The 64684-nt window shown below is 36.7% G+C and overlaps 2 protein-coding genes across 3 annotated transcripts; one reads left to right on the top strand and one right to left on the bottom strand.

Annotated features, from left to right (window-relative positions):
• The first annotated feature begins 24693 nt into the window (after positions 1 to 24693).
• LOC148192606 (uncharacterized) lies at positions 24694 to 30265 on the top strand. The gene is made up of 2 exons (XM_088098197.1): positions 24694 to 24813; positions 25881 to 30265. The coding sequence occupies exon 2, from the start codon at positions 25885 to 25887 to the stop codon at positions 30175 to 30177; it is 4293 nt and encodes a 1430-aa protein (XP_087954323.1). The 5' UTR covers positions 24694 to 24813; positions 25881 to 25884; the 3' UTR covers positions 30178 to 30265.
• Positions 30266 to 46921: 16656 nt separating this feature from the next.
• On the bottom strand, positions 46922 to 56021 carry LOC124845580 (putative sugar phosphate/phosphate translocator At1g06470). 2 transcript variants are annotated; one of them, XM_088099022.1, is made up of 13 exons: positions 55875 to 56021; positions 54540 to 55356; positions 54261 to 54430; positions 53429 to 53514; positions 53219 to 53268; positions 52673 to 52740; positions 51431 to 51531; positions 51218 to 51230; positions 49583 to 49767; positions 49286 to 49372; positions 48426 to 48520; positions 47727 to 47876; positions 46922 to 47378 (listed from the first exon to the last, which is right to left on the bottom strand). In XM_088099022.1, the coding sequence occupies exons 2-12, from the start codon at positions 55070 to 55072 to the stop codon at positions 47759 to 47761; spliced, it is 1506 nt and encodes a 501-aa protein (XP_087955148.1). In that variant the 5' UTR covers positions 55073 to 55356; positions 55875 to 56021; the 3' UTR covers positions 46922 to 47378; positions 47727 to 47758. The 2 variants fall into 2 exon arrangements, with proteins under 2 accessions (XP_087955148.1, XP_087955149.1); XM_088099023.1 differs by having other exon boundaries at positions 54540 to 55240; positions 55875 to 56011.
• Between the last annotated feature and the right edge of the window lie 8663 nt (positions 56022 to 64684).

Genomic DNA, 64684 nt, shown 5'->3' with positions numbered 1-64684 from the left:
TGTCATCTCTTCAATGTTGATAAATTAAATTACACATAATATATTTTATCTAGAAACACAAATTTTGTTATATAGTAAAGATTATATAATTATATTCCTTTATGTCATGTTACATTATCAACTAATTTATCCATTAGTTCTATTGAATAATTTTAAAAATATATTTGGTAAGATTACTAAGTTAATTATTAAATGTGTTGGATAAATTTATCTAGAAAACTTATATTGGGAACTTCTAATTTAAGTTTCTACCATATAATTTATAATTTATTTAATTTCTAGGTTCTATTTTTTATGATAATAAAAATAAATTCTTCGTTTTTTAGTTAACCTTTTTATTATAAATAGCTAGATTTTAGAGAAACAAATAGTAAATAAAAATTATTAATTTAAAAAAAACGCTAAAATGAGTAAAATAAATTGTATTAGAAGTTGTTTGCAGGGATTAAATTCTCATGTAGACAATATTGAACACTTAAGGATTTTTAAGAGCGTTTACAAGCACAGTGAAAAGAAAGAAGAGATAAAAATTCGTTTTATATTGATTCATTTAACCTGAATTAGGTCCAGTTCTCCTTTAAGCATTCTTAAAAGGTTCCACTAACTTTAAGAAGTTACAAATGAGTTTTAGCACTTTTGGTTTACAATAATCCAATTGGCTAAATAATGTTTAACTCCCCTGAGTTAAATAAACTAAGTGTTCTGAATCGCTCTTAATTATTCAAAAACAAATAAACGTTTTTAAAATAAGTGTAAATGAATAACTCGCTTAGAGACAATATGATCAAAAGAATATAAATCTGAAAAATTTGTTATAAAGAAGTATTCTTAAAGCTAAACGACGCAAAATCAAAGGAAGTTATTCTTCTCTTCTTGTAGTCTTCAATTTATAAAGAACTTAAAAAAAATCCATTACACGGGAACATTGACTTTGATAGAGTTGTTATATCCTTTTGTACACTGCAAGATGCTATTGTGCTTTGTAGGCAAAAAAACTGTGTTGTTGTACGAATGGTGAGACAGAAAACAACGATGTTTGTATCTCTTAATGTCTTTATGAATCAGTACATAACTTTGAATAAAACACTTTGTCCTTAATAAGATCTGCATATATAAAACAAAAATGATTGTTCGTACATAGGATTTAAACACTTAGACAATTTATTTACACCGTTTAGGATAGTTTATTTACTATAGCATTTAGGATAGTTTGTTTACTATAGGTTTTACGATAGTCTGTTTTACTATAACTTTTATGATAATCAGTTTATTATAGAATATAGGATAGTCCATTTATTATAGAATTTAGCGAATTATCCTAGACAAGCTTTTTTATAAACATTTATTTCAATATACAATTTTATTAAACTTCAAAATAAATGATTCCTAGACGATTTTGTCCCAACAAGGAAATCCTCTTCATATAATAGAATAGATAATACATGTTTTTATTATTTTTATATTTTTAATATTTAGTTAGTTGTTTTTAATGTTTGAAGTAGTTTAAATTATAATAAAATCACATGATAATTTGAAGTAAGTAATATTTTCCTACATAGTAAAAAAATTATAAAAATTGAAAAGTGAAAAAAATTATGTAACATTAGTTTAAAATGAGAAATAAAAAAAAATATAAAGATGGCAACTACTTATTTTAATTAAGCTTGGTCATAATATAACTCTTCAAGAGTTCATTAAAAGACTCAAGTTAAATGAACTAATATAAAAACGAGTATTTTTGTTTAAAGTATATGAAAATTATTTTTATTAAAAGTCCTTTTAAAGTATAATATCCATCCATTAGATATTCTACCAAATATTTTTTATTGCCCTTTTTGAGAAAAATTGTCAAACTCTATTTATTCCGTATTCTAAAGTTAACATGTTATTAAATTGAATTTTTGTCTCAATGCCTATTTGCATAAACGTGAAATGCAATTTTCTAAATGCAATTCATCCTCTTTATATACTTATACACGTCTCACACCTTATGAAACATAAACATCCAACTATGTTGTACATTCTAATTACCAAGTTTAAGCATCCAATTACGTTATGCATTCAATCATAATATCGAGTTATACTTAAATATAAGTAAACATCATCTTATACAAAAACTTGTGAATTTTTATGACTGTTTCGGCCAGATCTGGACGATCCTGTTAAAATACGAGTTTGTCAAAGACCGGGCGGACATTGAATTCCACGAACTGAAGCAGACCGAGCGACTCCGTCTCTAGGGGGCACTAGAAGCTGGCGAAAACCGGACGGTTGTCTCTTTGCTGAGTGCTGGAAGAGCTGGGAAGGGCCGAAAGGGCTCTCAGTCTTCAAGTCCTGGTTGTAGTATTCGTTCTCTCTCCTCGTTCTCTAAGCCGGGCGGTCGGGTACCTGTCAAAGACACTCCGATACTCAAGTCAATAATATGACATAACGATCTGTAATGCATGTATATATTGTATCGTAAGCAATCTGTGCAGAAAGCATACCTGGAACCTTTATTTATACTGATTGTAATGGGCTTTTACCTTTCGTGGGCCTGATAACGGCCCAATCATACCTTAATCTTCATTAAGGGCTTTAATGAGTCATTAGTGTTTAACCGTGTAGTCGACCTAGTGAGGGTTGGTTTGGACGGCCGGTCAGAAGGGTGGTCGGCCAGGGATGTCAACCTGGGTGGGCGGCCACTCGGTTCTGCTGATCGGTCACATTGGACGCTCGATCTCGATGGTCGACTTGGATGGGCGACCTTGGAGGACCGCTCGGTCTATGTGTGGTCGGACAGCGTTAGCTTGGACGGTCGGTCTTGATGGCCGACCTGGATGGGCGACATTGGAGGAGTGCTTGGTCTATGTATGCTCGGACAACGTTTAGCTTGGACGCTCGGTCTTAATGGCCGACCTGGATGGGGACCTTGGAGGAGCGCTCGGTCTATGTATGCTCGGACAGTGTTTAGCTTGGACGCTCGGTCATGATGGTGACCTGGGTGGGCGGCAAGGGGGAAACCGTTCGGTTTATGAGTCGGGAGGACCGGACGGTACAATGACAAATAAAGTTCTTCGTTTTTAAAGTTTTACATAATTTTCATAATACTCAAACTTAGTTTTTCAACAAGTTTCCAAATTGACATTTCACATTCAAGTTTAGTAGTTATTCGTATACATAATATTCTAAACTTAACTTTTATACCAATAGAATTTAATATTTACAATAAGAAGACTACTGTACTGGATTATCGGCGACCAACAAAAGAGGGTCTCCTAACGACCGTCAGGGACGACCGACCGATGACAAATAACTTTCAAAGATTAGGGCAAACCATCTTTAAGGATAGTGGATCATGATTGGGCCGGGATTAAGGTATCGTTAATTCTAGGTCTGCGCCAAAAACTATAAATACAAGTCAAAGGTAAGAGGTAGGTTATCACATTTACTGTGCATTTATTATTGTTACATTGAACTGCCGAACGGACTGTTTGCTGACTTTGGCATCAGAAAACCTTTAATAGGTACACCTCCGGACGGCCAGGCGAGGACAAAGGCTTGGATTGAAGACCAATTAATCCCAGAGCATAAATTGCGTAGGTATTAGAAGTGACTTAAACCCATCCCGGAACATTTTGGCGCCCACCGTGGGGCTGAGTGACTTAGAAGAGCCAACAGTGACCACGAGGAATATGAGCGTTGAGGACCCGACCGAGATGATCAAGATGTTACAACAAAAAATGGAAGAAATGCAGTAGCGTCACGAGGCGGAATTGGCAACTGTCCGGGCTGAGTGCTCAACCTGGATTGCTAAGGGGAAGGACACCAAAGCAGGAGAGAAGGCTGATGAAGAGCGTGGCAAGGCCGTCTAGGGGGAAACAACCGAACACAATGATATCCCGAATGAGACATGGAAGCCGACCGAGCCTGAAGTTGGGGCGAATGGGGCCAAGTATGCTCCAATAGAGAGTGCCGCCGTGAGTAGGCAGTTGGTGGTAAAGGCCGAAGACACCTCCAACCACTTTTGTTCAAGCTATTATGGATGTTCACATATCCGAGCAGTTCGTCTCGCCTTAGTTCAAAATATATGACGGGACGACCGACCTGGACGACCACGTAAAAAAGTTTACCAATCGGATGACATTCCACACCGGGAACCAGGCTAGTTGGTGCCGAGCGTTCTCTTATCGCTGGAGGGAGAAGCTTTGGAATGGTTCAACTCTTTGCCTCAAAATTCTATTGAGAACTTCAATGGCTTGAAGGTTATGTTCGGACGCCATTTTGCGAGTAGGCTCTCAAGACTTAACCATTTTTGAATTAGTAAACCTTAAGAACCATTTTTTCGAGTAGGTGATGGACAAATTTGTAAGCACCAAAATATGATGTCACAAACTTGTTTCACAATCGGCAAGTATGACCGAATCGTTCAAGTAATAAAACTTGGTAAGACCAAGTATCGTTCTTCCCAAAGGACTCACGGCCTAGTTTAGTTATGTGGTTTCTTGATTAACTAAGACTTACAAACGAAAATTTGGTTTAAATGCAAGACGAAAATAAACATGTATGCATGAATTGATCAATGGCAAAGACAAAAGATAAACACTTTCAATGGAATATATGAATGAATATGTTGTTGGGGGTCAATTTCATCTCATCCACTCTCATATATTTTAGGAATTCAACATTCAAATCATCATTGTTAATGCCACTCTCTAATGTACCATTCTAGATGGCTTCTCCCTAATCAAATAGTTCATACAATTCCTAGCATTCCTAATGATTAGTTCATTGCAGGAGCTTAAAGGCAACCAATATAATATTGTCAGTATAATATTGGGAGAAATTCCCCGGATCTAGATTTCCCCGTACGTGTCCGTATCAACAAAACCAATAATCATGCATTAGAATGAGTTAAACAATGCAAGCATTGAGCAAAGAGGAAAAACCCTAACTAATGATGAAAGAAAGCATATGTCTTAATTCAAAGATGTACTCAACAAATCCATATATGAGAGCTTCAAGAGATTACTTTGATTCCCCAACAAACATACAAGGTTTAGTTCACCATATTCATGGTGAACCTAGATGAATACAATGAAAGTATGAAAGAATAAACCCAATAAAGGTGAAGAGGTAGCCTGAGCATCCAAGATCCTCCTTCAAAGGGGTGAAAGAGAGAGTGTTTGCCTCGTTTCTGCCAAAGATCCTAACTATAGGACGTGCAAGCCCTTATATACTAATCTAGAGTTACAAAAGATTACAAAAGTCCAAGCCCAAAAAGTGCCGCTCAGCGGTATTTACCGCTCAGCGGTGATTGCGCGTCTTCTTTCTTCCCCTCAGCGGCCATTTTGCCCCTCAGCGGTTCCAACGTCACCTCTTGAGTGCCGCTCAGCGGTAGTTTGCCGCTGAGCGGTGCCTTCGACTTCTCCTTTTTGCACTCTTTCTTGTCTTTTCTAATGTCCTCTCTCTTATTCTTCACTTCTTTCACCAAATTCACCTCAAAACCTGCACAAAAACACTTAAATCAAGCATAAACCTGTCCAGCTCTCTTATTTCTGAAAATATAAACAAAAGGCATGATTTCAAGCTAGTTTCTAAGTCTAAAGGTTGCTTTTAGTATCAACTTTAAGCATGAAAATAACAGTTTTTCAACTGTTATCACAACCCCAAACTTAGAACTTTGCTTGTCCTCAAGCAAATAAAATGTAACTCCATCTCCAACCAATTCATATGATGGTTCACTCATTCAAAATCCTCTTTTCAAGATAAGTAATAACTTCACTCAAACTTAAGACCAAGAGTTCAATCAAGATGTGCACATGCTTTAGTGTTCACAAAGTCATTTAAATTCCAACAAATGCTATTTTTCATGAATGATCAATCAATTAAGCATGGATGTTCATGTGCTTATGGAATATTTCCTCACTAGGTAAAGTGTTTCACTCAACACACAAGTGTATAAGAGGTAAAGTGTTTCACTCATTCACTCCACTATCACAATGTCACATGAATCAACTTTGCCTTTCATTTAACCACAATCAAATACATTCACAAGCATGCATCATCACAAGGACTTTTCAATGGCTTATAATGTGGCTGGGCTAACAAGAAAATTGGTTTTTCTGGATCACAAAATCCTTGAGTTAAGAGAATCATAACAACACAATCTTCTTATTCATTCCCAACTTTCTTTTGCCTTTGCTTTTGCATTTGCATTGAGCTTTGCTTCTTTTTCTTTTCTTTTCTTTGCATATTCTTACTTTTTAGCTCTTAGCTCAATGCTTTTTCCTTTTTCATGTTTCCCCAATAACCCCAAACTTGAACATTTAACAATACCACACAAGATCTTCTACTTAACTCAAGGTAAAGATTTTCAATCAAGGGTGTTCAGTGTATATTTAAGGCTAAGGGTTCAAAGGATAGAACACAACGTGTTCTCTTTTAGAAGGCTAACTTTATGAATTTGGCCAATAAAAAGGGTTTCAAAAACACGGCCTTTGATCATATGATGCAAAACAAGCAATTGATTCAATCATAGAAAACCTGGGCAAAGTCATTCATGCTTTCAAAGTAATAGCATTCAACAATAACAACTCTGGAGCTCAAAACCTCACATATAAGCTCATTCACATTTGACATGCACATCCTGCTTAATTTCACAATCACAATCATGATATTATGCATTTGTTCACAAAGCTTGTGAATCACCTGTATAAGCATTTTAATGTGCACATCATCTCAACATCAATCAATCAATAAGCATCATCAAGCATTACTTATCACACAATCACAGTTAATAGCAAACCATCATAAAACCAGGTGTTCAATAGAGTACATCAAACCCTAATCTAAAAACAAAAACAAATAAGTTCAGAAAACTTAAACCACAAAAGCATAATCATATGATAGCATTCATCAGTAAATGCTATCTCAGCTCCTCATCAGTCCGAGCTCTCTGTATCTTCCTCTTTCCTCTCATCATCATCATCAAATGCATCCTCCTCCTCAGCTTCATCTTCATCCATATCTCTCTGAAGCTTCAGCTGCTTCAGCTCCTCCATGATGGTTCTTCTGGCCAAGCTACCACATTATGGAATTCATCCATAGTCCACCTGTGTGCTGGAGGGGTATCATACATCCCCACTATCATCTCAGCCGTGGCCACCTGCCCTCTGTGGATGGACTGCAACTGAGCACCTATAAGAGACATATACATGTCCCTCATCTGGAATGGTTCTGCCTCATGAGTATCAGCAGAAGTCCTGCTCTGTGCTGGCCTTCTCTCTCTACGAGCCTGGCGTGGTGGCACTGGCTGGGCTGCCTCCTCACCTCCACAGTACTGTCTGTAATAGGCCTCATCTATAGCTTTTCTTGGCCTCTCAAATGGTGGAACAGAAGTGTCCACCCCAGCTAGCTTGCAAAGGTGAGTGATCAAAGAAGGATGTCCCAGTGGTGCTTTGTTGTTTGAGGTGTTAGCACACACACTAATCTCATCAGCTATCACCTGCCCAATATTAACATTCAAGTTTCTGATAGCACAGTAGATGAAGAGTGCCCTGCTGAGAGTAATATCTGACACATGTGAACATGGCTGAATGTTGGCATGAGAAAATGCCATCCAATACTTTGCAAGAGGAGTCAAATCTGTCCTCCTAATATTAACCACTGAGCCAGATCTATTCCTTTGGAAGTGTCCTCCAGGTATGCACAATACTCTCTCAACATCCTCAAAGTCAGCACCTTCCTCCATGCTAAGAGCAAACTGGCATTGCTCACCAGCCCACACAGTATCCAGAAAGTTATTGATGGAGTCAGGATCATACCTGATAGCATGGCCTCTAACATAGCCCAAATAATTCTCAGCTGGATAATCACCAATCTTCTTTGCATTGGTGTAGAATTCTTTCACCACAGCTATGTTGGCAGGTGATGGATAAGTGGCTAGCTTCCCCAATCATTCCCTAACACTTGCTCTCCAAATTGAGGAGCAAAGTTAGGTATCATTCCAACCTTTCTCTCCATTAGAAGTCTCCTGTCCTGAACCACCCTAAAGTGCTTCTCATGTTTCCTAGAGAGGAACCTGCCATTATGGGGCTGCTCTGGTTCCTTTTCCTTTCTCTTGGTTGCCATGGTTTTCAATCTCTTTCCTGAAGAGGATGCCATTCCTGCATTCAAACATAAATCCAAAACCACAGAACATGATGTTAATCATTAGTAAACACAAAACAAACTCCTTTTGAAGCTAAACCACCGCTGAGGGCCAGAATTTCCCCTCAGCGCCACCAGTGCCACATTCAAACACGCAAAAACCAGAAAAAGCAAATCTGGCAGAGTGCCGCTCAGCGGTAAATCACTCAGCGGTATCTGCAGATTTTTGCAAATCGTTTTTAAACTTCCTAACTCCACCCAAATGCAATTTTCAGTTTTCCAGTTCATAATCAAGCAGTTTAATCGGTTCAAACATCAAATATATCATCAAATCATGCATAGAAATCAAAACCCCTAAATATTCATGCTTTGACAATCACATTCAATTCAAGAACCCTAGAATGAACAAAATGCATTTTACTTACTTGGGTGGAGATACTAGATGCAATGAGAATGCTTCAAACTAGAATGCTCTCTTCCAACCCCAAACTTTGATGGCACACTAGTGAAAAAGTGAATAGAAGAGAGATTTTCTTAAGAGGGAAGAGTGAAAAGATGTGGAAAACCTAGGAGAAGGTGTGTGGAAGTGTTTGTGCAGAGAGAAGTCTGGAAATAAACCCTAAAACGCAGCTTGGGGTATAAAAATACCCTAATGGGCTCGGGTCCCGCTAAGGGGAACTTAAGCCCATCTGCGATAGTACCGCTCAGCGGTAAGCGGCACTTTCGTGATGTGCTCCTCTCCTTCTTTTCTTGACCTACGTGCCTTCCTACATACCCCTCATAGGTTCCCTGCAATTCAATGTTAAAAATGCTTATGCAAATCCTAAAAAATAAACAAAAAAATCAATCAACTGGGTTGCCTCCCAGGTAGCGCTTGTTTAACGTCACGAGCCTGACCCAAAATCCACCAACACCCTTCAGTAGGTGCAAAATTTTCTTACCAACACCCATCAGTAGGTGTTACAGCCATTGTATCCTTCAGTAGATACTTAACCACCTAGCATCCTTCAGTAGATGCTATATCCAACCAACTAAATACAAAAATAAGGTTCACAAATTAAAAATTACAAAACCAAATCAAAAGTTCACTGGGTTGCCTCCCAGCAAGCGCTCTTTTAACGTCACTAGCTTGACCCAATAAAGCTCATGTTCCTTCTTCTTTTTCTTCTTCTTTCTACTGAACTTCTTTAGAAATTTGATCAAACCAGGAACCTGTTGCAATGTCTCAATCATAGGAACTTTAATCTCCAATTTCTTGAAGATTTCCATAAAGCACTTGAATTTCTTTTCCTTCCTATGATTCTTCTTTAGATGAGGATGTGATTTTTCATATGATTTCTTCTTCTTTCCTCTCATCTTCTTTTTCTTACGCTTTCTCTCCCCAAATTTTCTCTTTTTCTTTTCTTTTATTTTTTTCTTCCCTTCTCTTCTTCTCCTCAACTTCTTTATTTTCACACAAATTTTCTTTCTCTCTTCTCTCTCAACCACTTCTTTTCTTTTTCTTCATCTTTATCTTTCTCACTCAACTCTTCTTTCTCTTTTCTCTCTACCCTTTCCTCATCTTCCTCTAATTTTTCCTCATCAAGAATCTTGTTACTTTCAGTGATAATGACTTGCCCTTCCTCCTTAAGGTTAACTTCAGTATTAACATCATCATTCAATCTCTGACTGATGTAATGAAGGTGCATTTCCATTCTTTTAAATGATTCTTCAATGCTTTTCTGAGTAGAGTCGGAATTTTTCAAAAATCGTTGAAGGGTGTCCTCCAACCTATCCAAACTTCCTGATAGAAAGGGTTGTTGCTGCCATTGTTGTTGTGGTTGATTCTCAAATTGTCCAGCAGCTTGCCAAAATTGGCTTTGATCCATGCTTGAGTGAGGTTCCCACCATTGGTTGAGATTACTTTGGTAGAATTGAGTGCCCCTATAGTTAAACTCTTGACCAAATTGCATTCTGCAAACATTAGGCACAAAACCCTAAAAACAATTGTTAGCACAAAAAGATAGAGAAAAGAAAAAAATCAAAGGATATAATTGAAAAGATAAGAAGATAGGAAATAAAAACAGAAAAATAAAACAGAAAAATAAAAACAGAAAAATAAAATAAAATAAAATAAAATACAAACAGAAAATAAAATAAAATAAAATAAAATCTAATCTAATCAAATAAAATAAAATCAAATCAAATAAAAACCGAAAATAAAAAAACAGAAAATAAAAATAGAAAACAGAAAAACAGAAAACAGAAAAATAAAAATCAAATAAAATACAAACTGAAAAATAAAAACAGAAAAATAAAATAAAAATTCGAAATTTAAAATAAAATCTAATCTAAAAAGATAAAAATAAAATCTAACCTAAAGGATAAAAATCAAATCTAAAAAGATAAAAAAAAAAATAAAACAGAAAAAAAAAAAATAAAAACAGAAATTCAAATTAAAGTCAAAGATAATCAATAATCACACAAATTAACCAGTTAAACCACGAGTCCCCGGCAACGGCGCCAAAACTTGATGGACAAATTTGTAAGCACCAAAATATGATGTCACAAACTTGTTTCACAATCGGCAAGTATGACCGAATCGTTCAAGTAATAAAACTTGGTAAGACCAAGTATCGTTCTTCCCAAAGGACTCACGGCCTAGTTTAGTTATGTGGTTTCTTGATTAACTAAGACTTACAAACGAAATATTTGGGTTTAAAATGCAACAGAAAATAAACATGTATGCATGAATTTTGATCAATGGCAAAGACAAAAGATAAACACTTTCAATGGAATATATGAATGAATATGTTGTTGGGGGTCAATTTCATCTCATCCACTCTCATACATTTTAGGAATTCAACATTCAAATCATCATTGTTAATGCCACTCTCTAAGTACCATTCTAGATGGCTTCTCCCTAATCAAATAGTTCATACAATTCCTAGCATTCCTAATGATTAGTTTATTTTGCGCAGGAGCTTAAAGGCAACCAATATAATATTGTCAGTATAATATTGGGAGAAATTCCCCGGATCTAGATTTCCCCGTACGTGTCCGTATCAACAAAACCAATGATCATGCATTAGAATGAGTTAAACAATGCAAGCATTAATCAAAGAGGAAAACCCTAACTAATGATGAAAGAAAGCATATGTCTTAATTCAAAGATGTACTCAACAAATCCATATATGAGAGCTTCAAGAGATTACTTTGACTCCCCAACAAACATACAAGGTTTAGTTCACCATATTCATGGTGAACCTAGATGAATTACAATGAAAGTATGAAAGAATAAACCCAATAAAGGTGAAGAGGTAGCCTGAGCATCCAAGATCCTCCTTCAAAGGGGTGAAAAAGAGAGTGTTTGCCTCGTTTTTGCCAAAGATACCTAACTATAGGACGTGCAAGCCCTTATATACTAATCTAGAGTTACAAAAGATTACAAAAGTCCAAGCCCAAAAAGTGCCGCTCAGCGGTATTTACCGCTCAGCGGTGATTGCGCGTCTTCTTTCTTCCCCTCAGCGGCCATTTTGCCCCTCAGCGGTTCCAACGTCACCTCTTGAGTGCCGCTCAGCGGTAGTTTGCCGCTGAGCGGTGCCTTCGACTTCTCCTTTTTGCACTCTTTCTTGTCTTTTCTAATGTCCTCTCTCTTATTCTTCACTTCTTTCACCAAATTCACCTCAAAACCTGCACAAAAACACTTAAATCAAGCATAAACCTGTCCAGCTCTCATATTTCTGAAAAATATAAACAAAAGGCATGATTTCAAGCTAGTTTCTAAGTCTAAAGGTTGCTTTTAGTATCAACTTTAAGCATGAAAATAACAGTTTTTCAACTGTTATCAGGTAGGCAGTTGGTGGTAAAGGTCGAAGACACCTCCGACCACTTACCGTTTGTTCAGGCTATTATGGATGTTCACATATCCGAGTAGTTTGTCTCTCCTCAGTTCAAAATATATGACGAAATGATCGACCCGGACGACCACGTAAAAACATTTACCAACCGGATGGCATTCCACACCGAGAACCAGGCTATTTGGTGTTGAGCATTCTCCCTATCGCTGGAGGGAGAAGCTTTGAAATGGTTCAACTCTTTACCTCCAAATTCTATTGAGAACTTCGAGGGCCTGAAGGTTATGTTCAGACGCCAGTTTGCTAGTAGACTCTCAGGACTTAACCATTTTTGAATTAGTAAACCTTAAGCAAGGGAAGGAGGAGACTCTAAAAGCGTTGATGGACCGTTATCAGAAAATTGTTCGGCGAGTAAAGGGCCTCAATTCTGAGCTCGCCCTCCAATACGTTTTGCCTGCCCTTAAACCAGGGCCTTTTAAGGACATCGTCTGTTGCCGCGCCTCGAAGGCCATGAAAGAATTGCGTGAGCAGATGACCGATGAAATAAGGGTGAAGGATATGAAACAATCATACAAGAAGAAGTCACAAGAATCGAAGGGGGAGAAAGCGTAAAGAAAGAAACATGAAAACCAGTCGAGAAAGATCGGAGGGTTCAAGCAGAGGGAGTTCCCCAGGGGGCCGTGTTTTCAATAGTATACCCCTCTGAGCATCCCCCGAGACAAAATATTACAAGAAGCACTAAGCGTCGAATTGATTCAGGCGTCGAAGAGGCGCCTTACGCCGCTTGGGGCTGACGGCAACAAGCACTGCTTGTACCATAAGAACATGGGTCACACCATGGAGAAGTGCGTGACCCTCAAAGATCGAATTGAGGAGTTGATCCGGGCGGGTCATTTGAAGAAGTACGTCAAGGTTGATCGCCCGATCGAATGGCACAACGGTCGCGTAGCCCGCGGCGGAGGAGTCAGGCAAGATAGGACGATCGTGGACGTCCGAGGTACGGCAGGAGTGATCGACCTCGATCGAAAAGGCGGCGAAGTCGAAGCCATAGCAGGAGCAATGACCGCTCGCTACGTGGTCATATCAACACGATATCCAGAGGGTTCGTCGGAGGGGGATCATCGTCGTCGACCAGGAAATGTCACGTTCGAGCATTCCGATCGGTTAACACCGTGAGCATGCTCAGGAAAACCATGCCTCCCATCACCTTCACAGATGAAGATTTTTATGCTCTTGGCCTAAAGCAGGATGACCCCATGGTAATCACCGCAGAAATAGCCCGCTACGGGGTAAGCAAGGTGCTGGTCGATTAGGGAAGCTCGGTCAACATCTTATACTGGAAAACTTTCCAGCGTATGGATTTGTTGGAAGACCTAATTGTGCTTTACAATGAGTAGATAGTAGGTTTTGCGGGCAAGCGAGTGGACACGCGAGGCTATGTAGAGCTCCGCACCCGTCTCGGTGCTGGTCGAGACGACGACGAAAAAAGGGTCCGTTATTTGTTAGTGGAAGCCAATACATCGTATAACGTCCTCCTGGGACGCCCATGTCTGAAAGAGTTCGGAGGGATAGTTTCCACCCCTCACTTGACAATGAAGTACCCGTTGGAAAAAGAGACGGTGTGCACCTTCCGGGCGGACTAGAAAACGGCCAGGGAGTGTTATGCAGCCGGACTAAAACTTTATCCACAATCTACCAAGAAGAGGGTGATTCGGTCGGAAGTGGCCATGGCAGATCTTGACTCTCGCACCAACACCAATGATCGAATTGAGCCCTTGGGGGAGGTGCGTCCCGCCAAAATAGGACAAGGCAACGAGTAAGTCACCAACATGGCAGAAGGTCTGTAATCCGAGGTAGAACAGGAATTGCGGTGGGTCCTTTGGCGCAATCGAGATCTGTTTGCTTGGACGACGACAAACATGCATGTGATCCATCCCGCGGTAATGTCCTACAAATTGTCTCTCTTCAAGAAAGCAAGGCCGGTCGCCCAAAAGAAAAGAAGGATGAGAGCGGAGAAGAGGGAAGTTGTAGATGAAGAGGTGAGGAAGCTAAAGGAGACCGACTTTGTTAGGGAGGTAACTTACAGCACATGGCTGACCAATGTGGTCCTGGTCAAGAAGGCCAGCGAAAAGTTGTGTATGTCTATAGATTACACCGACTTGAACAAGGCATGCCCTAAGGACGCTCACTTGCTCCCTAACATTGATGACCTGGTCGATGGCGCGTCTGGTCACTGTATGCTCAGTTTCCTGGATGCCTACTCAAGCTATAATCAGATCCCAATGTACGTCCCAGATCAAGAAAAAACAAGCTTTATAACCGAAAAAACAAATTACTGCTATGACGTTATGTCATTCGGCTTAAAAAACGCAGGGACAACTTATCAACACTTATTGGACAAGATCTTTGCAGATCAGATTGGACGTTGCATGGATGTATATGTAGATGACATGGTGGTCTCGTCAAAATCTGGCAACAAGCATATAGAGGATATGAAGGAGGTTTTAGGCAGATTCGACGGTACAACATGAGGTTGAACCCAACCAAATGTACCTTCGGGGTCGCAGTTGGAAAATTTGTAGGATTCATGCTGACTAATCGAGGAATAGAGGCAAGCGTACCAAATCGTTTTAAGTAATAAACCGGTAAGATCGGATATCGTATCCCAAGAGACTCGTATGACACTTTACAATCGTATAATTATCTAACTAATTTAGACTAAAGAATGATTTCTTTTAATGTGAATTTAGTGTAATGAAAATAAACATAATGCATAAGTGAGAAATTGAACTTCTTGGGGTTAAAAAACTTGGAAATTAAATGATTAAAGATGATATGGAATGGAGATGTTGGAGAATGATTTTACCTACTACAGTCTCATGCAAATGCACATTACTACTTCTTCATTTAATTGCTCAAGTCAACCTACTACATTACTCAAACCCAATCCCTTGGTAGAGAGAGCCTAGATTCACTCATTAAATTCCAATCCCTTGGTAACCTAACAAGTTCATCTGCATTAAGACTAGAGGTTTAAGACAACTAAAGGTCCAAGCTCTATCCCTAGACACAATTTCCTCTAGGTATTTATTCCAGTTCAAGATTCACACAATACTTCCCAATATCAAGCAAACCTAAGAATCATGCTATGGTTGATCAAGTCACAACAAGCTTTAAGAGAAGGAAATAAACACTCACAATAAATGAAAGAAACTTATATTCATTAAACACAAGTGCATTTACAAGAAAGTTTCGTAGTTACATCATTCCCCAACAAAATGAACTTACCTATCCATAGTCATTGAGAGCTTGAGCTTACAATGGAAGAAAAATGGAAGAGATGGAGAACCAAGGAGGAAGAATGAAGAGTTCCCACTGCTCAAAACCAGCTCCCAGAGGTCCAAAAATGGTGTTTTAGAGCTTTAGCTGCCAAGAAGATGGCACCTTCGTTGCATGGAAGCCTTAAATAGGTCTAGGGTGCCATGTCAGCAAAAGTCGCGCCCAGCCCCCCTCTTCTTGGGCACCCAGGCGCGAGGGTTGCGCAGCTCCTGTGTGAAGAATGACGCCCGACCCCCTGTCTAGGGCACCCAGGCGCGAGATCTGCGCACAAAATGGGGCTAAGACCCCATTCTGAGGCGTCCTGGCATGAAACTTGCAGTGAAATGCGAATTGAATGGGGCTCAGCCCCCCTCCTGAGGCGCCCAGGCGTGGGGAATCTTTCGTGATCCTTCAAAACACTTGCTTTTTGTAGCTTTTCCTAGGCTCTCACTCTTGGTAGTTTAGATACTCTTCCAAAGCACACAAATTGCCTACAAAACTTGAGGAATTAGTGATGAAAACTCTTATGTATAACGTAAGCTAAACTTGTTCACAAAGTTAGATAAAAGAGAGGATTAAGCATGTTTCAAGCTTCAAGAGAGTTGATTTGGTAAGAAAATTGCACCACAAATAATGGTAAGAATTACCGTTTTCAGTCCTCGAGATGAGAAGCCTGACCAACCTGAAGGAAATCCAAAGGTTGGTCGGATGGCTGACTTCGCTTTCTCGGTTCATACCGAAACTAGCAGAGCGCATCCGTTCGGTAATCAAGAGGATGAAGAGAGGAACTGGTACAGTAGTCTGGGATGCGGAGTGCGAGCGAGCATTCGAAGAAATGAAGAACGTGTTAACCAACCCTCCGGTCATGAACCGGCCACTCGACGGGGAAAACTTGCAAGTCTATTGTTGATGGATTAACAAGTGTACCAAATCGCACAAGTAATATACTATGGTAAGATCAAGTATCGTATCCCAGAAGACTCTTGGCACTAAATAAACGAGATCATTGGTTTGAGATGCAAAAACAGAAATAAAATATGAATGCAAATTGATCAATAGTAGAGTAATACAGAGATGAACGAATGTTGTTTACTATGAGATGAATATGTTGTTGGGGCTAGATTTCACCAAGTTCCCTCTCATGTATGTAAGAATTCCTCTTTATGCATTAATGTTAACGTCACTCACTAAAGTACTTAGAACCAAATCCCTTGGCACAATAAGTATGCCTTAATTCCTAGTTCGTGTAATTCCTAGCGTTCCTAGAGAGTTAAGTCTAAAGATCAAGAGCTTAAGACGACCAAGTACTCATACCCTCATCCCTGAGAAATATTACCTTGGGAGAATGCAACAAGAACCTGAATTGTAAGGAACCTCCCGACACTCATGCAATTCATAAATATGCACTAAATGAGTTAAATATAGCAAGCATTAAAAACAGATGAATTCCCTAACAAATAATGAATAAAGCATATAAATTAAGAATCAATTCAAATACATGAGAGTTCACAAGGTTACATCATTCCCCAACAACAAATAGAGTTTAGTTCCCCATATACATGGAGAAACTAGATGAACAACCGAAAAACATGAGATAGTAAAACCCTAAGAGTAGAAGAGGAAGCTCCCGCCTCCAGATCCGCCTTTAGAGAGTAGAAGAGTGTGCTGTTGTGTTGCTCCAGCCAGAAATGCAAAACCTAGAGCGTCGGGATCCTTTAAATAGAGTCGGAAAAGAGTAGAAACAAGGCCCAATCCAAAATAAGTCGAAACAGATAAAAAAATGGGCCTATTTCACGATGGACGCTCGGGCCCATTTTTGGCCGCCCGGGCGGTGGGCATCAATTTTTGGTCGCCCAAGCCTCCACTGGCCGCCCAAGCTTCGTGGTTGACTTTTTTGGTTGACTTTTTCTTGACTTTTCTACACTTTGGTTGACTTTTCTACACTCTGGTTGACTTTTCTGCATTCCAACTATTTGGTACTTTAATTATTCCTTCAAATCATTCCAATAACCTACAAAATCAAGGGAATTTTGTGATAAAATCATCAAGTATAACCTCAACTCTCTTATTCACAAAACTAAAGCAAAAACATGAGTCAAAGCAAGTTTCTAAGTCAAAAAGGGTGCATTTAGTATCAAAATTACATCACAGATAATGGTATTTTAAACCGTTATGATCTATCTAGGAGTTTCAAACAAAGCCATCAGCACCGCATTGGTACAAGAGAGATCGGACCCTAGATTTATTTACTTTGTGAGCAGGGTACTCTAGGACGATGAGACACACGCTACCAATAAGTGTACAAGGTTGCCTTAACACTCCTCAACGCAACTCGGAGACTTCGGTCGTACTTGTAGAGTCATCAGGTGGTCAGTTGAACGGACCACCCAATTTCGAAAATCTTAAGGAAGCCTGACCTCGCCGGGCAGATGGTTGGCTGGGCGGTGGAGTTGTCAAAATATGGGTTGCGCTATGAACCCAGGGGATCAGTTAAAGGCCAACACTTGGCGGATTTTGCGGTAGAAGGGTCGAACGGTTTCTTGTCGGAACATTCCCTCATATTCAAGTTTAAAACATCCAACAATCCAGCAGAGTATGAAGCCTTGGTGGCAGGCTTGAAGTTAGCTCGCAACATGGGAGCTCGGAAGATAACCTGTCGAACGGACTCACAATTGGTGGTGGGCCAGATGAACGACGATTTCCAAGTCAAGGACGACCACCTCCTTAAATACTTCCACAAGGAAACTACCTTAGTCAAAGGTTTTGAACAAGTTGATATCAAACACATCCCTCGCGAAGATAACTCTCGAGCAGACATGCTGTCCAAACTCAACAGCGGAAAGGAGAATGGACAGCTCACCACATCATTCGGTAGGTGCTAGCCGAACCCTCAATTGAATGCCTAAGCATTACCGAGACGGACGAAGACACGGACGATTAAAGGATTGAGATTCGCAAGATGAAGCAGCAATAGGACGTCGGACAACCTGTTCGGCCGGCATACAAGAGAAAGATCGCTCGGTATATCCTAGTAGGAGATGACCTTTATAGGAGAGGATTTTCCACCCCTCTCCTCAAGTGCTTGGCTGCCCCCGAAGCCCGATATGTATTAGACGAACTACACAATGAAATTTGCGGGTTCCATACCGGGCAATGTACCTTGAAGGCTGAGGCCATCAAGCCCGGTTATTACTGGTCGACTATGGAAGAAGACGCGAGAAGCTTTGTTAAAAAATGCACGGGTTTCCAAGCCCACGCCAACGTCCCTCAAGCCCCACCAAGCCTGTTGCACACCATGGTCTCGCTCTAGTCGTTCGCCTAGTAGGGGATGGACATTGTGGGATCCTTCCCTCCACGTCGGGCACAAAAAAAATTCCTCCTAGTTGGCATCGATTATTTTACCAAGTGGGTAGAAGCAGAGGCCCTCGCAACTATCACGACCCAACAATTACAGAAGTTTGTATGCAAGATAGTATGCCGATTCGGCCTTCCACGGACGATCGTGACAAACAATGGTAGGCAGTTCGTTGACAAGAAGCTAGGACTGTTCTACCAGAGCTTAGGGATAAAGCACCTCATGAGCTCGGTAGAGCATCTCCAAACGAACGACCAAGCGAAATCCATGAATAAGGCGATTGTAGCCGAATTAAAGAAGAGACTAGGAGAGAGTAAAGGGGCATGGGTGGACGAGCTACTAGAGGTTTTGTGGGTGTATAGGTGCACCCCGCATGGGACGACTGGCGATACGCCATTTAATATGACATATGGCACCAACGCCATGTTGCTAGTCGAATTAGGGAAACTCTCCCTACGACACCCTTGACGAACAACGAGATTGAGCGGTTCTGCGAGCGGAGGCTTGTAGACGAATAGTGGAAAGAAAATATAACACCAAGGTTCGACCTCAGAGCTTCAAAAAAGGAGACCTAGTATGGACAAAGATGGGGGATGCCTGACGAACGACCTCTCATGGGAAGCTAGCCGCAAAGTGGGAGGGACCCTTTAGAGTAATGGAAGACCTCGAGAACGGAGCTTACTGCCTGGTACATCCGAACTACCGACCTATTCCAAACACTTGGAATGCCTCACACCTCAAATTTTATTTCAGTTAAAATGATTATTGTATATCATTCCTTCTTTCAGAAATGAATACAATGATCAGCATTTTCGAAGAAGAATTAAGTAACAAACTTACTACACTTTGTTACGACGCATGGTTAATGGACGAGTTGGTGAGAGGAAACAACGCTGGGCAGTGAACGGCGAGTTCTTCAAAAGAACCACTACCGCCTGCGCAAAGAGCTTAATCAACCTCCTTGGCCGGACGCTCTTCAAGTACCCCGTCCTTCCCACCAATAACAGGCTCATCTGCACCCGCATCATGCTCGCCCTCCCCAAAGGAAGCATCTTTCCATCTAATACATGATGTCGAAACCTGAGGCCAACGCATCCACGCCTAGGAGGAAGGCCGCCTGGCACATAGCCTTGTTGAAACCCTCCTAGTTCTCTATAGTCACGTTGGAATTCAGAGTGGCGATCACTTCATTTGCATTGAGAAATTCGGAGGTAAGTGTCTCATTTTGACCGGACAGTTCTTCCTCCCTAGCCTTTTGACCCCGACCTTCAGCTTGCCAACTTCTCCCACCACCTGATCGCCCCTCGCCCGGGCGTTCCTCAGTTGCTGAGCGGTCTCGGCCAACTCCTGACGAGCTTCATCAAGCTTAGCTTGCAAACCAGACTGCTGCTCGCCACACCCCGCATGATCAATGGCCAAGGCCTCCAGCCGAGCGCGGAGACCATCTGAGGTTCTCTTCTCCTCATCCAGCTTGGCCTTTAAGTTAGTGGAACTTCGACGATCAGCAAGTTTTCGAAGACACCACGTTAGCATCGCCCCTCGGGTGGTCAACTCCAAAGCGGCATTGATAATATCCCCCTCGGACATCGGTTCGACCATTGCTCGTTAGGAGGAACTTATGTGAAAATTGACATGAGAGCCAATATGGAACTCAAGGTCAAAAACGTCGGCCGGAATAAGACACGACACACTTTCTCCCTACGACTCCTTTTAGAGGAAGATTTCTCCCCCTCTTTGCTTTTCCTTTTCCTCTCTGATAATGGAATGGTCGTGGTAGCAACAACAACTTCAAAAGACTGCTCTAGATTAGCAATCAACGTTTGCTGAGGAGCCTTGACCATCGTCACCTTAGAAATTGGCGGAGCCACCGGTCTACTTCTGGCAGTGGCAGTCGCATGGCTAAAAGAGGCTGATCGGGGATCCCGAGCCTTGGAACTGGTATCCCTTGTACATTTTTGGGAGGACATGAAACTGGTCTTACGTGGCTCCGACAATGACATGTATCCTAAAAAGAAATCAGAAATTTAGCTAAGTTAAACAACAAAATACCAAACAAACCAATGGAAAACACCATACCGAATGCTATTTGATCAAAGTCCTCATAATTCAAACACTCAACAAAGCCGCGGGCATTTAGGTGGCGGGGCAGGTTGTTTATTATCATCACAACTTCCATCTCATCAGGAGTCATCCGGCCAACCGCCTAAGCGTTTATTTTACGAGGGTTCCTCATCCAATAAAAGGGGAAGAGAGGGATGCCCGCTTCATCGTGGAACTCGGACCGACCCGATTCCCTTATTATTATTTTAAAGTATCTCGACTTGAAGTTTTGAATGACTCTGAGTACGGTTTGAACAGGTAACGATCTTAGATGAAAGTTAAATTAATGAAGAAATACTGGAACTGGTAGGGGTAATTCCCTTAGTAGAGCACACGTCACAAAGGCTTGTACGGAATGCCCAACCGTTAGGATTAAGCTGAGAAGGAGCAATGTTTAGCTCTCGATTCACAAAGGCGCAAGTTCTTTTTCCCCAATCTGGCAAACCCTAATTTTTGGTTGGGAAAGGGGATGACATGTGCCACGTACTTTTCAAATGAAATGCCACCTTCAGCTAGCCACCAAGGCAATCAATTTTGACGCCGTCCACTAGAATTTAACTGGCAGGAGACTGTATTGCTTCAATTTTTCATAAATAGGGACGAAATTGAGCTACTTCAAAATACAGGGACCTAATTGACGCAAAAGTGCACAAATAGGGACCTCCGAATCAATTAAATCCCTATAATATAAAGTATTATCTTTTACAGTTATCCCAAAATAATCCATAGAATTTAAAACTTTATATACAAACCGACTACTACAATACTATATACAATGCTAAAAATCAACTGGTTTAAGCTGCCGCGTCATCTTCATCCAATGTCCTTCTCAAGGGACACATCATCTCCCTCTACTCACACCCACAAGGATGATCATTGCAAAGAAAGAAACACCAACACATACAAAACACAGATAACAAGCAACATGGTAAGCTAGTTTAAACAAAAGAGCAATCATATATTTATTAACTACAGTTCACACAATCATATCCACTCATATATAAATATCACCAACTCTGTATGCATGACACTACATTGAATTAGACCGTTCCGACTTAGAATGATAGCCGAGCTATGGCGGGTTGACACTCGTGATGGATTCTACTGCTTTGCAAAGTCGTTGCCAATGGATTTCACCCTACCACACTCACGAGGTTAGTGTGTATCATGCCTTGGAGCATACTGGAACCCTCCAAGACTAAGACCTCCTGCTACTCCTCACGACATAGGTTCAATCTTCTCTAGGTGAGAATGAAAGACCATTGGAGTTTCAGGATAACCCTCAAGGCTTGACCTCCTGCTTTCATTCTAAAATACACTTGAAATCTCACCAAGAGATTCTACTTTGGAACTTTACTTTCACCTTGATACATGATACATAACATAGTCAATTCATTACTTCATTACACATTCATACATACTCAAACACTCAGTCCAATACTAGATTTAAATCACACAAGAACAAAGAAAGAAAGAATAGACTAAAGAACCTAGGCTATTCGCTCTACGCAGGATCTCGCCGAGCGAAAATGGAGGTGTCTCGCACAAGCGACCCAAACTTGTTGTGCTGAATCCTCAAACAGAGACTCAAACTACACAACCATTCGCACAACGAGTTTAGTCGTTGTGCGAATAAGCTCGCAGAGGTTCCAGACCTTCAGTCCTCGCATAGCGCCCCAAATCGCTATGCGAGAGCCCCAAACAGTGGCTCATACTCCCCAAACACTCGCAAAGTGCACCCATTCACTATTCGAATTAATCTAGCAATTTATCTCAGACCACCACCAGTCGCACAGCAACTAGATTCGCTATGCGAATCACCAGACAGAGAGCAACCCTCTCCAATCACTCCCACAGCGCACCAACTCGTTGTGTGAGTGCCCCAAACAGTGAGCAACTCTCTACAGTCATTCGCACAGCGCACCAGTTCGTTGTGCAAATGCCCTGGCAGAGAACATTTTGCCAGGGTGACTCGTTGTGCGAATCCATTCGCTCAACGAGTCTGCAGAATGAAATTCTGCATAATTATGCAACTCAACCACAAATTACCAATTCTAACTATTTTCCCAACTTCTAACACTCCTAGATTGTGTTATATACTTAATTAGACTTGTCTAAGTGATTCAAAACCTTTCTAACATCAATCGAAAGTGTTTATGAACCAATTCCTACTCTAAAACATCAAATTCGTCAACTTAGGGACCCAAATCTCAATCTACCACTTTGAACCTGTTTTTGACCATTTTAATGACTCAAACAAGTCACATATAACTTACTTAAACTGCCTCAATAGACCAAATGAGCCCTTGACCTTTAGTTCTCAATTTCACTACCTCAGTTCCTCTAAAATGACCCAAAACACTACCCAATTCACTTAACTTACTAAAGTGACTATTATAACAAATTACAGTCATCTAACATACTCAATTGTAGTGTACATCACATCCAAAATTCAGTTCACAAGCATCATTCCACAATTTCACAGTTTACATTCCAGTACATACAATTATATCTACTCAAAACCTAAAATGTGACCCAAACAAGCATAATAACACAAAATTCAGCATACACACATGTCATACAACTAATTTAAAGAAAGTATCTAGCTCCTCTTACCTTAGAGATAAAGTGCCCAACTCACAGAATCATTCAAACAGTACCTTGCACCGCAAGGAAACTCAACAGAAACCTACAACTCACCAATTGGTGATAGAGAACAGCTCTTAGAGCTTGAATTGAACTAGGAATTTTAGAATGAAAACTACAAGACACATGCGACAGAAGAATTTGCATGATCCCGACTCAAGAACATGCGGTGAAAAGGGGAAAACAGCTTACTAGATAGAATCAAGAAACTGATAGGTTAGTTGTGTAGCCCTCTACCAGATAGAACGTCTTGACACCTCCTGATCGTCAATCAGACAGCTCAATTGAAAGAAATTCTAGAGAGATGTTAGAGAACTTTGAGGAATAGTGTTCTGGAGAGATGAATTGTATTTAGATAATGAACAAAAAAGTTCTATTTGTATTATAAGATTATTTTAAAATAAAATTGCTCATCTCATTATTTTAATACACCGATCTACTCTAATACAATAATAAATATATATACATATATATATATATATATATATATATTCGCTATTTATCTTTATAATTATAATACGAACTTATACAATAAATTTATGATTTTTTTAAAACTATTGTATTTATTGTTATTAATATTATATTAAAGTTGTGAGAAAATGATAGGAGAGATAAAAAAGATTGTTTTGAATTAGACATTTCACCTAAGCATGTGGCACTGTGTCATACATGTGTTGGTATCCAATAATATCAGGCACATGACACCTCGTATAGGAGAGCTGTCCGAGCTTCATATCCATGTTAATTGAAACCTCGTGACTTTCATGTTGTTGATGATGATAGTTCATGCCTTCTGTGTCTAATTGCAACTTAGTTTTAAGAGATAATTAACTCTTTTAAGATTCGAACGATTTAATATGGTAAAGTGTAAGAAAAATTCACTACAAATCAATCAAAAGTTATTATCACTGAGTAACAAGATACAGTAAAAGTTAATGAACTTTTCAAACCTACTAGTTGTAATTTTATTAATTCTCTTACAGAACAAAATAATGAAAATAAACAGTTTTATGAGAAAATAGACAATACAGTAGCAATGTAAAACAATTTTACTATGCAGTTCATCTTGAACAATTATGGATGTTAAGCTTGTTGACTCATGAAAAGGGTAACTTATGATTGGACGATAATGTAGTCTTACACATATATTAAATAGTCATTAAACTCTTTTTTGTACTAAGTTATTGTTAATTTTTTTTATTAGAGAAGTTAAGGACACTTTAGTGCCCACAATCATCAGACATGAGTGCCCCTAAAGGTCAAGTCTTCGTCAACTGATACCAAGTTTTTGCCCATTGATGAGTAAACCTTTCTCAATAGTAGCCTCCCTCAAAGCCTTTTGTTCATTCTGAAACCTAAGCCTGATAAAGGAAGAAACTTGCAACGGTTGTTCAGGGAATTTGGGTCTATCTGTAATCTTAATCCAAGGTTTGTTTCATCCTCATTCATTGCATGTTGCACTGCCTCCTATCTGCAATACGCAGTTGACTTCTTTTTGATAGGATTTAATGTCAAAAGATAGAACCGAAAACAGCATTTAGGAATCTGTTTTACTCTCTTGGATTCTGTCTTTTGGTAAATAATGTATATTTAGTAGTGGAAAATCAAAGGAACATGCATTATCTTTCCGAAATCACTTGGCTGTTGGCACTGTTGCTTTCATTCTTGAAATGTTTTTCCTAAAATATTGAAATCAGAAATTTGTTTGAGCTCAAATATTTTTTTCTTGAAATTTATAATTTGGTGACCTCTTAACATTCAGGCAGTTGCTACTTTCCTAATGTTTGATGCTGTTGATTGAAATCATTGCTTCGAATATTCCCTTTCTGGCACAATATTCAGTATGTCATAGCTGTTGTTTTAATTTGCAAATACAAAAATCAGTTGCAGTATGCATAAATATAGTTCATACCATTACGTGAATAATAAAACCCTGTATTAACTGGGAGTCTTTTGGTAATCAACTGGTACTTTTCCTTTATGGGGTTGTCTAACTTGCCTCAACCAAAAATAAAGTTAAAAAATCCCATTGTAAATTATTGGTACAATTAATATCAGCCACCGATTAATAGCATTTAGGCTCTTTGCTTTTGGAAGTGATTATCAAGAAAAAAAATTTGCAACATGACTTTAACTAAGCTTAAGAAAAGAAGGATAGCTATTTGGCCGAAACTGAAGAGATTTGCTAATTTTGTCATTGTTTTCTTCATTATCATCATAGCAAGACCATATTTTAGCATGTCAAGAACAGCTGTTCAAGAGTATTTATAATCACTAGAAAGATATTGTATGAGAAAATCCACACATTGAATAGTTTGTAGTTTTTCAGTAAGTTCATTTTAAACATTACTTTGCCATTATTTCATTGCTATAATAGTAAAATAATATAAAGAGAGAGAGGATGTTCATGACTTTTACCGAGACTTTTTATCATAAAAACCTATGAAGGCTTACGTAATGCTGAAAAATATAAATCTGGGAGCCTTTTATTGCAGGAAAATGGCTGAAATAGGCACAGCTGTGGCGTCAACATTAATAGAGCGTGTGGTGGATGCAATTATAGGTCGTGCTCGATGTTTATTCTATTTCAAGAAGTCTGTTGTTGAACTTCAAAAATCAAAGAGAGAGTTGGAGAAGTCATTGCTGCACATGAGAGAACGTGTTAAAGAAGCCACGACAAATGCAGAGAAGATTGTGCAACCAGTTGAAGAGTGGCTGAAAGATGTGGAAAGGGTTCTGGAAGATGTGCAGGGGCTGGAAGAAAGGGTGGAGGAAAGTGAATGCTGTTTGAACATGACATTTAAGTATTCTCTAGCAAAAGAGGTAATATGCATGACGCTGCAAATGAATGTGGTGAACAACAATAACAAATTTGAGCCATTTTCACACCCCATTAAACTCTCAAGCATGAATTACTTCTTTCCCAAAGACTTTGTGGCATTGGATTCTAGGAAGCCAGTTTATGAAGAGCTACTGCATGCAATCCAAGATGAGAGGAGCAATGTGATTGGAATGGTTGGTGTGGAAGGTTCAGGTAAAAGCACTTTAGCAAGAGTGGTGGGGAAGCAATTAGAGGAGTCAAAGCTTTTTGACAATGTGGTTATGACAATTGTGTCTCAAGATGTCAAATTGAGAGATATTCAAGGTCAAATTGCTGATCACTTGAGCTTTTCATTGATGGAAGAGACAGAACTTGGCAGGGCACTACGGTTATCTCACAGGTTAAAAACTGAGAAGATTCTCATCATCTTGGATGGTGTATGGGAGAAGCTGGACTTGGAAGCTATTGGGATTCCATTGAATGAGAATGAGAAGAGATGTTGCGTCCTCCTTACCACCCGTAACCAAGAAGTTTGCACCTCAATGAACTGCCAAACAGTGATTGAACTCTCTTTGTTAGATGAAGATGAAGGTTGGGATTTGTTCAAGCAGCGTGCACAAATACATGATGATTCTCCAGAAGAATTGAGAGAGGTGGCTAAGAGAGTCTTTGACAAATGCAAAGGACTGCTAGTTACCATTGTGGCAGTGGCAAGAACTTTGAAGGGAAAGACTTTTACCAACTGGGAATTGGCATTATTTAGACTAGAAACTTCTGAATCAATTGATGTTCAAGAGGGCTTGACAAGTACCTATGAATGTAATGAATTGGAGGAAATAATTTGCTTGGATTGGAAGGACGCAGGTCAACTTAGATACTTGTATGCCCTTTCCCAGCCAGTTTTTCCCAAACTGAGGAAAATCTTAATCAAAGGATGCATCAAATTGGGAAAAATCTTCTTCCCTAGCATGGTTTCAAGCCTCCCAGAGTTGAGAGAGCTGTCTGTACAAGATTGCAATGAATTGGTAGAAATTGTTTCTTCAGAGGAAGCTAGACAATTGGCAAATCTACCTTTTCAATCTCAAAAAGTTTCTTTCCCCAAATTGTGGATGGTTGAGATAGAAAGATGCAACAAATTGAAATCAATTTTCTTTTCAACCATTGTTTCAAGCCTATCAGAGTTGACACAGTTGTCTATATGCAACTGCAACAACTTAGAGGTAATAATTTCTTCAGATTCCGAGGAAACACAGAAGCATAGAAGTGTAAATGCTCCTTTCCCACAATTTTTCCCCAAACTATGGAGGATTAGCATTGAGAATTGCAGCAAACTGAAAACATTCTTCTCTGCTACCACCGTTACAAGTCTACCAACGTTGCAACAGCTAATTGTAAAGGACTGCAACACATGGGAGGAAATAATTTCTCTAGATTCAGATCAAGCAGGACAATTTAGAAATCTGCGTCCTCTTTACAATCAAGAAGACTGTTTCCCCAAACTTGGAAGCGTCCAGATTGAAAGATGCAACTCGTTGAAAACAATCTTCATCATGGAAATTGTTTCAACCCTTTCAGAGTTGCTTGAGTTGACTGTAAGGGGTTGCGAAGAATGGGTGAAAATAATGTCCTTAGGTTTAGAGCAAGCAAAACAATATGCTCCTTCCAAACAAATTTGTTTCACCAAACTGCAGAAAATTGAAATTGAAAATTGCAAAAGGCTTAAAACAATTTTCTTTACAAACATTGTTACAAGCCTTCCGGAGTTGGAACAAATAGTTGTAAAGAACTGCGATGAGTGGGAGGGCATAGTTTCTTCAGATTCAGAGGAAGAAAGACAGTATAGATTCCTTTCTACTTCTTCCCAAGAAGTTTGTTTTCCCAAATTGAGGAAGATTGAAGTCGAGAAATGCAACAAATTGAAAGCAATCTTTTCTACAACCATTGTCTCAAGCCTACCGGAGTTGGAGCAACTGATTGTAAAGGACTGCAATGACTTTGAGGAAATAATTTCTTTGGATTCAGATGAAGCTAGAGGACTTAGAAACTCATATGCTCCTTCCCAACAAGTTTTCTTTCCAAAACTGGAAAGTATTAGTATCGAAAGATGTTCCAAATTTAAAAGAATGTTTTACATGGTAATTGTTAATATCGTACCAATGTTGGAACAATTGATTGTAAAGGATTGCAATGAATGGGAGGAAATCATTTCCTTAGATTCAGTGGAAGAAAGTGAACTTAGAGATGTTTCTGTTATTTGTTTTCCTAGTCTGAGAAAGATTGAGATTGAAGGCTGCAACAGATTGAAAGCAATTTTCTCTTCAACAACTGTTAGAAGACTGCCAATGTTGGAGAAACTATTTGTAAAGGACTGCAGTGAATTGGAGGATATAATTTCCTTGGATTCAAAGGAAGCAAGGCAATGCACCAATCAACTCACCCCTTTCCTACAAGTTTATTTCCCCAAACTGTTCGAGATTGTTATAAAATGTTGCAACAAATTGAAAGCAATTTTTTTCACAACCTTAATTTCTAGACTGCCAAGGTTGGAGTATCTGAGTATCGACAACTGCAATGAACTGGAGGAAATAGTTTCTCTAGATTCTGTGGAAATAGGACAACTAAGAAACCTATATGATCCTTCCCAACAAAGTTGTTTCCCTGTGCTGCAGAATATAGTGGTCAACAGATGCAACAAATTGAAAAAAATCTTTTCAGCAAAGATTGTCACTACCCTTCCAGAGTTGATGCAAGTATGTATAAGCTATTGCAATGAATGGGAGGAAATAATTTCTTCAGATTCAGAGGAATCAAGTAAACAAAGAAACCTATTAGGAGCTTGCCAAAAAGTTTTTTTCCCTAAGCTGGAATCAGTTTATATTGAAAAATGCAACAAACTGAAAACAATATTTTGTGCAACAGTTACTAGCCTACCCAAGTTACGACATCTAAATGTAACAGGATGCAATGAATGGGAGGAAATAATTTCTTTAGGTTCAAGGAAAGTAGGACACAATAAAAACTTCCTTAATCCTTGCCACAACAAATGTTTCCCTAAGCTACAAAGTATTTGGGTTGAGGAATGCAACAAATTGAAAACAATCTTCTTTCTATGCATTGTATCCAGATTACCAAACTTGGAATCCCTTTTTGTTGACAACTGCAACAATTTGGAGGCTATAATTTCTCCATATTCAATGGAAGCAACGCAATCTAGAAACCTATCAGGTCCTCCAAAAGAAGTTAGATTCCCAAAACTTGGAAGTATTGTGATCAGGCGATGCAGCAAAATGAAAAACATTTTCTCTACAGTCACTTTATCAAGATTTCCAAAGTTAAAAAAACTGTTTGTACTGGACTGCAATGAAATGGAGGATATAATTTATTCAGAAGCAAAACCACTGAGAAACCTGTCAACTTCTTCCCAACAAATCTACTTCCCCACACTACATAATATCCAAATCGAAAGATGCAACAAATTGAAGACAATCTTTTCCTTCACCATTGTTAGAAGCCTGCCAGAGTTGGAAAGTGTGAGTGTAGAGGATTGCAATGAATTGGAAGAAATATTCTTTTTCGGTTCAGAGGAGGAAGGACAAGTTGAAAATATATCTGCTCCCTTCCAACATGTTTGTCTTCCAAAAGTTCGTAGCATTAAAATCAAAACATGCAACAGATTGAAGTTTATATTCCCATATTCTGTGGCTTGTCAATGCTCTTCGCTGAATTTACTAGATGTAGAATCTTGCCCTCAACTAGAGCAGATTGTTAAATTTGAAGATAAAGCTACAAATGAAGAAGAAGGTTCTGGGGTGGCGGTTGATGATAATCATGCCAAGCATTTATTGTTTCCAAATCTTAGTTGGCTAGAACTCAAGAAGTTGCCAACTATTAATGGGATTTTCCCTTGGTATGAACCCCAAAATTGTAACTTGATCATACAAGAGTGCCCCAAGTATTTGTGGTTCACTTAGTGTGATACTATTCTGCTACATTTTTCTCCGGTGTTGGTTTAAAATGCCATTCATCAATTTCATTAATGAATGTCAGTTTCTTTGATTAGTTTTGTTGGTAAATGTTCTCTTATCCAGTCGGTAGTTATAGTTTAGGAGATCTAAGCATTACAAATGAAGCATGAGATTAACTCGTTGGACTTAATTCCAAGTTGTGATTTTTTTATCAAACCAAAGATGTAAATTATAGTTATGGTTTGTGAATTAAAGTATGATTGTATAGTAAGTACTGGACTCTTTTTCCCTTGATATTTAATAAATCAAAAACACATGTTTTTCTTTATGTCAGTGGCTAAGCAGGGAAGCTAGCTGGTGGTGTAGTCCCCATGGCTGCTAGAACTCTTGCTCACACAGAGCCTCTTGGTGTCTCAGTTCCTTCCTAGGGTGGTTCTTAGTTTCCTCCACATGCAGCTTAGCTCTGTTTTATTGTGTCTCTGAAATTTGGCCAATTTAAAAGCGTGTGTTCCATAAAATTTGAAGGACTTTGGTTGAAGGATCCATCTTCAAGAAATTATTGTGACATTGTCGATCGAACTAATTAATATCTAAAATGTTTATTGCTCATGTATGTTTGGTATCAAGGAGTTCTTTTTTTCATTTATCCCAGTGGGATCATGGAGTTGGGGCATTATACTTTTTCTCGACTCATTGCATACAAATTATGCCTCAATTCAGTTGCATTCTTGAAATTGAGAGAAAGATTGCTTGATAGTGACGGATGATTCTTTGATTTCTTCAACATTATTGGAATAAGTAAAAATTTCAAGTGGTACACAACGATCCCAGAATAAGTAAACACTTTTGTTGGCCAAATTTCAAGAATGCTTAAGTGATGTTGGACTTATGGAGTTGAATGTACCCTAAAAATGATGGATTTGTATGAACTTCTTCAATCTTCTATGTGTCGAGTGGGTTTCCTTCTATCCTCTCCTTCGTACTCGTTCTCCATGGATGGATGGTGGTGTGTCTACAAAAAACACTTTGGCATTCAAGTTAATAAGGTCTGTCAGATAGCAATGGATACGATAAACAATGAACTCCCATTATTTACTTCCATGAATGTACTATTTATAAAATAATTATGGATTTATGAGCCTTCATCTATATGGGTTGGGTGAGTTGTGACCCATTCACGTAATAAGTTAATTGTCTGATTCAAAATGTGCTAAGTTAAATAATCTGTAGTAATTAGAGAAAATATTTATAGAATCTTCTCAACTAGAGAAGATATCTATAGAATCTTCCTAATTAGAGAAAACATGTATATGATTTTCTAGATTATTTTATTTCCTTATTTCCCTTTCTAGAAGATTAGATTGCTACAAATAGAGGTAAGAAGAATGTAATTACCATGAATGAAAATAATAAAATCATTCTCTTCTTCAAGTTGGCATCAAAAATCTTGATCTTGGGAGATCCGTTTTCCCTAAAACAGTAGCCACTCTTGCCCCTGTCCGACCATCGCGACTACTACAGTAGCCGATCAAGGTCGTTGATAGGGCATAAAGGTGCACCCAACTCCGGTGATCACAACACTGGAAATCGCTTTAGGAAAGAAGTCGCCATGCGCCGCCACGCATCACCACCATTGTCGGCACGTGTACGTCTAGTTTTGGCGAGACCCACTCGCCGCCGCCATCACAGACAAGGTCACCAAAGCCTCCCGAGTTCGTTCCACGAGTCGGTGATGTCCCGTTTGGCCGACATTTGAGTAGATATGAGTTTTAAGTTATACTCCTTTTCCCGGTGTAATCCACACGTCGTTGTCGCCTCGAATAAGGCACTAGAGACACCTGATTGCATTCTACGTGATGTTTGAAGTAAAAATTATTCTTTTGGGTCCTAATAATCTACCCAATATGGTGGGTTCCTATCGGTTGGATGGTCAGAACTTCCTACAATGGAGCCAATATATTCAAAGGATTCTAAAGGGATGTTCAAGATTATATCACATAGATAGAGGTGGACCAAGACTAGACGACACTCATTTTCCAATTTGGGACAATGAAGATTCACTAATTATGACTTGGATGCGGCAGTCCATGATTCTTAAGATAAGTAAAAAATATATGTTTCATTCTTCTGCCAAAGAAATATGGGATGATTTAGAGAGTACTTTCCTATTAAAAAAGGATTTTGTTGCATGCTATGACATTAAAAGCAGGATATTTGGAAAAAAAAATATGAAAGAAGAAAACAACCCACATCAACTCTGGATCAAGAAAAATTGTCTAGTCCAGAGGAGAGGAGCCCTGAAGATATCAGTGAGGAGGAGGTAAGTATTACTAAGAATTTGTACATTACATTGAGAAAAGAAAGAAGATCATGTGCTAAATATCCTATTTCTCATTATGTTTGCACTAATAATCTATCTGATAAGCTCAAAAGCTTTATTTCTACCATTGATGCCACATAAATTCCTACCTTAATCTAGGAGGCCATGAAACTTGAGGAATCAAGCTATGAAAGAAAAGATGAATGCATTAGAAACAAATTCAACTTGAAAGATTTTTTAGAAGCCAAGAAACAAGAAGGAAATAGGGTATAGATTGATATTCATAGTGAAACATAAGGCAGATGGGACAATAGAAAGATATAAAGCTAGATTGGTGGCAAAAGGATATACCCAAACTTATGAGATTGACTATGAGGAGACATTTACCTTAGTGGAAATGATGAATACACTTCGAGTTGTTCTCGCTTGGCTGCTCATTTGGACGGGACTTATGATAATGCTAATTCTTACCATTATCTAAGCATCATTTTAGTAGCAAAATCAACTCTTCTTTAGCTTATTACTTGCTTAAATCCTCTCTTTTATTTAGTTTTAGTATTTATCTATATTTTGAGCTACATTACGTAACTAATACTCTAATCCCTTGTTTTTTGATCTATTTCGATGTTAGGAAGATCCTCCATTACATTGAAGAGCCTCGGTGATCCAGGAAGTCATTGATTTAACAGTCATTTTCGCTTAAGTGAGAATAATTTAGCTTAAGCGAGAATGACTATCTTCTCCAAGAAGAATTCTCACTTAAGCGAGAATAATTTAGCTTAAGCGAGAATTCGGGCAGTATATATACTCACGAGGCAGAAAGAAAAAAGGGGTCTTTGGTTCTTTGGAGGCGCAATTCCACGTCTGGAGCTCATAGAGGGCGCGAGGAGCTTGTGGGAACATCTCTTCCTCTTCCTTTGGGTCTCCTTCTTCTTCCATCTTCCATGTTTGTAAGCTTTAGGGTTCTCCATGGAAATGGAGAACCAGATTCATCTTGTTAGGGTTAGATGTAGCCTATGAAATCTTGTGTAATGAATGATTGTTTCGTATTTATAAATGCCTTTTCTATCTATTACTAGTATTCTTGTTTCCGATCTTAAAGCTTGCATGTAATGGGGACGTTCATGACTTGATTTTGGGGTTTCATTGAGCCAAGGATGGGATATTAAATCTTGAACTGAAACAAGAGTCCTTGTGGGTCATTGAGCCAGGGATGAGATATGATTCACATGTTGTCTTAGATCCTAGTTCTTAATGCGGGTTTGCTTGTTAGATTGTCCAAGGGATTGGAGTTTGATAAGGAAAACCTAGGCTCTTTCACCTAAGGGATTAGGGCTAGAGTGTTTTAGTGGATTGACTTTAGTAAATTGATAGAGAGGAGATGAAATTGGTTATACACAAGAGTGCATTGGTGAAAACTAACCTTAACAATGTCATTTCATACCATTTCTAGTCTTTTCCATTTCCAAGTTCTTCAATACCAAAGTCCAACCTTGTAATTACTTGTGAATTTATCTTTTTGCACATATTCTTAAATGATGAGTTGTTCTTGAGTCTAGATGAGTTGTTAATCGCACAATTTTCTAGTATTACGAGTCTCTTGGGAAAACGATATCTGGTCTTACCACGGTTTATTACTTCAACGATTTGGTGCACTTGCCAAAGAGATTAACAACTTACACCAGTTGGATGTAAAAAATGTCTTCCTTCATGGAAATCTAGAAGAGGAAGTGTACATGGAAATTTTCCCAGGTTTTGAAGTGAAAAACAAAAGAAACAAGGTGTGCCTCCTAAAGAAAGCATTGTATGGTCTTAAGCAAACTCCCAAAGCATGGTTTGGAAGATTTACAAAAGTCATGGTTTCCTTGGGATACAAATAAAGCCAAGGAGATCACACTCTATTCATAAAGCACTCTTCTATAGGTAAATTCACTCTATTGCTTGCCTATGTGGATGATATGATTATTGCAGGAGATGATGAAACAGAAAAATTAGCGTTAAAATAAAAATTGGCAGCCCAATTTGAAATGAAAGACCTAGGAAAACTCAAATATTTTCTTGGAATAGAGATTGTTTAGTCCAAGAACGGAATTTTCATTTCCCAAAGGAAATATGTACTTGATCTCCTCAAAGAAACATGAATACTGGGATGTAGAATCTTAACAGTTCCTATAGAACATAATCACATAATTGGGAGTGAGGAAAGTGCTCTTGTAGAAAAGACCCAATATTAGAGATTGGTAGGAAAATTGATTTATCTATTACAAACAAGAATATACATTGCTTATGCAGTTAGTGTAGTGAACCAATTTATGCATGACCCAAGAAAGAGACATATGCAAGCAGTTGACAAAATTCTCCAATACTTGATGTCAAGTCTAAGAAAGGGGTTATTATTCAAAAAGAAAGACACATTGACTATGAAAATATATACTGATACAGACTATGCAAGTTCTATTACTGACAGAAAATCTACTTCTAGGTATTCTCTATTTCTTGGAGATAATATGGTAATATAGAGGAACAAAAAGCAAGATAGAGTATCTCATTCTAGTGCAGAAGCTAAGTTCTTAGCTCTTACTCAAGGAATGTGTGAAGGACTCTGGATGAAAATCATTTTGGATGATCTTAAAGTCAAGGTGGATAACCCTGAGCAATCACATGGTGACAATAAGTTTGTCATGAGCATGGCCCATAATCCAGTACAACATGATAGGACCAAACACATTAAGATTGACAAGCATTTCATCAAAGATAATATAGAAGGAGGCTTTGTGAGTACAACTCATGTTCCTACAGAACTTCAGATAGTAGACATTTTCACAAAAAGGCTCCCTCTAGGTAGATTTATAGATCTTGTAGGCAAGTTGGGAAGGATTGATATTCATTTACCAACTCGAGGACTAGTGTTGTAATTAGAGGAAATATCTATAGAATCTTTTCAATTAGAGAAAATATCTATATAATCTTCTTAATTAAAGAAAATATGTGTATGATCTTCTAGATTATTTTGTTTTCTTATTTTCCTTTTTAGAATTAGATTTCTACAAATAGATGTAAGAGAATGTAATTACCATGAATGAAAATAATAATATCATTCTCTTTTTCAAATTAATCATACATCATTAGAGTATGTGAGGCCAAATTAGCTTATGTCCAAGTAAATCAGGTCGGCTTGTGGTCAGGTAGCATCAAGCAGTGTATAGTACATTAGCCCCCCAATCTTTTTATGACTTGAAGGCATGTGAAGAACTTCACTAGGTTCATTAAAAACAATTGTAGTTGGACGTTACTTGACATACAAAATATTATACTAATAGTTGGTACTCGACAATCGTCCTAAACTGTAGAGCGAATGCAAAGAAAAGCAAAGAAAATTTATATTTTGCAAAGAAAATTTGTATCTTTATTGATAACATTACAGGTGTAGTAACCCCAGTCTCGAGAAATGTAGCGAAGAAGAGGTTTGAATGATGGGATGTTGTTAACACTTCGGCAAGTGTACCAAATCGTATCAAGTAATGATAATTGGTAAGCCCAAGTATCGTTTCCTTAGAGACTCACGGCCTAAACATTCATATGATTTGTTGATTAATTAGGACTTGTAAACGAAATCATTGTGTTTATATTGCGGAAAAAAAATATGAATGCAAGTGTTGATCAATTGGATTGAAAGATGCAAAGGTGATTAATATAAAATAATGAAGGATTATGTTGTTGGGGTTTCCGAGTTATCCTATCCACTCTCATGTATTTATGAATTCATCTTCTTCATTAATGTTAATGACACTTTCTAATTTACCTTAAACCCGATGTCTCGGTGAAGAAAGCCTACTCCTAATTACTAGTTCACAATGTCTTGTCTCCCTAGCAATTAATCATGCATTAAATTCGCACAGAAGCTTAAAGGCAACCAACCCTCCTATCCCTATGTCTAGGTAATATTGCTTTTGGGAGAATTTCTCCAGTTCTAGATTTTCTCATATGTATCCATAGTGACAAAATCAATAATCATGCAATTGAATGAGTTAAACAAAGCATGCATAGAGTAAAGAGGAAAAATCCTAACAATTAATCAAGTAAAGCATTTTATAATAAGAATCAATTCAATACATGATAGTTTCAAAGGATTACATCGTTTCCTCAACAACAATGGAGGTTTAGTTCACCATAGACATGGTGAAACTAGAAGAAAAGAATGAAAGATAGAACCCTAAAAGTTAAAGATCGGAGCTTTCGCATCCAAAATCCGCCTCCGATGGGTGAAAGAAGTGTAATTTCGCCTCTTTATGTCCAAAGATGTGAACCCTAAGTCGACTAAACCCTTATATAGTTTATAAAAATAACAAAAAACTGGCCCAGGCCCAAGTCTACAACGCTCAGCGGTAGGAATTACGCTCAGCGGTAAGTGCGACACTCAGAATACAGCAGACTCTGGCGCTCGACGGTAGAAATGCCGCTCAGCGGTGACTATGATACTTGGATTAGCCCTCAGCGATGGCGCTTAAGCGTCAGATAGAGATTTCAACAGCAAGCTTGGCGCTCAGCGGTGAAAATGGCGCTCAATGGTGGTTGCGATTCTTCTTTTGTGCAATTTTCCCTCCTTTCCTGAGTCGAACTCCTTGCTACTTCAACTTCTTCATCCAATTCATCTTAATTCCTGTCAAAACAAGGAAAAACAAGCATAAAACCCATCCAACTCTCTTATTTCCACAACTTAAGCAAAAACATGATTTCAAACTAGTTTCTAAGTCATAAAGGCTGTTTTTAATGTCAAAATTAAGTATAAAAATAACGGTTTTTCAACCGTTATCACAACCCCAAACTTAACTTTGTTTGTCCTCAAGCAAACAAGATGTAACTCAGTGTTCCACCAATCAATACAATGGTTCAACAAATTCAAAAACTCTTTCTTTCAAGACAAGTAATTACTCAAATAAGCTCATCAAATAGAATTCAGTCAAGATACACACATGCCTTGATTCAAAATAACTCATCATGGTGTTCACATAATCACATAATATCCAACAAATGTTATTCTCATGAATGATCAATTAACTAAGCATAGATGTAATCATGTGCTCATGGAATCATTCCTCACCAAATAAAGTGTTTCACTCAATCACACAAGTGTATATAGAGGTCACTCATTCACTCTACTATCACAATGTCACATGAATCAACTTTGCCTTTCATTCAACCACAATCAAATACACTCACAAGCAAGCATCATCACAAGGAATTTTCTATGACTTATAATGTGGCTGGACTAAGAAGAAAATTGGTTTTTCTGGATCACAAAATCCTTGAGTTAAGAGAGTCATTCATACTTTCATGACAATCATTCTTACTTATTCCCAACTTTCCCTTACATTGAGCTTTTTCTTTTTCTTTCATTTCTTTCCTTTTTCTTTTGCTTTTCATTTGCTCAACACTTAGCTCAATGCTTATTTATTTTCTTTTTTTTCAAATTTCCCAACAACCCCAAACTTGAACCTTTATCAATACCACAAATATTCTCAACTTAACTCAAGGTAAAGATTTTCAAAAAGGGTTTTCATATTATGTTCAAGGCTAAAGGTTCAAAGGATAGAACACATTGTGCTCCCTTTTATTGGGCTAAAATCATGCATTGGCTAAAAAGGGATAACAACAGATGACCTTGAGCATATGACACATACAAGCAAGTGATTCAATCATAGAAACCTGGGCAAAGTCATTCATGATTTCAAAGTAATAGCAATCATTCACAAAAACTCTAGAGTTCAATCCTCACAAAGGCTAATTCAAGTTCCAGCATTTAGATAAACATCCTGCTTACTAACACAATCAAAAATCATCATGCATCTGTCTCACAATATTATGACCAACCACCTGTATATCAACATCATGCATCATCTCAACATCAATCAATATAATCAGCATCATAGAGCAATACTCATCACAAACATCATAACATCAACAAACTATTGCATCACAGATAAAGTTTTAAGCCAAGTACATCAAATCCTATACTAAAAACAGAAAAACAAACATAAATTAAAAAGATAGGTTTAGAAAGCTGGGTTGTCTCCCAGTAAGTGCTTCTTTAACGTCACTAGCTTGACCCAATAAAACTCAAGTTTGATTTTCAATGTTGATATGCTTCTTCCTTTCATGACACCAACATAATCTCAACATCTTTCTTGTCATCAACTTGACTCTTCTAGAATAAGGAGCCTCAATCTCAAGAATTTCATTTGCCTTTATATCCTTGATAACCCATAACCTGTTCTTGAATTTCACTGGTTTGCCAAGGTAGGGTTCATTATTTTCCATCACAGAGTCATGGTGAACGAGTTTTTCTTCCTTATCTCCATCATCTTCCTTCAGCCTTGGAAAGCAACAACTATGATTCCTCTTGACCATCTTGACAGCTTTATCAGGTAGACTAGTCACTGAGAAAACTTCGTCTTTAGCTTTATGACTCGTCTTTGTTACTTGTATTGGCTGCACCTTATCAAAGACATTAAAAGTTACCTCTTCATCTTGGTCTTTCAATTGCACAGTTCCCTCATCCACATGAATGACAACTTTAGTTGTCTTCATAAAGGGTCTTCCAAGAATGAGGGGTATCTCTACCTCTTCGCCCATGTCCATTACAACAAAATCAACAGGAAATTGGAGCTTATCAATTTTAACCACCATATCTTCGACTACACCATAAGGATGCCTGATGGATCTATTTGCCATTTGCAAGGTCATTCTTGTAGATTTGACCTCAAAACCACCAATCTTTTTTAGCATAGATAAGGGCATCAAATTGATGCTAGCCCCTAAGTCAACTAGGACCTGCTCAATATCTTGATCCCCAATGATGCAAGGGATGGTGAAACTCCTCAGATCTTTGAATTTGGGAGGTAGCATCTTCTGCAATATGGCATTGTAATTACCCTGCACTTCAATTGTTTTCTCATCTAGATATTTCTTCTTTTTAGTGAGGAGTTCCTTCATAAATTTAGCATATGAAGGCATTTGTTGCAAAGCTTCAGAGAAGGGTATAGTGATCTATAGTTTCTTAAAAATCTCCATGAACCGCTTCAGCTATTTTTCTTTCTCCTTCCTTGAATAAGTCTTTGGATAAGGAAGGGGTTTTTCAACATCTTTTTCCTTTTTTCTCTCTTCTACGTCTTCTTTCTTTTTTTTCTTCTTCTTTTTTACTCAACTCAACTTTCTTTTTTCTCCCATATTTTCTCTCATCTAAAATCTTGTCACTTCTAGTCATAATGGCATTGCACTCCTCCTTAGGGTTAGTTTCAGTATTAGCCCCAAAACTCCGGTAAGGCATCTCCTCCAACTTCTTAGCCAATTGGCCAACCTATATCTCCAAATTTCTTATAGTAGCTTCAGTGCTCTTGTGATTGAAGATAGTCACCTGCATAAATTGTTGAAGAGTGTCTTCTAGCTTTGTTGATCTCTCATTTAATGCAGAGACTTGTTGCTACAGTGATATTTGTTGTTGTGGTCTATTAAATTGTCCTGCTTGTCCAGCTTGTCCATTTTGACCTTGACCCATGCTTGAATGAGGTTTCCATCCTTGGTTGAAGTTCCCTTGGCGGTATTGGAATTGATTTTGGAATTGATTGCCCATAAAATTGACATCTTCTAGGACCTCTACTGGAAAAGCACATTGACCATTGATATGGTCACTACCACACAATTCACAGAGTTGTTGTTGAACCTGTGAAACGTTCTTCAGCTCCTTTAGCAACTGAGCAAGTGTCTTTGTCAAATTCTCCAACTGTTGAGTTATGATTTTATTTTGTGCAAGCAAGGCATCTTGAGATTGCAATTGTAGGACTCCCTTCTATTGAGGTGGAGCTCCTTTTTCACTATGCATCTCGTTGTCATTAGTAGTCATATTGTCTATCAATTCAAAAGCTTCCTCTGGAGTTTTACACTTGATATTACCTCCAACTAAGGCATCTAGCATCAATTTGGTTTGTGAACCAAGACCTCCAAGGAAAAGAATGACTATTGTTGCTTCATCAAAGCCATGCGTGGGCGTTTTTCTCAACAAGCTCTTGTATCTATCCCATGCTTAGCCTAGCGTTTCCTCCATACCTTGCCTGAAAGAGGAAATTTCTTGCTTCCTTTTGTTGATTTTAGACTGTGGAAAGTACTTGTTTAGAAAGTTTGAAACCACATCTTCCCACTCAGTAAAGCTATCCTCCGAGAAAGAATTCAACCATAACTTAACATTGCCTCCCATTGAGAAAGGAAACAAACTAAGCTTTATAGCGTCATCCAGCACACCATTGATCTTCACAATGTTGCAAATCTCGTTGAATGTGGTTAGATGTTCATATGGACTTTCATGTGACAGTCCATTAAATAGGTTGATCTTCACCAATTGTATCAACGCCGGTTTCACTTCCATATCTGCAACATTGACTCTCGGCCTAGCAATGTTGTTAAAGTGATGACGGCAAACAACAGTGGTGTAATCCGCTAGAGCGGCCATCTCTTCAATGCTCTGTTCAGACCTTTGTGGTGAGGGTTGCAAAAGTATCTCCGGAGGTGGAATAATTCTCTCGATGTTCGAATTCTCCTCCTCCTTCTACTCTCGTCCAATCCTTCAAGAAAAGGTTCCGAATTTTGTTGCTCCTAATACGAATTGTATCCTGCATACACAAGAAAACAAAACCCTAGAAACAATTGTTAGCACAAAAAGATTAACAAAAAAGATAAAAAGATAAAAAATATAATAAAAGATAAAAAGATAAAAATCAAGTCAAAGTTAATCAATAATCACACAAATAGAATAGTTAAACCACGAGTTCCCGGCAACGGCGCCAAAAACTTCTTATCACTTCAGCAAGTGTACCGAATTGTATCAAGTAATAATAATTGGTAAGACCAAGTATCGTTTCCCTAGAGACTCACGGCCTAAACATTCATATGATTTCTTGATTAATTAGGACTTGTAAACGAAATCATTGTGTTTATATTGCGGAAAATAAATATGAATGCAAGTGTTGATCAATTGGATTGAAAGATGCAAAGGTGATTGATATAAAATAATGAATGATTATGTTGTTGGAGTTTCCGAGTTATCCTATCCACTCTCATGTATTTATGAATTCAACTTCTTCATTAATGTTAATGTCACTTTCTAATTTACCATAAACTCGATGTCTCGGTGAAGAAAGTCTACTCCTAATTACTAGTTCACAATGTCTTGTCTCCCTAGCAATTAATCATGCATTACATTCGCGTAGAAGCTTAAAGGCAACCAACCCTCCTATCCCTATGTCTAGGTAATATTGTTGTTGGGAGAATTTTCCCAGTTCTAGATTTTCTCATATGTATCCATAGTGACAAAATCAATAATCATGCAATTGAATGAGTTAAACAAAGCATGCATAGAGTAAAGAGGAAAAACCCTAACAATTAATGAAGTAAAGCATTTTATAATAAGAATCAATTCAATACATGATAGTTTCAAAGGATTACATTGTTTCCCAACAACAATGGAGGTTTAGTTCACCATAGACATGGTAAAACTAGATGAAAATAATGAAAAGAATGAAAGATAGAACCCTAAAAGTTGAAGATCGGAGCTTCCGCATCCATAATCTGCCTCCGAGGGGTGAAAGGAGTGTAATTTCGCCTCTTTCTATCCAAAAATGTGAACCCTAGGTCGACTAAACCCTTATATAGTTTATAAAAATAATAGAAAACTGGCCCAGGCCCAAGTCTACAACGCTCAACGGTAGGAATTGCGCTCAACGGTAAGTGTGGCACTCAGAATACAGTAGACTCTAGCGCTCAGCGGTAGAAATTCCGCTCAGCGGTGACTGCGATACTTGGATTAGCCGTCAGTGATGGCGCTTAAGCGTCAGACAGAGAACTCAACAGCAAGCTTGGCGCTCAGCGGTGGCTGCGATTCTTCTTTTGTGCAATTTTCCCTCCTTTCCTGAGTTCAACTCCTTTCTACTTCAACTTCTTCATCCAATTCATCTTAATTCCTGTCAAAACAAGGAAAAACAAGCATAAAACCCATTCAACTCTCTTATTTCCACAACTTAAGCAAAATCATGATTTCAAACTAGCTTCTAAGTCATAAAGGGTATTTTTAATGTCAAAATTAAGTATAAAAATAATGGTTTTTCAACCGTTATCAGATGTAGGATTTGACTAGATGTGAGTTACAAGGAAGTTTCTTCTCATTCAATACTCGTCTTAGAGTTGTTAATCTGTGTCACAGAGATCCAAAGCCAAGGGTACCTGACACACGAATATGTTATTAAAAGTAAAGGTAGGTGGCACCTAGGAGTTCTTAAACTAAGGCATAGTAAAGTGGATGGCACACAAGAGTCATTTGAAAGGTTTAACCAGAACCACTTGGGTAGGTGGCAACGAATTGTATGGAAGGTTCAACCAGGATAGCTTGGGTAGATAGTAGGGAACTGCATGGAAGGTTCAACAAAGCCTGTTGTTAGGTAGGCGATAGAAAACTTCATGGAAGGTTTAACTAGGACTTTTAGGTAGGCAGCAGGGAACTGCATGGAATGTTTAACTAGGATCACCATGTAAGCAGAAGAAAATTCATGGATGGTTCAACCAGGACCGTTGGAGTAGGCGACATGGAACTATATTGAAGGGAACTTTTTTTCTTGCAAAATAGTCAAAAATGAGGTTTGAAAGTAAGAACCTTTGTGTTTTATAGATGAAGTCGGGATGTTTCAAGCCATATTAAACAATGGTCCTTCGAGAGTTTTGTTTTGAAATGAAGTTGACATCCTCACCATTTGATGGAGAAAGATATATGTGTTTGTGACACAACTGATAGTTGTCGCATAACACCCCATGTACCAATTTTCACAATTAAGTCAATCAGAAAGTGCATTTTTCTTAAATGCGTCAATTTTTGCAATTGGAAGTCTTCTCCCTAATGAAAGTATCCATGTTGTCTAACAACACTAATACATCACATCCCTACAATACCAAAATAGGTGAATGTCAATTGATTTTCTTATAATGAACATATTAACTACTCACTTTTCATTTTTAATACCCTGATACTCAGTTCTTCAAGCCTGATCATTTGCTTGGCTTCTACATGCCTATGTTGACTTGGAACATCTCACCCTATGGTGGATTGACACATTTCTATCTATAAGGACCATTGCTTAAGATGGCTTGGAACATCCCGGCTTCATCTATAAAACAAATGTTCTCACTTTCAAACCTCATTTTTGACTATTTTGCAAGAGAAAAAGTTCCCCTGCCACCGTTAAGCAAATCCTTGTGCAACCTTCAATACAACCCCCTACCACCTACCTAGACGGTTCTGGTTGAACTTTCTATGTAGTTCCTTATCGCTTACCCAACAATTCTGGTTTAACCTTCCATGCAATTTCTTGCCGCCTATCCAAGAGGTCATGTTTGAACCTTCGATGCAATTCCTTGCCACTTACCCAAGTGGTCCTGGTTGAACCTTTCATACAGTTTCTTGCCACCTACCCTGATGGTCTTGGTTGAACCTTTCAAATGACTCCTATGTGTCATCTACTTTACCATGCTTAAGTTTAACAACTCTTGAGTGTCACCTACCTTTACTATCAATAACAGATTCGTGTGTCAGCTACCTTGGCTTTGGATCTTCGTGACCTAGATTAACAACTCAGAGACGAGTATTAAATGAAAGGCAGCTTTCTGGAAACTCACATCTAGTCAGACCCTACATTCAATCATTCAAACATCTTCGTTAATATGCTTATCAAGGTTGGGAGGTATTATATCTATAAGGTTTCTATAAAGATACAATTCTTTTTGCAAAATACAAATTTTCTTTGCTTTTCTTTGCATTCGCTTTGTAGTACAAGATATTACCAAGCACCAACTATCAGTATCACATTTCGTAAGTCAACAGCCAACAAGCTACAACTATTTTATCGAACTTATTGAAGTTCTTCACATTCCTTCCAGTCATAAGAAGACTTGGGGCTAATGTATTGTACACAACCTATACTATCCAGCCACAAGTCAACCTGATTTACCCTAACATAAGCTGACCTAGCCCTAACTTAGCCTTACATACTCTAATGATATATTTTTTTTAACTTAGCACATTCTGAAACTGACTCATGAGATAAATGAGTCGTGACCCATCCAAACTCATATAGGTGAAGACTCAAATTCATAATTATCCTATAAATAGTACACTCATTGAGGTAAATAATGGAAGTTCATTTTTTACAATATCAATTGTTATTTGACAAACCCTACTAACTTGGATATCAAAGTGTCTTCTACAAACATACCACTATCCATTTGTGGAGAATGTGTAGCGAGATGAAGATTGAAAGAAACCTACTAAACACATAGAAGATTGAGAAAATCCTTGAAGGTTATCTTCACAAGATACATTTGGCTCTACATGTCCATATGCATATTCTTTTAGGCTTAATTGCTTATTTTGTCCCCAGTTTCGCTCAAGTGTGTCAATTTGGTCATACCTTTGAAAGAAGTGTCAAATGTGTCCCCACTTCGTAAATTTTGCGTCAATGAAGTCTCTTCCGTTAAATAGAAACAAACGGAGTTAATTATGTGTTGACATGACAAAAAAGTCAACAACTTTTTTTCTCTCTCCTCTGCCCTAATATGTTTCTCTCTCTTCTCTCTCATTCACTAGAAATTGAAATCCTCTACCCCATATGTTTCTCTCTCTTCTCTCTCATTCACCAGAAATTGAAAAAAGAAAGTAATTATTTCATCTCTAAAAGGAATTACAAAAAAATATGGCAAAACTGAAAAGATTCTATTAGATTTCCATCTCCATTATTCTTCCCAAAAATTCCTCTTCACTATCCCCAGATATCTCCTACAACTTAAAACAATAGTATTTTCCATCTTAGATGCATAATCATAGTCTAGCTTCTCAGTTCCATCACTAGAAAACATAGTGCTCATATCACTTTCTTGCATTCTCAACCAAGAGGACATCCCATTCACCTTAGAATCAGCCAAAACTTGACAATCGTTTCCACTCACAACCGAAACCTTGGCCTCTAATACATTACTATTATTGACAATGTTAACAACCCCTTCATCACCCAAACATTGGTTTTTAATGCTAGAAAACCCATCCCAATTCACAGCAACCCCACTGCACCCCTCCTCACTTCTCAAACCCCCAACATTTTCCTCAACCTCCTTCGCTTGCTCTAAACCTCGAACCACGCTCCCACTTTCTTGTAGAAAAGATAAACTCAGTGCCTTGTTGTCGCTTTCATTCGTGCCTATTTGAGAAAGATCAAATTTTTCTCGACAAAAATCAACCTACTCTGAAAAAAAGAACACCAAAAGACATGTTAATATGATGAGAGAGTCAAATCACACAGAAGGAAAACATAAGAGTGCCAATGGCCAGTGGCCACCTCCAATCGCCACCAAAATGGCGGTGGTGCTACAAAGGGGAAAATTGTCGGTGACATGGAGGAGGACTGGTGTGGTCGCGACTGAAGCCCCAAGCGGCGCGATGTTGTCTTCGGTGGAGGCTACGCGAGGATCCCGATTTGGGGCTTAGTAGAAGAAAAATGGAATGGTGTCACTGACAACGGGCTCAGCGCAACGATGAACGCAGCCGATGGAAGCTAGTGTGGTTGTCATAGGCGATTCAACTGGTAGTGCTTCAGGTGAAGGGTATGACTCGCATATTGGGAGAAGGAGAAAAGGGGAACACATGAGGAAGAAGAAGCCTCATTACGAAGAAGGCAACGTGAGAGGAGAATGTCGCTAAAGGCTTATCTGGCTACGAGCTTGTGACAAATCAAGGGGAAACTATAAGCAATTTCTTTAGTTGTAGACACCAGTTTCAATCTATTTCGTTTCCAAACCCTAATTGCAAGCCTTGTTTACGGTTGCTCGTTTCCGTACTTTACAATCAATTCTTGGAGTTCTTGAGGTAAAGTTGAAATCAAAAATTACTTAAGCACTAATTAAATAAACTTTTTATTAAGAACTTATTTCAGAAGAAAATAAAAAATCAAATGATTTAAACTTTCATTAACTGAAGATGAACGCAGAGAAGAGAGAGAAACATATAAACACAGAGGAACAAAGGAGAGAAAAAAGTTGTTGACTTTTTTGCCATGTGAGCATATAACTAACTCTATTGTTTCTATTTAATAAAAAGGACTTCGTTAACGCAAAATTTACGAAATAAAAACGCATTTGACACTCTTTTCAAAAATTGGACCTAATTGACACACTAAAACAAAACTGGAGACTAAATAAACAATTAAGTCATTCGTTTACTTCCAACTAGGAAGTCTAGAGATCCTAAGCATTGATGTTACAATAAATGCATAAAGGTCTAGTTGATGTTAAGTTATTTTCCATCATAACAATGAAATTCAAATTCAAGACCAATTTGTGTTGATAAGAAATAATGAACTGGATTTAGTATATACAACAAAAATTATGGTAATATGATCAAAATACAATTTCATACTAGAAAGAAAAAATGATAAAATTTGATCAATCACAATCTGTCGTGTTCTGCCAACATATGTCTAAATCTCTCAACAGATTGCGTACGTATTTTTACAGAATAAGTGATGTTGATCGTAGAAAGGCATTATATCCCAAAAAGTTGTTGGCTTACAAACTTCAAAAGAACTTTGACACCAAGCAGTGTCAAAATCTCTTCACTGATTGAGTACATATTTTTACACCAAGCATTATATCCCAAGAATTGTTCACTCAATGAAACTTCAAAAGAAACTCGGACACCACAATTCCAAAAGGGAACATAAACATGCGTCTCTTGATGAAATGTGGCAAAACAACTGGCAAGTCGCTGGAAGATTATGTGCCCTTTGGTCTCTAGAGAACATTGCTTCGATATACATATAAGTCATGAAAGCAGGCTTCAGTGAATAGTTAGCCAATAATTTAATCAATAAAGACAAAAATGTAACTTCTGCAAAATTCTCAAAGGTATTAACATTTGAGTGACAAAATAGAATCTATACTTCATAATTAACATGCACTAAATATTTCATAGAAATTGTAGAAATGGGAAATATCCTATGATCTAAACTTCAACTTGCATGATTCCATTTTCATCTATGATACCATGAAACATGTATGTTTCTGGATTAAAAGACAATATATTCATTTTTGAACTAATAAAAGATAATGCTATGATTTGTGCCATTAAACTGGCATCTGAGAAAAGGCTTACTTTGGCTTTGAAATGTTTGCTGGTTAATGGTTTCAGATAATATCTTCTTGTTCGTCCATCTCCTCAAGAATAACATATTTGGCTGCAGAATCTATTGAAGGTTCTGCCATGTCACTGCCACCAGCATGGCCCTTCCGAAGCTTAAGGTATCTGATTTTTCAGAAAAAAAAAAAAACAGAACCACTCAACGGCTGCCATTAAATTGAGAGGACATATCACAACATCTTAGAGAAACACCAGTATGGCTTCCTTAAACAATATAGTATGTGTGTGTACAAGAAGAAATACATAGTAGCAGGTTGTTGTTCAAGGCTCTGACGTTGTATTATTAGATCAAAAAAAATACTTGCATCCATTGTTTTACATATAATAAATTGAGTATAAAATTGGTTACACATGAAAAATTCAGCACTAAACATATGATAAGGCATTGAACTTCCCAACTGTGCGAGCTATTAGTACAAGCAAATAAACTACAAAGATCATGTAATAAAATCATTCCTTCTTTATGCTCTAAGCCATATCTACCTACCCTACAAGTTTTGGAAGTGGGAATATAGACTATAATAATTACTCAATTCAATTGTCCCCCTCAATGTGGCAGAAAGCTTAGAAAATAACGCATTTTATTGTTATCAGAGAATAATTAAAAGTTGAGACAAGAATGCAGATTTGACTGCTTTATGATTGATGACTTACTTGTACCAATTAAACAAACTGACACCAACCAAAATAATTAATAGACCATATGCTTTCAACCAAGTGAATCGATCGTGGAAGTATAACACTGCAACCTACAAAAAACAAAAAACACCATAAAACCAGAAGAGTAGTTCAAATGTACAAGCAGAAAGCCCAGATGTGAGGGGGAAACAAACATATCCATTCATCTATTCATTCGATACAGAGCCCTATATGAGTAGAAATGTAGAACAATACATATTTATTGCATTCTACGCATAAATGCAAATCTATGTATTATGAGCAGATGTTGAAACTCACGAATCAGTTAGTTCTCTAGCTAAACTAACATGTCAAAAACTATACTGCAATACGGAATTGACAAATTACCCTAATTCAATCTAAATACAACAACTAAAGTAGAAACAAAAATGATAGCTCTAATCAATAAATTTAAAATATTACAGATGGATTCCAACATCAGAGTCAAACCAAGATATGAAACTTCTTTGTTTAAAGGTTTCTGTCCGTCTGATCGTTAGCCAATTTGTCTTATATGTACTAACAAGAGTAAATAAAAGAGAGAAAAACCTGTGCAATTCGTTTTGCAAATAACTAACAGTTCCATGAATGCTATTTTTTTCCCTTTTATATTAAAATGAATCCCAGTGTTTAGCTCAGCAACTATTGTAATAAATATTGTTATATGAAAGCATACGCTGCAAAAAAAGTAATCCTGATACATTTACATCACAGAAGTGGAACTTGGTAGTATAGAAATGCTTGATTGAATAATAAGAGGGAGGACGGACACTGATAACAATATCAACAAACACTATATCAACAAATGGCAATATCATCAAAAATATAATTGATACCAATATGGTGACTGCCTCCTTAACAACCCCAGCTATTGTCACTGTAACAGCACTAGTTACTGAGATCAGAACATATTCTGTTAGTACCTGCAAGAAGATCAGGATCCAAATTTAGGTGAGAAGAAAGATTAAAGCTAAACAATGTGACAGTAAACAAAAGCCTGTTCAGGACAGGTGTAACAAGTAAAATTAAACAATAACTAACGAGCATAAAATTGTTAGACATCTACTTCAGTCTTAGGAGGAAAGAGAAACAAAATAATATACACGTATCATGAAGGAAATACACAGCCTTACCATAAGAAAGGCAATTGAACCACCAAGAAGCATCAGCAAGCAACTTCGAGTAATATGCACTGAATTATCAAAGTACTGATTTTCTCGGAATTCATCCCATGGATCTAAAGCAAGGGAAAGAAGGGCAGTTGCCACTGCCATTACTGGAGTTACATAGCTCATCAGGGTAATTGGATTTTTCAGACCTGAAATTATTTGAAAAAAGCATGAAATATTTTTGTTAAAATAGAACGGCACTTACAAAATCTTAACTCGAAAGTAAACTTGAGCAAAGAAAAATGATTCAATGCTAGATGGAGTCAGAATTATAAAAAGATGAAAATACTAGAATATGTCAATATAAAAATTTCGCCTCGCTAAGTCTTCAAATAATTACTAGGCTCTATAATTTTAGAACTTCAAGGCCCACATCAATGCTTGGAGTGCTCTAAATCTCTTGAGTCGATTTGGTTTTTCAATTTATCCTTTTGGCTTTAAGGAGGATTCCTGATCCTCTTCCAGTATTTTGTATTCATTCTATTATGTTCTTTTATTAAAAGAAAAAAGTCAATTTCCTGATGCGTAATTAAGTTATCAGTTGCATATCTTTTTCTATTTATTAACTACACCCCACTTATTAATTTCTTAAGGAGCTTAATAATCAATAACCTTGTGTTAAAAATGGAAGATTCCAGGACTGAAAAATATATTGATTGCAATTAAATTCAGATTTCAAGTTAAACAAGGTAGGAAATCTATGTGGTCTACATGATAGTTGATTTTGTTGAATATAGTGAAAACTAGGAATAGGGTTAATCTTCCTTGTGTAGAAAATATAAAGGGTAATGTATTTATAATAAAAAAATATTGGCTAAGGCCAAATACAAATAATTATGTAAAGTAACTTAAGACACAATTTAAAATTCTAACAGGTTTAAAATTTATGGAAGGTACATATACAAAGAAAACACAAGACTCTCGTAATTTTTCAGCTAGAAGCCAACTGCTTTATTAATCTAATTTTGGATTATAAAATCTACTGTGAAGTAACAGATGTATTTAGCTGCTGAGCTGAAGGACAAACTAACTAAGAGGGCAGTACAAGCTTTCAAAAGAAGCAATATCTCTCTGACAGTTGAAGTCACCATTGTTGATGCCTCATCGCAAGGAGATTCCAACAATAGGTGTACAATTAATATCTTAGAGCTGCACCATTCTTCTCTTTTTCAATATTTTCTTTTCTTTTGTTTAAGAGGACTGTTTGTCCTCTTTGCTCTTTGAAATTATTTCTCTTAATCTCAATACAAATTATTTCTTTTACATAGAAAAAAATAGCTATTAAATTATATGGTAACTAGTATTTTCAAAGCTTCAATGTCTAAAATACGTAGGCATAATGCACCATTTTCTGAACCAGCAATTTACACTATTTGGTCACATAAATTAACATTTACAGAAAGGGCAAAAAGAATGCATAGTCAACTGGCAGAAATTAATGTCAGATTAATGAATTGATGAACCAAAACCACCACAATAAATAAATTTAAATAACCAATTATTTAATTAAGCGAAACATTTCATCCAATATATCATATCAATTTAATAAAATTAATATTCTCAACAAATTATTGACATGAAGTTATGCAGGGAACATACCGTAGGCTTCTTTCTTTCAATTTGGTTTTCAGTTCAACACGAATGGCAAGAATGCAAATCAGGTTCCAATACAATAAAATGAAGCAATGTATCAGAATATATGGTTGACTAAAGCAGGAAGAGTAAGAGCATGAATGTGTTTGTGGGTCTGTTTTGTGCCCACAGACATCTTGATATCAAATATACATGGAAATGAAAATGCAAATACAATACCTGCAAAAGGATCTGAGTCATACACCAACGAAACCCAGACATAACAGCAGCAAGCATAACAAGAACAAACCCCCAGAAGTCAAACTCAGTCTCTTTTGAAACTGCACCACACCAAAATAAATTAAAGATGGAAGGTTTGAATTCTTAATGTGCTATAAATTCCAAAATCTTATATAATGCAATTGAACAAGTTTTGGTTTAATTCTAAAACATTAACAGAAAAACCCAATACTTTTAACTGGTGGAAATTTCCAACAAAATTATGAAGAGTTTATTGGTTGTTTTAGATTCTGAAAACATTTCTGTTGATTAAACTTCAAACTAAATTATAAGAATAAAATGTCTATCCTAACTTCTACTAGATGCTATTTCATTTTGGAATTGAAGAAAAGTCTTCCACACCAAAAAAGAATCAGAAGTATAATTTAGTCTTCAGAATCCTTGATAGCTATGCTGCTTATTCTCAGAAGATTACCATGCTCTATAGTTTATCACTGAGCATGTAGGCAGCAAAACTGGCTCAGGTGCTTGTGAAAATGAACGCTATAAAAATAGCACATTATGATAGATACCAAAGGTTCTTCAATATATCTCCTTCCTCCCAAATCTTACCACTCGATACCTGCTTAACCCCTCAATCCCCTCATCATTACATTTATGTATCCTCCCATGCAGAATGTACTTGAAATGCCACCTCCCTGCTACCACACCACATGCACAGGCCGTCACTTTGGAGTCACCCATCCTGCCTAAAATCCCTTACCAATCTGTCCAAGCTCTCATCAGCTTTAACCCAATAGTCTTCCCTTCATCTCTTAAAAATAGTTATCATATTTTGTTAGATTTCTTGGAACAAGAAATCCTGAACACACACTAGGCAACACCAAACACACAGGAAACATTGAAACAGCCTCGTATTATTATTCTTGAAGACAAAGAATTCAAGGTATACTGCCAAACACTTCCAAGGGAACACTTTCCCTTCTCACAGGATGCAATGGTCCTGTCTAAGATACTACAAAGCAAAAACATGTCTGTCCCATGACACCCCTGCCCCCTTATAAAGCTAACCCTTCCTGGCAACCAACTACTAACCACCCAACGGTCCCAACAGACCTCCTAAACCTCCTAACAGCCTATCAGCCTATAACAGCTTATTTTATTTTATTTCTCTGCCTCCTTTCATACACTCTTAAAGTCCTAACATATTTACTACCACAAAAGTGAAGGAAGATATAATACCTGTTAATAAGATGCCAAAAGAGATGATTAAGATGATGCCTGAGAGTCTAAAGCTTGGTGTCTCCAACCTTCCAACCAAAATTTACAAACAAGATGTCAGAAAACAGGTAGAAATGAATATATATATATATATATATATATATATATATATATATATATATATATATATATATCACCTACAGGATGCATAACCAAACATGCAATCATTTGGGAAAGAAAGAAAGCAGCATGACAAAGTATAACAAAAAGTAGAAAATAAATTCTTAATTGATATAATTGTAAGCATGTCAATTCTAAAAGAATTCCACCTTTTCACAGAATAAATACCTATTGCTGAAAGTAATGATAAATGAAAGCACATACCTAATGCCTTCGAGATTATGCAAGATTTCATGATAAAAAGTGTGTTTTCATGAATAAAGAAAGCCTATAAACTATCTTGTTGATGCACCTGCTTAAATTTTAGAATGTTTAACATTTAACCTAACGCAACCAGAAGAATCATATAATTATAATGATTATGAAGGCAAAATGACTGAAACACACCTGAAAGCAAAAGCAAACAGAAGGAGAAAAATTGGAGCAGCAGATTTACACTGCAAGAGAAAAGGAATTTTCAATAAGAAGAATAGTTACTTTGCTTCCATTAAAACGAGGTAAAACGTAGAATCAAATCTAATGAACATTACAAAGCAAAATAGAATTAAATTAACATATATCTATCTCATTCTTCATGAAAAGAGAAATGTCACAAACCATTGTAGCAAACGTGACAGAGATGAAAACTAGAGATGCATTGCTCAAGTTAATATCCATTGCAGTTCCAAAAGCAGTTGGTACAACTGTTAAAGGCAAAGTCCATCTGTGGCATTAGTTGATATAAAAGTTAATGTAATAAGTGATGAGAAATTTGCTGAAAATGTGTGATTCAAGGTATAAGGTTAGCAAAAGAAACAAATAAGAAAGAATAACAGAAAAAATGGCACAGTCAACCATCCTAGGAGTTATCAATTCATATTGCTAGCAAATTTGTGCATACTCAGAGCAGCAAATAACAATAATTGCTGTTTGCTGGAATATAGCTAAGCTCCCATATTGACAAACAGAAATATGGAAGTAGCTCCACAAAATTAAGCGCCAGATATTTTAATTTTTGAGTAGAAAAATGTGATAAGTTGAGCTAATTTGTCTCACACCATAAACATACACTCAACCTACAAACATGAAAGTGTCTATGTTTGAGTCCGTCATTATTCCAAGCTACAAAAAAGTTATTAGTTTGAACCAAACTGATACTAGAACCTGGAGGTTCAAGTAGAAAAAAAAATGAGAAAAATAATTCCTCCTATTTTGAGAACAGTTATCACCACACAAAAAATAACAAATGATTTTCAATCAAAACCAGCGGTGTAAATATAACTGAAGTTAATCCGGATTTATAACTTAAAACAGTCATTAAGTAATGAAAAATCACTACCGAAAATGTATTTAGAAGATACAGCAATACATACCTTTTCTACATAATAAAGAGGTGGGGAGAGTTAAAACCTATTATAACAAGAATTAGATACAGGAACCGCATATTTACCTCTCAAAAAGTAATCCCTCCAAGAAACGACAACTTTAGTCTCAAACCTATGAGACCAAAACCAGGTGATAAATCTTGAGAAAGCAGCTTGCATTGTGAAGTGGATAGTATTCATTAGAAAAGGAGCTGGGAACTTTCCCATATGATCTCCCAATAGACTTTTATTATACCTGTTCAAAATGTTTTAGAATAAGAAACGGAGGAAAAAAGGACTTGCATCAGAAACACTAAACAGGATAAATACACCAGCAATGACAAAAGGGTAAACAAGGAACTTACACTGTCAAAAAGAGACTGAAAGTGTACCACATAAGTATCAAAAACAATGTCTTCAATATATTTGCTAAATTAATAGGATTCTGGGAGCTTTTATCCAATGATTCATCAACATCCCCAGAAATGTAGGAATCAACTCCATTTGTTCCTCCTTCAGACTTGTCCTCAATGTCAAAAGATACATATTTCTCGGGTCCATTACCTCTCCGGTGAACAAAATCATCATCCATGGTACCAATACCGTTTGTTTGCATACTCCTCTGCTGAAACTTTTGGTGAAAGAATCTCTCTCTGTCTAAAGCTTTGCTCTGCAGCTCATTCTTTTGAGGAATGGGTAACTCAAAATCATAGCCCTCAGCTAAACTAACATCTACATTACCTAATTCCCGATCCAAATGGATGCTTCCATCACCATCATCATCATCACACCAGCGTGAAAAGGAAAGTTCTCTACGAATGCCCAGACCTAGGCTTTCAAGGCCAACATCATCAACCCCTGTGACACCATTCTCTGAACCCAATTCACTCTGTACCATCTCCTATTATCCATGTAAGTATTCTTCCATCCAACTTATGTTTAATATCATCACGTTTTACCAAATCCAACAACATAAGTACACTTCAGTGCATAACACAGCTAGTGCATGGACTGCTGTTCAGGCACAGAACCTGCCTCTGTGATCAAACCTTCGCGTGCGAACCCACTGATACAGAGAAAATAAAAGTAGGCTCTATTTATTTCGGTTCAAAAAAAGAACCAGCTCCAGAGCTCTCCCACTCTATAGTATGGCTTGGATTAAACTAAAGACAAGAACTTTACCTGTACAGTTCAAGAAATCAGAATTTCTTGGTAGGTGACTAAATCTAAACAAAATCATATTACAATACAAACTGGTGAGAACGCATAGAGAAAAATAAAACAACTCTTTAAAATTTAGATTGAAATTGATTGAAAAAGCAACAAACCCCTCAACTGCCTATTATCACGGTAAGCCCCAAAGCTGCTGTAGCACTTAAAGATAATAAGAGAAATCGATGAAAAATTTCCTTTGCAACACAAGAATAGGTAAATACACATTCAAGGTTTGTTCTGCACTGCCATTTTTAATCGGCCCAAATCAGCTCATAGTCACCAAGCGTGAAGCTGAATAAAAAGATCATTACTTTGACAGAAGCTGAGAGACATAAACACCCATTTGAGCTAAAATTACCCCGTCCAAGTCAAACAGGAAAAATTCTATAAAAATGCAACCTTGAGGATATACAGGTTTTGATCATACCCATGATGAAACTTTGATTCTAGAAATTGATTATAATGTTTAGGAAGAAGCAACTAACCTGGGGATGATCGAAAAGGAACGAAACAGATCTGAATTTGAAGGAGTCGGATCTGAAATTTGGTTTGAATGAAAGGTGCGTTGGGCGTTTCGCGGAATTTGTTTGAAGGTTATTGTCTTGCAGAGTCACCAACCTGTTGTTAATGCTGATGATTATCGATTTATTGCCCTTTAACTAATTTTTTTTTTATGCATTTACCACATAATCAATGTTGGTATATAGATTTTTTTTTCTTTTTGTTTGAAATATCAAAAACTTTGATTTTAATTTTGGAAAAATGGTTTGGGCAGGTAAGGTTGGTGGAAGAAAAAGAATTGGTGACACGATTTTCAGGTTTATGTTTGGAGGCAAATAATGAAATTAAGTTTTACACAAATTTTAGGATATTTGAGTCAAAAAAATATATTTGGACAATAATTTTTTATTAAAATTAATCATGATTTATTAAAATAGTGTTAATAAGATTCATAAACTACTAGGTTAACAAACACATATTATTACATTTATTAACCAGTATTAGTTATTATAGATTGCATAAGGTAAAAATATATTCTAGAGTTATTTTACTAGGAAAAAATTTACATTTTTGGTGGATAAATTTTTTAAAAACACTTCCATTTTTTATTCAAACAAGTAATATTTTGGTATGTCACTTTAATTGGTTTTTATTTTTTTAATTAAAAATTTATTTGATCATATAAGTAGTATTTACTTGTTACATAAGCATAATATATGCCTATCTTATTCTTTTGTAACTTGAAGATTGTTTTTAAAGACTGTTCTTAACTTTTTTTTTACATTTATTCTTTCTTTATTAGGAAAATATATATTAAGTTTATTATTTGTCCCTTTTACACCAGATAATTATGGTTATATTCTATCTTCTTCTAAATAGTGTTTATTACTTTTATCTTTTTATACATACGAGAGATTTCTTAATTTTATTATTCTTTTAAATAAGACAACTATGGTGATATATAAAATTTTTATTTTACTTTATTACCATTTAGGTTTTTTAAAGTATCTTGTTCATTTTAATCATTATATTATTTACTATGTGTATTTATTATTTTTAAATAATTTTAAAAAGGATATTAATAGATGATAAATTTATTTTAATATTTTTATTACGCTCCTTATTTTGAACCATTGAACTATTTATGTTATTTTATGATTTAAAGTTATATCAATTGACACATTCAAAATAAGGTTATTTTTATTTTACATTAAATTTGATTAAAAAGAGTTTAAAATATAACATAAGAAGAACAACATAATTTACATAAAACTCTAATAATTAAAAATGAAAGAGAGAGATATGCAGAATAATTTATCCACAATTTAATACATTATTTGATAACTTGAAAATGCTATTTTTTATTTTCTCTATTTAAAATAAGTAACTTTTAAAATATTTTTCAAAATTGAGAAAATTAATAAATAATTTAGTAAGTGCAACCATATGATTCAATTAACTGATTATTGAAAATTTGATACAGAAGATACTTAAAGAAATTATTGTATGAATTATTTATTTTAATGTAAAATTAAATAAAAATATAATAATGTTTTTGTTAAAAGACTAATAAGTACGGTAATATCTAAAACCCTACACCGACAGTTATTGTTTTAGTTCTATCATAGTCCTCGTTTGGTGACACGAGACATTAATGGCTAATAAGATGCATATATGTGACCAATAGGTGGGCCCAATGTTTATTTAAAATGTTATTTTTATGTTGGTTTTGATTTTTAAAATTAAGAATCTGAAAATAGTAAAGAAAAATACCATTTTTAAAATTTAAATAATAAATAAAACTACAGGTAAATAGATTTTCCTCACAGATGTTAAAAAGGTAAAAACAAAAATATCTCATCTTTTTCTCTGACAACCATTTTCAGTCAATAGAATTTAATCTTCTTCTAAATTGTTTTCTCTATTCTCCGCGGTTGAAAGTTTAAGCCAAACTATCAAGTCTTCTTTCTCTATATTTCTATTCGTACTCTATATCTTAAATAATCCTTAGTATGATATTCACATTTAAAAGAAATATAAAGGTTTAATCCTTTTCGACATCCCTATTTATGTACGAATGTTTCAGATGGGTCTTTGTTTTCTAAAGTGTATCAAAATGGTCCTTAATTTTCAAAATTGATATCAATTGAGTCCTTTCCGTTAAGTTGGCTGGACGGCGTTAAAAAAAATTGATGAGTGGATGCTGAGATGACGAACGAACGCTCGTCCACCAGCGAACGAACGCTCGTCGACCTCTTACTGTTGGACGACCGTTCGTTCCACACTGGACGACCGTTCGTTCGGGGGTCGACGAACGTTCGTTCGCTGGTGGACGAGCGTTCGTTCGCTGGTGGACGAGCGTTCATTCATCATCTCAGCATCCACTCATCAATTTTTTTAACGCCGTCTAGCCAACTTAATGGAAAGGACTCAATTGATATCAATTTTGAAAATTAAGGACCATTTTGATACACTTTAGAAAACGAGGATCATCTGAAGCATGCGTACATAAATAGGGATGTCGAAAAGGATTAAACCAAATATAAACTTACTTTTATAGCGCATACAAGGAACTTAATTAACATGCACCTTTTTTAAATTTCATTTAATTTCCCTCAGTTTTAAGAATATGATAATAATAGGGTTAATTCTTAGTTGGTTTTTCTAAAATCTGAGGTGTAGTGATAAGATTTCGAGGAGTTTTTGGAATTTTCATTGTAAATTTTATCTTTTAATTAAATATAAAAATTAAATATTCATATAAGAGATATTAAATGTAAATTAGTGGGTGTTAAACCTATTTATTAAGAAATTAATGTAAAATTTCTCATTTATTTTATGAAAAAATTACTTTGTAATACAAGTTATATAAATTTTGATAGAAAATTTATAGGAATTATAAGATATAAGAATCAATTTTGATCTTATTAATAAATTCACATAGACGAATCCAACTTTATAATTTATAACTCACTTTCTCATCATCTTTATTAAGATAGTGTGAATATGTTTCTTCAAACTAAATATAAAAAATCAAAATGGTCCTCCTGAATTCTCATCAATGAGACTATCTCAAACAAATTTTTGAGTTTTGTTTGTAAATTTTATCTTTTAATAAAATATAACAAATAAATAATTATTCATATGATAAAAATTAAATGTGAGTTAATGGGTAATTTGTAGTTATCATTCTCGTGATTTGTCACTCATCTCCTCATCTTTTTGTAGTGTGATGTCAATATCCTTTTCTAAATGAAATGTTAGAACCTTCTCTCAATTTCTCAATAATTGGTATCAAAACTTCAACTTTTAATATTAATTGAGTATATACTTTTAATTTATTTGTATGTTTTTACTTATGACAGGTATTTATGCTAAAAGTGTTTCTCAACTCAATCTCGATCAGAAATGGTTTGTTGATGAGTTTTTTACACAAATGAAAAGGGAATTGAAAGAGAATTTTGAGGAGAGAAAAAGAAAAAAAACAAAGGTACAAAGATAAAGAAAAAATATGTGATGAATATTAGAAAAAGCATGTTGAAATTGTGATGATAGAGATGCAGAAAAAGGTAAACATATAGAAAGGAAAATTATTGAAGAGAAAGAAATTAAAGAGAAGGAGTTGAGATAGAAATAAATTGAAGAGGAATAGAGAAAAATGAAATCTAAAAAAATATAAAAGAAAGGAGAAAAGTAGAAATAACAAAAAAAGAGTGGCCAACAAAGAGGAAAGGAAATGTAATAATAAAGATTGTGTTTTTATGCAATATTTTTTTTTGTCTCTTCAACAATTCAAGGAAGAATTTTAATGATATGTTACAGAAACTTATTATTTTGTCTCAATCAATGAAAATGTGTGCACAAATTTTAGTTATGAATTAAAATAAAAGGATGACCTTTGATCTTGTATTTTCGTTGTAAGAAATGTCTTCATAACATTTGAGAATGAATACACTTAGTGAAAAACCAATTACACGACAAATGTATCGGTCGCACGTAAAAAGTGATAAATATCTTTATTCCCTAATAGACTTGTACAACACTCGGTAACTTTCGTACTTAATAACTCAATTAGACCATAAAATTCACAAAAACACAATGGAATTTTTTTTATCAAATAATTGGTTGCAACAATAAATTTAGTATATTTACAATTGTCAAGATTATATTTCATCCACTTTATTCTCATGCATCCACAAACATTTCAATTCCATATTCAAGTCAAAATTAGCTCACCAACATACTCAAATCTTATTCCTAGAATATTTAAGCTTATGATTACTCATCAAGTTTCAATCCCTTAAATCTTCAACAAGTGAAATCATGCATTAATTTCAAGAGTTTATGATTACTAACGAAACAAGTTTTATTCCTATATACAAACATCCATTAGACATTTAATGTCAAGCCTAAATTCTAAAGATAGTTCCCAACACTTTAATAAAGCATTAGAACAATCCACATAAAGCATTAAGCATGAAAATCAAATACTAACTTGAATTGGAAAACACACACACACACACATATATATATATATACCCTCTTCATTTTTCCCTTCTGCACCGTCGCCGTCTGAGGCTCCCAAAGCCGTCGGACCGCCGCTGGATCATCATGTGCTGAGAAGGAATTCTCTAGAACGCTCTGTTCTCTCTCCTCACTTGTGCAAGAGCTTCTGGACACGTCTGCAGAAGATTCATATGCTGATGGCCTTAATCATGTTACGGGCTATTCGGTATTGGGCCCTTGTTACTGTGCTTACCATTTGGGCCTCAGCTTAATATGGTATCAGATACTAACTTGAATTGGAAAACACACACACACACACACACACACACACACACACATATATATATATATATATATATATATATATATATATATATTAACAACACAATTTTACTTAAGAATTCAGTATTTTACATCTAATATCAACAAATAGAAATAACTCTCCATGGTAGAGAACCTAGGGTTTACAAATTGAAGAAATAAAGAAGAAATTGAAACCATAAAGAAGATGAAGTTCCTTTCCCAAAGCACCTAGCAACTACTCCAAGCTTCAATCACGTCTCTCCTTCACATTTCCACCTCCATTCTACAGTGTATCTTCATCTTGAACCCCAAAAGGAGGAAACCACCATGGATAAAGGAGGAGAGGAAGAGCTTCTCAACACTTCAAACGATCTCCAAGAGTCTCTCTCAAACACCCTAGGTGATTTTATTTGTGTAAAAACGAGGAATCCCCAAAACCCTCGCAAAAACATGATTAAATATCCACTTTTGAGTATTAGGGCTGACAAACTCATCTAACGACTTCATTCTCGCCCAATGAGACGTATAAATCGATGCTCTATAACTTTTAACTCATTGGGCAAGCCATATTTTCACCTAGCGACTCGAATACTCTAGGTTTAGGTTATCATTTTCATTCAGCGAGCAGCTAATGAGCCCAACAACTCAGCCTAGCACCTACTAGTGGTTTTTTGGTCATTCAGGGGCGGTTTGTAGCTATATAACATTATAGGTGAGTCATTTCTTCATGTTTTGGGTGCGATTCTAGTGCCCCTCGGCATGAGTATTTGTCTAAAAATTACTCTTTGTTTTTCAATCATGTCTGCTTGAGTTTCATTTATTTTATGAAAAAATTAGTGGGTGTTAAACCTATTTATTAAGAAATTAATGTAAAATTTCTCATTTATTTTATGAAAAAATTACTTTGTAATATAAGTTATATAAATTTTGATAGAAAATTTGTAGGAATTCTAAGATATAAGAATCAATTTTGATCTTATTAATATATTCACATAGACCAATCCAACTTTATAATTTATAACTCACTTTCTCATCATCTTTATTGAAGATAGTGTCAATATTTTTCTTCAAAGTAAATATAAAAAATCAAAATGGTCCTCCTGAGTTCTCATCAATGAGACTATCTCAAACAAATTTTTGAGTTTTGTTTGTATATTTTATCTTTTAATAAAATATAACAAATAAATAATTATTCATATGATAAAAATTAAATGTGAGTTAATGGGTAATTTGTAGTTATCATTCTCATGATTTCTCACTCATCTCCTATTTTTTTTTTGTAGTGTGACGTCAATATCTTTTTCTAAATGAAATGTTAGAACCTTCTCCCAATTTCTCAATAATTGATATCAAAGCTTCAACTTTTAATATTCATTGAGTATATGGTTTTAATTTATTTGTATTTTTTTACTTATGGCAGGTATTTATGCTAAAAGTGTTTCTCAACTCAATGTCGATCATAAATGATTTGTTGATGAGTTTTTTACAGAAATGAAAAGGGAATTGAAAGAGAATTTTGAGGAGAGAAAAAGAAAAAAAAAACAAAGGTACATAGATAAAGAAAAAATATGTGATGAATATTAGAAAAAGCATGTTGAAATTGTGATGATAGAGATGGAGAAAAAAGTAAACATATAGAAAGGAAAATTATTGAAGAGAAAGAAATTAAAGAGAAGGAGTTGAGATAGAAATAAATTGAAGAGGAATAGAGAAAATAAGACATTGTAGAGAAAAAAGAAATCTAAAAAAATATAAAAGAAAGGAGAAAAGTAGAAATAACAAAAAAAAAAGTGGCCAACAAAGAGGAAAGAAAATGTAATAATAAAGATTGTGTTTTTATGCAATATTTTTTTTTGTCTCTTCAACAATTCAAGGAAGAATTTTAATGATATGTTACAGAAACTTATTATTTTGTCTCAATCAATGAAAATGTGTGCACAAATTTTAGTTATGAATTAAAATAAAAGGATGATCTTTGATCTTGTATTTTCGTGGTAAGAAATGTCCTCATAACATTTGAGAATGAATACACTCTTAGTGAAAAACCAATTACACGACAAATGTATTGATCGCATGTAAAAAGTGATAAATATTTTTATTCCCTAATAGACTTGTACAACACTCGGTAACTTTCGTACTCAATAACTCAATTAGACCACAAAGTTCACAAAAACACAATGGAATTTTTTTTTATCAAATAATTGGTTGCAACAATAAATTTAGTATATTTACAATTGTCAATATTATATTTCATCCACTTTATTCTCATGCATCGACAAACATTTCAATTCCATATTTAAGTCAAAATTAGCTCACCAACATACTCAAATCTTATTCCTAGAATATTTAAGCTTATGATTACTCATCAAGTTTCAATCCCTTAAATCTTCAAAAAGTGAAATCATGCATTAATTTCAAGAGTTTATGATTACTAACGAAACAAGTTTTATTCCTATATACAAACATCCATTAGACATTTAATTTCAAGCCTAAATTCTAAAGATAGTTCCCAACACTTTAATAATCATAAATCAAGCATGAGAACAATCCACATAAAGCATTAAGCATGAAAATCAAATACTAACTTGAATTGGAAAACACACACACACACACACACACATATATATATATATATATTAACAACACAATTTTACACAAGAATTCAGTATTCACTAGCGCAGAAAGGGGTATAGACGTCCGTTCTTTAGGCCTTTTAACGTCCGACCTCCAACGGACGTCTATGCGGGTGACGTCTATGTAGACGTCCGTTGTGTCAGCCCGGACGTCTGTATAGACGTCCGCTGTGTCAGGCCGGACGTCTATATGGACGTCCGTTGTGTCCGGCCGGACGTCTATATGGACGTCCGCTGTGTCAGACCGGATGTCTATATAGACATCCGTTGTGAACCTCTCGGACGTCTATATACTACTGCAGAAAGGGCTTTATTAGACGGCTTATTTAGGGTTATTTAGGATTACGGGTTTGAACGTTTGTTTGTGCACTGCAACACGTCTGAAGAACAGATTCAAAATGAAAATGGAGGAAGATGGAGGAGTAAACGACCTAAAATGTAGGCCAAAAAACGCCGCCCAAGAACACGAAACAAACTGCACCAAAATGCACCGAAAACGATTTTTAATCGGTCCAAATGAAATATATGTCATCACTGAACAATTTAATCGGAACAAAAGTAAGATTAAATGGCCCAAAACACATGAAAACCAACCTGGAAATGCAAGGCGCAGAGGGAAAGTTTCGCATAACTCCTCGCGGATTCGCGTTTTGGAGTGTGTATCTTTATTTTAAATGTCTTTTGAACGTCAGTTGTGGCGGGGGCCGGACGTCTATAATATAGTAGACGTCCGACCCCCTCTAGGACGGACGTTCAAGGGCTGACAGCGTAGTACAACCCGTTAGTCTCTTGAACGTCCGTCCTGGAGGGGGACGGTCGTCTATTATATATGGATGTCTGTCCCCCTCCAGGACGGACGTTCAAGAGACTGACAGGGTAGTACAACTCGTCAGTCTCTTGAACGTCCGTCCTGGAGGGGGATGGACGTCCATATATAATAGACGACCGTCCCCCTCCAGGACGGACGTTCAAGAGACTGATGGGTTGTACTACCCTGTCAGTCTCCTGAACGTCCGTCCTGGAGGGGCACGGTCGTCTATTATATATGGACGTCCGTCCCCCTCCAGGACGGACGTTCACGAGACTGACAGGGTAGTACAACTCGTCAGTTTCTTGAACGTCCGTCCTGGAGGGGGACAGACGTCCATATAAAATAGACGACCGTCCCCCTCCAGGACGGACGTTCAAGAGACTGATGGGTTGTACTACCCTGTCAGTCTCCTGAACGTCCGTCCTGGAGGGGGACGGTCGTCTATTATATATGGACGTTCGTCCCCCTCCAGGACGGACGTTCACGAGACTGACGGGTTCAACTACCCTGTCAGCCTCTTGAACGTCCTTCCTGGAGGGGG

This window comes from Vigna umbellata, chromosome 9, assembly GCF_029865625.1.
Source record: "Vigna umbellata cultivar VRB3 chromosome 9, Vumbellata_1.0, whole genome shotgun sequence".
Taxonomy (NCBI): domain Eukaryota; kingdom Viridiplantae; phylum Streptophyta; class Magnoliopsida; order Fabales; family Fabaceae; genus Vigna; species Vigna umbellata.
The sequence above is the reverse complement of the archived record's forward strand: the minus strand, read 5'-3'. Positions and strand labels throughout refer to the sequence as shown.

Coding starts and splice junctions, on each gene's coding strand:
- LOC124845580 (XM_088099022.1), bottom strand. CDS start 55,072: ATGGTACAGAGTGAATTGGGTTCAGAGAATGGTGTCACAGGGGTTGAT. Junction 52,741..53,218: donor CTGTTTGCTTTTGCTTTCAG/GTGTGTTTCAGT, acceptor TTTGGTTGGAAG/GTTGGAGACACCAAGCTTTA. Junction 47,877..48,425: donor AGTTTGTTTAATTGGTACAA/GTAAGTCATCAA, acceptor CTGAAAAATCAG/ATACCTTAAGCTTCGGAAGG.
- LOC148192606 (XM_088098197.1), top strand. CDS start 25,885: ATGGCTGAAATAGGCACAGCTGTGGCGTCAACATTAATAGAGCGTGTG.